General features: G+C 45.8%; 1 protein-coding gene across 1 annotated transcript; it reads right to left on the reverse strand.

Annotated features, from left to right (window-relative positions):
• Positions 1-11,276: 11,276 nt before the first annotated feature.
• Positions 11,277-34,270, reverse strand: BTBD2 (BTB domain containing 2). The gene is made up of 9 exons (XM_086411531.1): positions 33,868-34,270; positions 20,410-20,529; positions 17,166-17,322; positions 16,091-16,196; positions 15,809-16,006; positions 13,137-13,329; positions 12,922-13,009; positions 12,534-12,680; positions 11,277-12,265 (listed from the first exon to the last, which is right to left on the reverse strand). Exons 1-9 carry the CDS (start codon positions 34,248-34,250, stop codon positions 12,104-12,106), a joined length of 1,554 nt encoding a protein of 517 aa, XP_086267657.1. The 5' UTR covers positions 34,251-34,270; the 3' UTR covers positions 11,277-12,103.
• Positions 34,271-72,089: the final 37,819 nt, after the last annotated feature.

Consider the following 72,089-nt stretch of genomic DNA (forward strand, 5'->3'; position numbering starts at 1 on the left):
ATCAGAAATTCAAACGTGAAGGACAGACACAAAAACCGGACCCAGAACCAGCCAATCAGATTTGGGAAGCAAAGGTAAAAATAAGTGAAATTTTCATTTAGAAACAGAGAGTAAACTGTTAAGGTGCATGAGGCTCCAAGGAAGATCAGAGAAAAGGCTTGGGGAGAAGAAGAAGGGCGTGAAGAGAACGCTGGCAGTGAGCAGCCAGAGAACTGCCTGCCAGTGCAGGGGACTCGGGTTCCATCCCTGCTCCAGGAAGATCCCACATGCCCTGAAGCAACTAAGCCTGTGTGCTGCAAACTAAGCACACTTGCTGAGCCTGTGCTTTAGAGCCCAGGAGCCGCAACTGCTGAAGCCTATGTGCCCTAGAGCTCACGCTCTGCAACAAGAGAAGCCACTGCAATGCAAAGCACCCACGCACTGCAGCTATAGAAAGCCCTCGCAAGGCAATGAAGACCCAGGACAGCTGAAAATAAAAATGAATTATTAAAAAAAAAAAACTGCTGCTGAAGGGAACTTTTCCACGTAGAGCCTGGAGTCTCCACCGTGAGTTAGAGGACAGTCACCCACAAGACATGTCCTCACAAGACAGCTGGGTTTTAAAGGTGACGACTAGTCATGCCTGAGGGCGAAGTGGTAGCATCGTACTCCCAGGCCGGAAGATCTGGCATTGCAGCCTTTTTGGAAGCTGGTGAAACAACCCTGAGCCGAGGCTTCCACGTGTGTCCTAGGCGTCTCTTCAGCCCTGAGGCCTCAAGGTCAGCTCTGCCTGACCGGGCATGGGGGAGTGGGGTGATGGAGGCCATCTCTGTGTCATGGGGAAGTGGAAATGGTGCTGTCAGGAGGGCAGGCAGAGGAGGCCAGCCCAGCCCTGTGGTGATGGAGCCCTAGAGGCGTTGGTTCACAGGGCAGTTTTTGTTATAAACAGGGAACAAGTGCAGAACAGAAGACCACCTGTATGCTGTTGGCCCATTCCCACTTAGACCTGCTTTGTGCTGTTTACCATTTATTGTACTTCTGACATTATATAAGCCCATGATTCCCCTGTAGTCATATTTGCTTTATATGGTCAAGTCTTTCAGTCACATTTTTAAAAGAGTGTTGTGTGTTTACCCACATGGTCAGGCTTCCTGCAGATCTACCAGAGGTTCTCTCTGAGTTCCTGAAGAGCTTCCTATAAAATGCCCATGGTGTGAGTTCATTGGCAGCAAATTCTCCCACCTTTTGGTGGCCTGAAAATACCTTTATTTCACCTGCATCAGCAGGAGGTATTTTTGCTGGGAATGGAACTTTGGTTCGGCAGGTGGCTTGGGTGTGACTTTGTTGGCCTCAGCGTTTTGAAGATGCTGCTCCATCGTTCCCAGTGAGAGTTGAATGGGCACTGTCTCCTTCAAAGGAATGTGTCCTTTCTTGTCCTGTGTGCGTTTTATCTTAGTTTTAAATTTATTTGATTCAGATGTGAGGTTTGTTGTTTTATTAAAGAATAGTTGATTTAGTGTTAGTTTCAGATGTACCAGCAAAGTGATTCAATTATATGTGTGTATGTGTGTGTGTATATATATAAACATAAGTATTCTTTTTCAGATTCTTTTCCATTATAGTTTATTACAAGATACTGAATATAGTTGCCTGTGTTATACTGTAGGTCCTTGTTATCTGTTTCATATATCCCACTGTGTATCTGTTAATACTAAATTCCTAACTTATTTCTTCATCAGTCTCCATCCCCTTTGATGAACATAGTTTGTTTTCTTTGAGTCTATTTCTGTTTTGTAAATAAGTTCATCAGTGTCATATTTTAGATGCCACATATATGTGGCATCTTATGGTATTTGTCTTTCTCTGACTTATTTTGATTATTATGATAATCTCTAGGTCTACCCATATTGCTGCAAATGGCATTATTTCATTCCTTTTTATGGCTGAATAGTATTCCACTGTATGTATGTACCATATCTTTATTTTTATGGCATCTTTTTTTTTTTAAACACCAAAAACTTTTTTGTATTCGGGTATAGCCAGTTGTACCACATCTTATTTATCCGTTGCTCTCTCAGTGGGTATTTAGGTTGCTTCCATGGCTTGGCTATTATATAGTGCTGCTATGATCACTGGGGTACATGTATCGTTTCAAATTGGAGTTTTGTCTGGAGGTACGCCCAGCAGTGGAATTGCTGGATCTAATGGCAGCTCTTCTTTAGTTTTTTTTTCATTAATTATGTATTGGGCTGTGCATGCTTCCTCTAGTTGTGGGAGTGGGAGCTGCTCTCTGGTTGTGGTGCGGTGGCTTCTCTGGTTGTGGAGCATGGGCTCTAGAGCTTGAACTCGGTACTTGTGGTGCTTAGGCTTAGCTGCCCCTTGGCATGTGGGATCCTCCCAGACCAGGGATCGAACCAGTGTTCCCTGCACTGGTGTGTAGATTCCCAACCACTAGACAGCCAGGGAAGTTCTTTTTTTAAGGAACTTCCATACTGCTCTCCACAGTGGCTGCACCAATGTGCATTCCCAGAAACAGTGCAGGAGGGTTCCCAGATCCTTTTCATCATTTGTTATTTGTAGACATTTTCATGATAGTTATTCTGACTAGTATGAGATGGTACCTCATTGTAGTTTTGATTTGTGTTTCTCTAGAGATCAAATTGCCAACATCTGCTGGATCATCGGAAAAGCAAGAGAGTTCCAGAAAAATATCTATTCTGCTTTATTGACTATGCCAAAGCCTTTGACTGTGTGGATCACAATAAACTGGAAAATTCTGAAAGAGATGGGAATACCAGACCACCTGACCTGCCTCTTGAGAAACCTGTATGCAGGTCAGGAAGCAACAGTTAGAACTGGACATGGAACAACAGACTGGTTCCAGATAGGAAAAGGAGTCCGTCAAGGTGGTATATTGTCACCCTGCTTATTTAACTTATATGCAGAGTACATCATGAGAAACACTGGGCTGGAGGAAGCACAAGCTGGAATCAAGATTGCTGGGAGAAATATCACTAACCTCAGATAATGCAGATGACACCACCCTTATGCAGAAAGTGAAGAGGAACTAAAAAGCCTCTTGATGAAAGTAAAAGAGGAGTGAAAAAGTTGGCTTAAAGCTCAACATTCAGAAAACGAAGATCATGGCATCTGGTCCCATCACTTCATGGGAAATAGATGGGGAAACAGTGGAAACAGTGTCAGACTTTATTTTTGGGGGCTCCAAAATCACTGCAGATGGTGATTGCAGCCATGAAATTAAAAGATGCTTACTCCTTGGAAGAAAAGTTATGACCAACCTAGATAGCATATTCAAAAGCAGAGACATTACTTTGCCAACAAAGGTCCAGACGTCTAGTCAAGGCTATGGTTTTTCCAGTAGTCACATATGGATGTGAGTTGGACTGTGAAGAAAGCTGAGCACTGAAGAATTGATGCTTTTGAACTGTGGTGTTGGAGAAGACTCTTGAGAGTCCCTTGGACTGCAAGGAGATCCAACCAGTCCTTCTAAAGGAGATCAGTACTGGGTGTTCTTTGGAAGGAATGATGCTAAAGCTGAAACTCCAGTACTTTGACCACCTGATGCGAAGAGTTGACTCATTGGAAAAGACCTTGATGCTGGGAGGGATTGGGGGCAGGAGGAGAAGGGGACAACAGAGGATGAGATGGCTGGATGGTATCACCAACTCAATGGATGTGAGTCTGAGTGAACTCCGGGAGTTGCTGACGGACAGGGAGGCCTGGCATGCTGCAATTCATGGAGTCACAAAGAGTTGGACACGACTGAGCGACTGAACTGAACTGAATACTTAGGAATGTTGAGCATCTTTTCATGTGCTTGTTGGCCATCTGTATGTTGTCTTTGGAGAAATGTCGTAGGTCTTTTTTTCCTGCCCATTTTTTGATTGGTTTGTGTGTTTTTTATTGATCTGTATGACAAGTTTTCTACTTATCCTTCTGACCATTTGGTGAGCTTCTTAGATCTGTGGGTTGATATTTTTCATCAGTTTGGGGAAATTTCTTATGATTATTTCTCCAGATATTTGTTTTGCTCATGTTTTCTATTTCCCCCCCCCAGGAATCCAGTTGCCTGTATGTAGGACTTCCATGTGATCCTACAGGTCTCTCGCACTCCGCCTGTTTCCCCTGATTTTTCCCTCTGGGCTTCCATTTGGGTAATTTCGACCTGTCTTCAAAGACATCCATCCCCCTTCTGTTGTGTCTGCCTGTAAGCTGCCCACATTCTCTAAATCTTGCTTAAGTATTTTCTAGTCCCAGAACTTCCTTTTCTTTCTTTGTAAAGTTTCCATTTCTCTGTTGAAATCCTCCATCTTTTCAACCTCCTGCCGTTTTCCTCTATATTCTTTAACAGATTCATTACAGAAATTTTTAAAATCCCTGACAACTGACTTCAACATCTGAGTCGCCTGTAGGTCTGCTCCTACCAGCTGTTGTTCCTTCTTCATTTCAGATAACATTTTCCTCCTTCATTGTATCAAAATTTTTACCACATCCCAAGCACTGTACGAGGATGATCTGCCAGATAGATCTGCACCAGAGAGCAGTGGGGGGTGGGGCCCTTACAGGAGCTGAGCTGGCTGACTGGCTGCACTTCCCCAAGTTAGCTTCCTTTCTAGTCCAGGTGTCCTGACGTTCACTGTCTTGACCTGCGACTCCTGCGTGATAGCAGAAAAAGAACATTTTTTTCACTCTGCCTCTTCACCCCCACGCACTCCCCACCCAGCGCAAGGCAAGGTCCCATAGGAGACAACCTGGGCAGTGCTTCTAGCCCCTCCAGGGTCCGGGCTGTCCTGCCAGCCCATACGGCCCCAGCAGTGCCCAGTTCCTCCGAGGCTGCTGGGGGTCACTCACCTGGAAGGGGCTCTTTCCTCACTGGAATCTAGTTCTTCTCGATTTCTTAGCATCCATGTTTCATCAATATATTTTAAATTATATATAATTATTATAATGTAGGGTATACAATGCGATGATCTAATATACAGATGCATACAGTCAAGGTAATTACCACATCCATCACCTCACATGGTTACTTTTTTGTGTGTGTGATGAGAGATCTACTTTCTGGGCCAGTTTCAAGTGTAAAATACAGTATCATCAACGGTGGTCATCATGCTGTAGTTGAGATCCCTGAACTTACTCATTTTATGACTGAAAGTTTGTGTCCTTTGACCAGCATCTCCCTTTTCCATAGCCCCAGCCCTTGGCAATCAGTTTTACACTCTGCCTCTGTGAAAGTTAAAGAGGAATGAAAAAGAGGAATGTTGGCTTAAAGCTCAACATTCAGAAAACGAAGATCATGGCATCTGGTCCCATCACTTCATGGCAAATAGATGGGGAAACAGTGGCTGACTTTATTTTTCTGGGCTCCAAAATCACTGCAGATGGTGACTGCAGTCATGAACTTAAAAGATGCTTACTCCTTGAAAGGAAAGTTATGACCAACCTAGATAGCATATTCAAAAGCAGAGACATTACTTTGCCAACAAAGGTCCGTCTAGTCAAGGCTATGGTTTTTCCAGTGGTCATGTATGGATGTGAGAGATGGACTGTGAAGAAGGCTGAGCGCCGAAGAACTGATGCTTTTGAACTGTGGTGTTGGAGAAGACTTTAAGAGTCCCTTGGACTGCAAGGAGATCCAACCAGTCCATCCTAAAGGAGATCAGTCCTGGGTGTTCATTGGAAGGACTGATGCTAAAGCTGAAACTCCAATACTTTGGCCACCTGATGCAAAGAGCTGACTCATTTGAAAAGACCCTGAAAGATTGAGGGCAGGAGGAGAAGGGGACGACAGAGGATGAGATGGCTAGATGGCATCACTGACTCGATGGACGTTGAGTCTGAGTGAACCCCGGGAGTTGGTGATGTACAGGGAGGCCTGGCGTGCTGCGGTTCATGGAGTCGCAGAGTTGGACACGACTGAGCAACTGAACTGAACTCTGTGATTTCACCTTTAATATGTCCCACACATAAGCAAGATCAGACGGTAGTTAATCTTTCTGTGTCTTCACTCAATGTCATCCAAGTTCATCCAAGTTGTTGCAGATTGCAAGACTTCCTTCTTTTTAAGGCTGAATAATGTGTATGTGTGTATTTCTGCTGTATGCAAATTAGGAATGATTTCTAACTAAATAATGTGATTATAATGTATCTGCAACATATATATCATATTTTCTTTGTTTCTGAGGTTGTTTCCATGTCTTGGCTGTTGTAAACAGTGCTGCAGTGAACATGGGTGCGAGTGTCTCTTTAATACAACTGATTTTATTTCCTTTGGATAAATACCCAGAATTGGGATTGCTGGTTGGTGTTGTTTAGTCACTTAAGTTGTGTCCAACTCTTTGCAACCCCATGGACTGCAGCACACCAGGCTCCCCTATCCTTCACTATCTCCCAGAGTTTGTTCAAATTCATGTCCGTTGAGTTGGTGATGCCATCCAACCATCTCATCCTCTGTCACCCCCTTCTCCTCTTGCCTTCAGTCTTCCCCAGCATCAGGGTCTTTTCCAATGAGTCAGCTCTTCGCATCAGGTGGCCAGAGTATGTAATTCTGTTTCAAATTTTTTGAGGAACCTCTATGCTGTTTTCCACTGTGGCTGTACATATATATGATTCCTGTAGTGAGTCTGTTCTTTTTCTAGTTTTTTTATAACCAGCTAAAGCTGTGGTCTGCCACATCAGTCTATATCCTGTCCAGAAATTGAACCCCTTCTACTATCTACTGAATGTCTGTAGGATCTGTCATGGTGGCCCTTTCTCACTTTTGATATTAGTCATGTGTTATCTGTCTTTAAAAACAAATGAACAACAACAAAAAATGAACAAAAAGAAACATTTTGCTGTGTTTTTGTCAAAGAGCCATCTGACGGTTTGTATTTCATTCATTTTCTGCTTCATTTTCAGCCTCATTATTTTGTTATTTCTCCTGTTTTGAGTGGAACTTGCTGTTAACTCTCTAGTGTCTTAAGATGAAAGCTTAGACCGTGGATTTTAAACTTTTATTATTGGGAGGTCCCAGTTGGTTCAGTGGTCAGGACTCAGCACTCTCACTATCAGGGCCTGGTTTCCGTCCCTGGTTAGGGAACTGAGATGTTACAAGTAACACAGTGCAACCAAACAACAATAATAAAAATAAACCTTCTTTTCCAGTCTATGCATAAAGTATAAACGTCCCTCTCAATTCTGCTTCAGTGGGATCATCAAATTGTGGTATGTTATAATCACAGTATCATTCAGTTCAAAATAGCTCCTTATTTCCATATAGTTTCTGTTTCAGCCTATGTTTATGTCAAGGAGTTGGTTAACAAACATCTGGGGATTTCTTGTTTTTATCCTGTGATTGATTCCAGTGTGATTCCACTTTAGCCAGAGACCATGCTTTGCAGGAGATAAATTATTCTTGAAGTACAGTTGACTTACAGTTTTGTATTAGTTTCAGATGTACAGCAAAGTGATTCAGTTACATTTATGTTCTTTTTCAGATTATTCTATTATAGATTACAGATACTAGATAGTTTCCTGTGCTTTAAGTAGGTAATCCCATACTCCCAATTTATCCCTACCCCTCATCCTTACCCTTGGTAACTGTAAGTTTGTTCTCTACATCTGTGAGTCTGTTTCTGTTTTGTAAATATGTTCATTTGTATTATTTTTTAGATTTCACATATAAGTGAAATGATGTTTGTCTTTCTTTCTTACTTCACTTAGTATGATAATCTCTAGGTCCATCCTTGTTGCTGCAAATGACATTATTTCATTCTTTTTATGGCTGAGTGATATTCCATTGCATACATGTACCACATTTTCTTTAACCACTCACCTGTTGATGGACATTTAGGTTGCTTCCACATCTTGGCTATTGTGAATAGTGCTGCTATGAACATAGGGGTGCATGGTTTTATCTGGATAGATGACCAGGGGTGGGATTGTCTATTTTTAGTTTTCTGAAGACTCTCCATATTGTTCTCCATAGTGGCTGCAACAGTTTACATTCCCACCAACAGTGTAGGAGGGTTCCCTTCTCTCCACCCCCTCTCCAGCATTTATTGTTTGTAGACTTTTTGATGATGGCCATTCTGATCAGAGACGTGATACCTCATAGTTTTGATCTTCATTTGCCTAGTATTAATAACTAGTGATGTTGAGCATCTTTTCATGTGCCTTTTGCCATATGTATCTCTTCTTTGGAGAAATGTCTATTTAAATCTTCTGCCCATTTTTTGATTGGGCCCTTTTTTTCTTTTATACTGAGTTGTATGAGCTGTTTGCATATTTTGGAAATTAATCCCTTATATGTCACTTGTTTGCAAATGTTTTCTCTCAATCCATAGGCTAGACAGCCTATTCATTTTGTTCAAGGTTTCTTTTGCTGTACTAAAGCTTTTAACCTGGAGAATGAAATGGCAACCCACTCCAGCATTCTTGCCTGGAGAATTCCATGGATAGAAGAGCCTGGTGGGCTATAGACTTCAGTTCAGTCGCTCAAGTCGTGTCTGACTCTTTGCGACTCAATGGACTGCAGCATTCCAGGTCTCCCTGTCCATCACCAACTCCTGGAGTTTACTCAAACTCATGCCCATTGAGTCTGTGATGCCCTCCAACCATCTCATCCTCTGTAAGCCCCTTCTCCTCCTGCCTTCAATCTTTCCCAGCATCAGGGTCTTTTCAAATGAGTCAGTACTTTGCATCAGGTGGCCAAAGTATTGGAGTTTCAGCTTTAGCATCAGTCCTTCCAATGAATATTCAGGACTGATCTCCTTTAGGATGGACTGGTTGGATCTCCTTGCAGTCCAAGGGACTCTCAAGAGTCTTCTCCAACACCACAGTTCAAAAGCATCAATTCTTTGGCGCTCAGCTTTCTTTATAGTCCAACTCTCACATCCATACGTGACTACTGGAAAAACCACAGCCTTGACTAGACAGACTATGGGGTCACAAAGAGGTGGACATGACAGAGTGACTTTCTTAACCTTTTAAGTTTAGTTTCCATCTGTTTATTTTTACTTTTGTTTCCATTACTCTAAGAGGGGGAGCCAAAAGAGCTATTGGTGCAATTTATGTCAGTGTTATGCCTATGTTTTCCTCTAGGGATTTTATACTATCCAGTCTTACATTTAGGTCTTTAATCCATTTTGAGTTTATTTTATATATGATGTTAGAGAAAGTTCTAATTTCATTCTTTTAAATTTAGCTGTCAGGTCTTAGCATCACTAGTGGAGACTGTCTTTTCTCCATTGTATATCCTTGCCTCACATACATACATACATACATACATACATATATATATATATACATATACATATATATATATATATATATATATATATATATGTATATATGCTTCCATGCTAAGTTGCTTCAGTCACATCTGATTCTTTGCAACCCTATGGACTGTAACCCACCAGGCTCCTCTGTCCATGGGATTCTCCAGGCAGGAATAGTAGAGTGAGTTGCCATGCCTTCCTCCAGTGGATCTTCCTGACCTGGGGACTGAACCCGTGTCTCTTTAAGTCTCTTGCATTGGCAGGCAGGTTCTTTACCACTAGAGCCACCTGGGGAGCATATTTTATTTTTCAGTCTCACTGCATGGCATCCAGGGTCTTAGTTCCCCAACCAGGGATTGAATCCATACCCTCTGCAGTGGAATTGTAGAGTCTTAACCACTGGACTGCCAAGGAAGTCCATTTGCCTCATAGATTCATTGACAGTAAGTGCATGGGTCTCTCTGGTCTTTCTAGCCTGTTCTGTTGCTCCATGTCTTTTTGTTAGTGCTACACTGTTTTGATGACTGTATTCTGTAGTAGTGTGTGAAGTTATGAGTGTGTTCTGATTTCTACTGTTCTTTTTTCTCAAGATTGTTTTGGCTATTCAGGATTGTGTTTCCATATGAATTTTAAAATTTTTTCTTCTGGTTCTATGAAAAATGCAATTGGTTATTTGGAAGAGATTGCACTGAATCTGTAGGTTGCCTTGGGTAGTACGGACATTTTAACTATTGATTTTTCCAGTGCAAGAACATGCTATGTTTTTGCATGTTTCTGTGTTCATTTTCTTTCATCAGGCTCTCATTGTTTTTGGCCTACAGGTCTTTGCTTCCTTAGGTAGGTTTATTCCTAGGTATTTTGTCTTTGGTGCAGTGGTAAATGGGATTGTTTCCTTAATTTCTGATATTTCATTGTTAGAGAAAAGCAACAGCTTTCTGTAAATTAATTTTGTATCCTGCAACTTTACCAAATTCATTGATGAGCTTTAGTAGTTTTCTGGTAATGTATGTATAGCGTCATGTTATCTGCAAATAGTGACAGTTTTACTTCATCTTTTCCAACATGAATCCCTTTCATTTCTTCTTCTCTGATTGCTCTGGCTAGGACTTCCAAAACCTTCTTGGATAAGAGTGGGCAAGAGTGGGAATCCTTGTCTTGTTCCTGATCTTAGAGGAAATGCTCTCAGCTTCTCACCAGAGTACGGTGTAAGCTCTGGACTTGTTATATATGGCCTTTATCATGTCGAGGAACGCTGATAACTCCAGCTTCTGAAGTACATGTAGATCTGTTCTGTTTTGTCTCTCGCTTCATATCTGTGCACTGCTGTAGGGAGCTTGCACTGCGGTCCTCCTCCAGAGTGCAGGCCACATGTTCCATTGGCAGGAGACAGTCACAGCAGCTCACTGTGACCCTGAATAGCCACACGCCTTGGGAGTGGGGCACAGCCATCTTGGGACCCCTTCTAATGAGCCCACCGGCTTGTTGCCCAGCCTTTACTCTTGGCATGCCCACAACCTGTGGGTGCCCAGGCTGACACCATTTGTCCTTCTGTCCTGAACTGTAGTGGCCCCAGGACAGGCTGCTCTGGGGGCTACAGTGGGAGGCCTGGTCCCCTGCCCCATGGACCCCTCACTTGGGGTCTGCCTACAGTGTGGCAGGTCTCAGGAAGTGACGAGGAGCCCAAGGGCTGGAGCTCAGGGGCTCAGAGTCTCTGCAGCCAGCCTGGTCCTGGGTCCGGTTCATCCCTAAGAGTCCTCACTGGACAGGAGGGGCCAGGATGGGTTGTGGAAGCAGGAGGACACCCCCCTGGGCAGAGCCAGCACGGCCACTCTGGGTTGCATCCCTGCCAACAAGATTCCTGGTTCAGGGGGTGGGGGTGGGGGGGCTCCTGACACTCTTGGCTGCTCCAGAAGGAGCCCAGGGCAAGCCCCCATGTGATCTGGATGCGCTGAAGGTGAGAAGTCTGGCTCCACTGCCAGGACCCCATCACACTGGAAGCAGCACATGTCTCAGGGATTATACGTTTCTTTCCTTTATTTAAAAAAAAAAAACAAAAACATTTGGGGTGTGGTGTGCAGACACACCTTCCATGGCTTAGGGGAGGACACAGGCTCCAGATGGAAGCATGGGGGTGGGGTAGGGGCTGCACCCTCCAGCACCTTGGGCAGAGTACTTGCTGGGGGCTGGGAGTGGGGCTACAGGTTGGGCAGGCGGGCCAGTGGGGACGTGGCCACCATGGCTGGCCCGCAACATGGCCCCTCCCAGGCAGACCCGGTCTGCCACCCGCGTCCACAGCTGCAGGGGCGGGGAGGGGCGTCCAGGGAGGCTGGACACAGATGGTCCTTTACTGGGCCCAGGGGCAGGGCCTGGGCCTGGCAGGAAGCCGGCCTGCAGGACCTTGGGAGGGCTTGAGCCCTCATTCTCGGGCAGGTTGGGGGGCCTGAGCCTCCCCAGTGAACAGAGCAGAGGCACACAAGCCCCCCATGCCAGCTACGGCCCCGCACGTGCTCTCCTACCAGAGAAACAGGAATTCAGGATGCATTGCCATGTGCAGCTGAAACAAACAGGAGGCAACACCCTACACCAACCCTGAGTGGGGCTGCAGGGGTGGTGGGCGGGCGGACCCTCTGCTCAGGGCGGGGTTAGGCTGACCCTGCCCCCCAAGTCCTGAGGGGGATTGTCTCTGCCGCCCTGCCCACCCCTCCATCACCTTGGAATAGGCAGCCAGCTCACCGCACGCAGAGAGGAGCCCTCCTGGCCCTGTGGGGGGCAGCAGCGTGGGCGGCAGGCACAGCAGTGGGGCCAGGCGGCCTGCCTGGGCTGGGGGGCACCGGGCCAGTGGCCTAGGTGTAGAAGATGACTTCTGGAATCTGGCCGTCCTCCACCGATGTGCCATTGTTGTTCCCGGCCGCATAGCAGAAGGTGAAGCAGGTCTTGGCCCCCGTCGTGGGCGACTCGTGGGTCACCTTGCGCAGGCCCTTGGTGCCATAGTGGGAGTCTGGGCCCTGTGGGGAGGACCCAGCAGGTCCGCAAGGATGTGCTGCATAAGAACACAGCTCAGGGCCCACCCAGTGTGCGCAGCAGGCCTCCAAAGGAGGACACAAGGTTGTGCCCTCCCAGCCTCACATCCTTAGAGGTGGGCAGTAAACTGGGAGGCGAGGTCCTGGGTGGGGCTCAGAGACCCTGAGTCTGGGCTGGGGGTCAGGTTCAGGGTTGGGGTCCTGGGGTAGGTTTCTGGGGTCAGGGGCCTGGGTGGGGTGGGGTCAGGCACACCTTGAGCGTGGCACAGGCCGTGTAGTTGACGTTGGGCAGCACCTCCACCGGCTCCTTGAACATGACTCTGAAGGTGCTGGCAGAGCCGTCACAGCTGAAGCCCGTGTCGTTCTGGCCCAGAACCGTGTTACTGTCCGTGTGGATGATCTAAGGGCCAGAGCCGGGCACAGCTCACCCCGGTGCCCCCAACCCGGTGCCCACCCACAGGACCCCACGGAGCCTGGATGTGAGGACTAAGCTAACCTGAAAGGAGGAGGCCAATGGTGGGGGTAGAGAGGCATGGTCCTGGGTCCCCCCTTGACTAGCGGAAGAGGGGTGGGATGTGAAGAAGGGGCGAGAAGAGGAAGGGGTGATCTGGAGGGACAGGGCCCAGAGGTAGGGGCAGGACCTGGATGTTCACTTGGTAATCTGTGGGCCCATGGATAGAGCCGTAGAGCCCGAAGCCGACCACAAAGATGCGTTTGTTGACCGAGAACCTGAGGGCATCGGAGGAAGGAGATGCTGAGTGACCTCCACCAACCAGGCCCTGCCCCTCCCCATGGGGAGGCCCCAACTAGGCCCCGCCCCACAACTTGCCCTGCCCATGAGACTTGCCCCGCCCACCTGATGCGGTCGCTCGTGCCGCTGTAGCCCCAGCGGCTCTCCACCTGCTGGAAGCGGTTGATGCTGCATTCCTTCCCGCGGAGGCAGCAGCGTGGCCGATCAATGAAGTCCACACGTGGCTTGGGATTGACGGTGAAGTGCAGGAAGAGGCTGACCACCTCACGGTCCACCAGGATCCCCGACTGCGCGGGCCCTGTGGGCACAGGAGGGAGTTGGGAAGGATGGGGCAAACCGTGAGCGCACAAAGACACCAGAAGGCAAGACATAAGACCCAGCCTCTTTTCTCTGCAAACCGTCATGGGTCCAGGCAGCCCCTGGGCGGGGGGGCGGGGGGGGAGTGTTAGTGAGGGGGAAATGGCCCTTCCAAGAGCGTTTGGGGAGCGGTCCCAGGTTGACATGGGGCCAATGCTCCAATGTGCTAGCTAACTGGGCAAAACCCCTTTCAGCTACTCGGGTCTCCTGACCCCCTCGGGGACTACCTAGGGGAACACCATGGGTCCACAGAGCTCATGCCCCTGCCTGTCTACCCCAGGCACCTACAGATGCGGGGGTGCTGGCCCCAAGTCAGGCCTGGAGCTGGGGAAGACTCTGGAGGTGGGAGCCTAGATGCAGCAACCCAAGAACTCAGAGGAGCTTCTGGTGGGGAAGACCAGTGTGCTGGGGTCTCCTGGGCCACAGGGCGGGAGGATTACACCCGCCCTGCCCACCACCTGTGGCAGGACAAGGTGCCTGCAACAGGCCTAGATGGCACTGCCCTCCTTTACAGGAATCGCTCATTCACCAGCTTTGAGCTCGTTTCTGGGGCAGGTCAGCCATGGCCTGGCTCACAGACCCGGTAGCCCCATGTACGCATATTGCAGCAACAGGGGAGAGATGTCTGTGGAGCACATAAGATACAAAACTGAACACAGACAGGAACCGCTCTTTAAATCTCCACACAGAAAACAGAAAGCAAACCACCTGTGACCTCAGTCCTGACGCACACAGCCAGGGTAGTCTTTGGGGGACATTTTCCCAACCTTCTCTCTACTTTCCTACATTTTCAAGGGGAATAGAAGAGGCAGGAAAATTCTCCAAAACACAATTGAGTGACAAACAGCCAAAGCCCCAGAGGTCCCGCCCATAGCAGAAGGACAAGGCCCAGGTCTGGCACACACCCCAAGAGCTTGCATGTGGGGGGCGGGTGCTCCAGCCTGGGGACCCTCATGGGAGGAGGGGCGAGGGGGCCAAGAAAGGCTGGAGGGTGGTACTTCCAGGAGACCTGAGACCCTGGGGGGCTTTGGAAACCAGGTGGGCTGAGGGACCAGGAGGAGAGCTATTTCAGGGTGACAAGCAGGGCTGGAGAAAGAGGAATCCTGCAAGGCTCACACAGGCATCTTAGGTTGGGACAGCTCAACACTATAGCTGAGGGCTCTCACCTGGAGGTCCCAGCTCCCCAGGGAACACTGGGCAATGTTTGTGATATCCGTGATCATCAAGATAAGGGTGGGACTTCCCTAGCAGCCCAGTGGTTAAGAACCCGCCGTGCAATGCAGGGGACTCTGGTTGAATCCCTGGTTGGGGAACTAAGTTCCCACATGCCACAGGGCAACCAAGCCTCAGTGCCACAACCAGAAAACCTATGTCCTGCAACTACTGAAGCCTGCACCCTAGAGCCTGTGCACCACAACCAGAGTCCATGCACCGAAATGCAAGATCCTGCGTCCCACAACTAAGACACAACGCGGCCAAATAATTAAAATCTTAAAGAAGACAAGCGGGGCTCTTGGCATGGAGGGAGTGGGGCTAGGGAGGCTGCTCCACACCCCACAGCACCCAGGACGGCCCCGTCACTGTGGTGCTGCCAGGGTCTGGTATGAGGAAGTGCTAAGTATTTGATGGATAAGTGAGCCCCAGAGTACCGGAGACGGCCTCTGAGGCTGTACCCAAGTTCTGCTGTGCCACCAGTGACTGCCAGATAAAACAGGTCACCTGGTCAAGTCAGATTCTGATCATAGAGAGCTGACCCATAGAAGAAGTGCCTCCCCGCCACTGCATGGCAGACACACTGGAAAATGATCTGTTTGCTGTCGCTGTTCAATCTGGAGACCCTGAACCAGAGCGGGAATAGGAGCAGCATGACCTGGGAGAGACAGGACGTGGTGCACCTGCTGTGGGCTAGAGCTCCACCCAGAACCTCCCAGGCCAGTGTGGCTCCAGGACCAAGGTTGGCATCAGCCACGAAAATGACCCAAAGGGGAGGCCCAGCCTCCCTGGGGGAGGGTGCCAAGTTGGCATCTACTGCCACACGGCCCAAAGGATTGGAGGGTCCCCATGGGGCAGGAGGTAGGGCCAGGGCCAACCCTGCCTAGGCCTGAGTCCCAACCTGAGCCCTGCAGCATGGCTCCAGACACCTCTCAGCCCTTCATAGGCTCATGGAAGACCCGGACGCCACAGCCCATTCCCCGGACATGAGCCCCTGTTGGGGATCTGCAACACTCAAGACACACGTGTGTGGACACTTGAGATGTGGGGACTCAGGATGGTTGGCCTCTGGAGGTCATTCCAACATCAGGGTCTCAAGCCCAGTCCTGTTCTCACACGGACACGGCTGGCGCCTGACCCACTGTGGCCAGGCTGAGGGTCACATGACTCACACTCGGGATCACACTCCTTGTCAGTGCCCCTGTTACCTGCAGCGAACTCCTCAATGGTCATCAGTGGGAAGCGGATGAGGGCCAGCGCCTTGCCCAGAACCTTCCGTTTGTTCTCGGGTGTCACCTGCAGCTGCTGCCGCTGACATTCAGCCTCGGACCAACGGACAACGGCTGTGAACAGGCGCACCTCTCGGATGCCCAGCGTGTCCCGCTCCAGCACCGCCACCAGTGTGTCTGCAGGGAGGGGCTGTCAGCGGGTGCGGCCCCACCTCGGGGATGAGGTCTGATGGCCCCTGGGCGGCGACCAGTGTGCCTCACCTAGGTCGATGTCCGTGAAGCCCTCAGCTGTGATGGCGTCAGCCGTGTTCTTGTCAATGTTCTCCAGACATAGGCTGGCAAGCTGTGGTTCATCAAAAAGTCTTGCCTGGAGAGTGGGAGGGCAGTAAGAGAAGAGCCATGTCAACACCCAGCCACATGAACCCTGGCTCCACACTGGGCATGGATTTCAAGTCCTGGGAGCCGAGCAGCAGCCCAGAGATTATCATCTTCCAGGGTCCCAGACTCACAGTAACCACTGTCTGGGGATGGGGGCGGGGGAAGGGCAGGCTTGCACCTCAAAAGTCAGGATACTGAGAGGTTCAGGCTGGAGGTGGGCCCAGTCCTCCCCAGGTCAGGCAGGAGCCTTGGGGAGAGGGCAGAGAAGGACCCACAGGACACTGCAGAGATGTGCCCCTAATATGAGAACTCATGCACAGGGTGGGGCCCAGGGATGCCCGGGAAGCTGTGGGGCAGCCCAAACCCACACCCCTATGCACTGTGCTCTGCCTGGGGCTGGGCTAGGAGGCCAGGACGCCCCACGTGGCTGCAGCTCTCAGGAAATGGTTGGGAACAGTCCCCATATGACAGCCCAGGCTCTAGCACTCGAGAGCAACTCAGCAGATGCGCCGGGGCCCAGACACCACGGCAGCGAGGGGTCATAGAGCCACAACTACACTTGGGTGCTGCCCTATCCCAGCCGGCCTCTCAGTGGTCCAGCCCCGTCACAGTCAGTGGGACCAGACAGCCTCAGACGTGCCCCTCTAACTTAGTAACGGAATACCTTTCTCCCCACACCTGAGCCCTGCACAAGGGCACCAAAACGTCCACAGGAGCGCAAGAGTAACCAGGGAAACTCACCCGCAGGGTGCAGGGTACAGTGAGGGAGGAACTTACCCTTCCACAAGATTTAGCAGACACCTAAAAGTCAAATGCACCAACCCGACCTCTCCTGCCCCAGCGGCGGCATCCTCACCCACCTATATCGCTGTCCAGACTCCGCACCTATGCCCCAGCAGGTCCCACGCCTTCCCCTCCCCCACATCCTTGCCCTGCCCCCTGCATCCCAGCCTTGCACCTGCGTCAGCAGCATGAACGCGTTGTCAGCCCGCAGGTTCTTTTTCAGGAACTCCACACAGTGGGCCTCAAGAGCAGGCACCGCGTACTTCTTGGCAGTATACAGCGTGGTCATGACCGTCTCAGGCCCGATCTGAACTTCATCTGAGTAGAGAAACCTAGGGGCAGAGGCGGGTGTGAGGACAGCCTCCCTGCCCTCACCCTCCAGACCGGCCCAAGGAGCCATCCAAACCAGCACCAGTTGCCCTCTGACCTGTGGACTTGACCCCTCAAAAAAGTTACCAGGAAAAAGGAGCGGAGCTAAACTACCCACATGATACCCACGGAACGTATCTACACAGCAGGCAGCCTCTAACTCCTCTGTGGGCAGCATGGGATTTGCCCTGGGGCCATAACCCTCTGAACAACCCTCTGGCCCAGCCACAGCCAGCTCAAGCTCAACCACTGATGGGACCAGAAGTGCCAGCTGGAATTGCAGATATGGTGGCCGAGGTGACCACCTGTCCTCAGGCCAACTCTTTGTGTGGGTCAGAAGTGGGGTCGATTACAAAACCACAGGGAGAGAGTTGAGAAAGCAGCCCTTGGCCCGTCTGGTGGAAGCACCTCAGGGCGGCCCTGGGCATGCAGGAGAAATGATGTGTGTTCACAGCAGCACAATGCACAGGAAACCACCTGAGTGTCATCCACAGGCACAGAGCGGGAGTACAAGGGAGCAAGGGTGGAAGCCCAACCCACTGGAACAGCCCAAAGAGCAAGTTCCTGGAAGGTGCCCCCTCTCCTGGCACTCAGCACCCCCAGAACGCACTGGAAGCCTACACAGAAGCAGCAGGGATCTGGCGGGGTCAGGGACAGAATGGCCATCAATGTCAGCAGTGCTGAGGGGGACCTTGGAACAGACCAGGACATGTGGGAGCAGATGGGTGAGCCCCTCACATACAACGGAGGTAGTGTCCACCCTCTCAGGGGAACAGCCGTGGTCATCAAAACCCAGGGACAGAAAGAGAAACAGCAAACATATACAGAGAAAGACAGACACAGAGATGGAGACGAGACAGAACAGCCTTTCACCCCATGTCTCACCAAGCTTAGACTAAAGGGAGGGTTTGGCCAACTGCAATCTATCACTTTTTTTTGTCTTTTTAAAAAATAGACATTCTAATTTTTAAAAATTATGGTAATATATACATAAAATTTACCATTTTGACCATCAGTAGCATTAGTTACATTCGTTTCATTGTGCATTCATTCCCACTATCCATCTCCAGAACTTTCTCAGCTTCCCAAACTGGAATTCTGTCCCCACGAAACACTGACTCCCCACCCCTCCGCCAGCTCCTGGCCCCACCATCCACTTTCTGTCTCTGCATCTGACTCCTCTAGGACCTCCTGTTAGTGGAATCAGACGGTACCTGTCCTTTTGCATCTGGCTTATTTCATCATGTCCTCAAGGTCCATCTATGTTGGAGCAAGTGTCAGAATCCTTTTGAAGGCCAAGTAATACTCCAGCATGTGGATGGATCACACCTTCTTCATCCCTCATCTGTTCATGACAGCTGGGGTGTTTCCACCTTCTGGCTGTTGTGAATCATGCTGCTGTGAACGTGGGTGTGCAAATCTCTCTTCAAGCCCCTGCATCCCCTTCTTTTGGATCTGTACCCAGAGTAGGATTGCCTGAGCATATGGTGACTCTATGTTTAGATTGTGAGGATCTTCCGACTGTTTCCACAGTGGCTGCCCCATTTCACATTCCCCCAGAAGTGCATCATGGCCCCCATTTCTCCATGTCCTCGAGACAACTTGTTTGTTTAATATTGATCATAGCCATCCTGGTGGGTGTGAAGTGACAGCTCACTGTAATTTTACCACCTGGTTTGTAAATAAGTTTTTCTTGGCACTCAGCCCTGCCTACAGTTTACAGATTCTTCCAGGCCGCTTCTGCAGGATCAGCAGGCAGCAGTGGAAGCAGCACCCCCTGCCCTCTCTCGCAGGCAGCCTGTGGACCCTGGTCTGAAAAGCTGCCTAGAGACAGAAGTGAGATTACTCCACCAAGTGTTGTTTGTGGTCAGCCTGCAGAATTCAGCGTGGTTAGATGGAGCTAACAGGAACTGGTTTACATCCGAGGGTAACTGTGGATACCAGAGGGGAGAAGATGACACGGTTGGGGCAGGCGGCTGGGAGCGCACAACACAGATGGGACTGGATATGAATGGGACCGGCCAGGCAAGGCCTTGTCCATGGTGCTCAGAGCGGGGCAGGTCCACTCCATTTTCTTCCACTTTTTCTTTTCTCTTTCTCTCCCTCCCTCTCTCTTTGTGTGAATCAATGCCATTTTTATAATCAGAAGGGAAAAGAACTTCCCTGGCCAGCCAGAGGTTAGGATTCTGCATTTCTACTGCTGAGGGCCCAGGTTTGATCCCTGGTCAGGGAACTCCTAAGGTCCCCCATGTCCTGAGGCCAACAACAAAAAAGGCAAAAAAGGAAACTCCACATTTAAAAAGCTGTTTGACCATGTAGGATAGCCTTCAGGCTACACGTGTGGTCCACAGAGCTCGCCGGCCTCCACGGGGGTGCTGCCTCCACGGGGGTGCTGCCTCCTTGGCTTCCTGCAGTCTGTGTGTAGCACCTCTACCCCAAATCACTAGATTTGTTTTAAAGTCCTTGAGAAAAAAAATTGAAACTCGGAAAGAAAAAATACATGTTGAATTAAAAATCCTTACGTTAGGCTATTTCTTTAAAAACTCTTTGAGTACAAGGAATGAAAACTGGGAGATTCACCAACACGCGGGTGAACCTGAAACCACGATGCTCAGTGAGAGAAGCGGACACAGGACACGCAGGGTGTGAGTCCACTGGTGGGAAACGTCCAGAACAGGCCGATCCACAGACACAGAGGGTGGGTTCCTGGTTGTCAGGGGCTGGGGAGGGTGCGGTTCTGGGGATGGACTGTTCTGGAATTAAGAGGTGGCGGCTGCGTGCTCTGTGGAAAAACTAAATGCCACTAATAGTACACTGTACACTTTCAAGGGTGAGTTGAACAGTATGTGAAATATATTTTGAGACAAAAAATGCAAAATATGAAAATGGTGGGGGATGTCCAGAGTCCACCCCTCACTGAGAAGTTGAGTTCTAGAAATCTCAAGGGAGTCGCTTCTGGGACTCTGGAGGCAATGTCCCCAGGGCTCTATTAATTAACCATCAGGTATGTCTGTCCTACCCCCGGGTGGGAAGGACCTGGAAGGTCTTACTTGAGTAGTGCCAGGAAGGCAGCCGGCTCCACATCGGGCAGCTCGATCTCGGTGGACGTGGTGGCCATTCCCCCGTTGAACATGGCATCGAAGACAGCGCTGCCCACAGCCAGCACGAACCTAGGGAGTCAGAGAAGACCTGGTTACCCTCTGTGAGACCCACCAGTCTCCAAGTGCCCAAGCCTGGGGTCTCTTGAGGCCCTGGGATGTGGATGGCGAGCATCCCTGCAGTAGTAACACCCTGCCCAGAGCATCCTGCCCTAGATGCTTCTGGAAGGCAGGCCCTGAGGACTGAGAAGTTAGCTCCTGTGGATCAACAGTGAGAGGGCACAGATGCAAAACCATCTCCCTGGGGCTGCATGGACGACAGCTTTCTGCCAGTTCCACACGCCACAGGCAGCTCAGGCACTCCCCAACTCGTTCACTCCCTCCATCATTCATTCACTCACTCATCGTTCATTCACTCACTCGTTCACTCACTGATTCATTCAACCACTTGCTCCCTCATTCTCTCAACCACGTCACTCCCTCATTCTCTCACTCATTCATTTATTCACTTGTTCAACCATTGCTCAACCACTCTTTCACTCCCTCACTCATTTATTCACTCACTCACTCCACTGCTCTACACACATCCCCCAGGGTCAGGCTGCCAGGGAAGGCCTGGAGAGAACATTAGGACCGTGCTGAGTCTGTGGGGAAGGGTGTCGAGGCCAAGGGAGCGTTAGGATGTGAGTGGCCTCGGGGGCCTCAGGGTTCCACCAGTTGTGTACTCACGGTCCCCAGGCCTGCCCCATGACAGCCTTCCCCAAAGAGGACAGCCCCCTGCAAAGCCCTATTCTCTGGATTGCAAGCCACCATGCCTGCATCACACCTGCTCCCTGGGTCCTACTGTGACCCATGCAGGGCTCCGAGCACCCACCCCCTTGCAAAATCTCTGGATTCAGCAGTGACAGCCCACTCCCCGGCTTCTCTCTGCCCAGTGACGCTCCCCACAGCGCCCAGAAAACCCCACCCAGGCATCCCTCACTCCCTGAAAGAAGCCCGTCCACCCCTGCTCCTACCCACTCCTCCATCGTGGATGTGTGCTCCCAGCTCTGCCAGGCACTGGTCTGGCCCCCAGTCCTGCCCAGGGCTTAACAGCACTCCAAAGGCCAGGACAGAGATGGGAGCCAGGTGAGAAGCTAAATGCAGTGGATGAAAGGAGTGTCCCCAAAGTCACATCCCCCTGGAATGTCAGGATGGGACCTCGTCTGGAAACAGGGTCTTTGTGGATGTTACTTGCTAAGCCCAGGCTACCCTCATCCAGGCTGGGCCCTGACGCAATGGCTTATAATAAGACACCAAGGAGAGGCCACATGATGAGGGAGGCAGAGACTGAAGAGCCAAGGATGCCTGGGACCCCAGAAGCTGGAGGAGCCTCTGGAGGGAGCACAGCCCTGCCATACCCCATAGTAGACTTCTGGGTTCCAAGAGAGGATAACTGATGTGGTTTGCCCCACCATCTGGCCACCCCAGGATGCCCATGCCCTGTTCAGCTGCCAGCCCTGTTGTGTCCTTGGAGCCCCACTCATTCATCATGGCATCTGGGTCCTCAGCCCCACACACAATCCATATATGCAATGCTTTCCTGTTCCTCCTTTCTCCTAGATACAACAGAGCATCTTGATCTCCTATGGGGAAAACCATCCCTGACGATTCACTGGCAGGACATAAGAGGCAGACCAGCCGGGCCTGGTGTGTCTGTGCAGGGCCCAGGATGGTGGGGTATACATGTCCTCAGTGTTCCCGGTGGACAAAGTGACAAACTTCAGGCCTGGAAGAGCAACTGGGTCCAGGGGAGTCTGATCATCTCCACCTGCAGCCCTGCCCACCAGGCCCCTCACTGGCCTCCTGCCAGGAGTCTCCTATCCCCACCTCTCCGTCCATCCTCAAAACCATGATGATGAATATGGCAAATCAAAACCACTATGAGTGGACTTCCCTGGCAGTCCAGTGGTTAAGGATCCACCCACCAATGCAGGGGACGCAGGTTTGATTCATCCCACATGGAGAAGCTCTAAACAGTAACAAAAACAAGGCTAGGAGCTGACTGTGGCTCAGATCCTGAACTCCTTATTGGAAGATTCAGACTTAAATTGAAGAAAGTAGGGAAAACCATAGACCATTCAGGTATAACCTAAATCAAATCCCTTACGATTATACAGTGGAAGTGACAAATAGATTCAAGGGATTAGATCTGATAGAGTGTCTAAAGAACTATGGATGGAGGTTCATGACATTGTACAGGAGGTGGTGATCAAAACCATCCCCAAGAAGAAGAAATGCAAAAAGGCAAAATGGTTACCTGAGGAGGCCTTACAAATAGCTGAGAAAAGAAGAGAAGTAAAAGACAAAAGAGAAAAGGAAAGATATATCCATCCAAATGCAGAGTTCCAAAGAATAGCAAGGAGGTAAGGAAGCCTTCCTCAGTGATCAATGCAAAGAAATAGAGGAAAACAACAGAATGGGGAAGACCAGAGATCTCCTCAAGAAAATTAGAGATACCAAGGGAACATTTCATGCAAAGACGGGCACAAAAAAGGACAGAAACAGTATGGACCTAACAGAAGCAGAAGATATTAAGAAGAGGTGGCAAGAATACACAGAAGAACTATACAAAAAAGATCTTAATGATCCAGATAACCACGATGTGTGATCACTCACCTAGAGCCAGACATCCTGGAGTATGAAGTCAAGTGGGCCTTAGGAAGCATCACTACGAACAAAGCTAGTGGAGGTGATAGAATTCCAGCTGAGCTATTTCAAATCCTAAAAGATGATGCTGTGAAAGTGCTGCACTCAATAGGCCAGCAACTTTGGAAACCTCAGCAGTGGCCACAGGACTCCCAAAGAAAGGCAATGCCAAAGAGTGTTTACCACACAATTGCACTCATCTCACACGCTAGTAAAGTAATGCTCAAAATTCTCCAAGCGAGGCTTCAACACTATGTGAGCCAAGAACTTCCAGACGTTGAAGCTGGATTTAGAAAAGGCAGAGGAACCAGGAATCAAATTGCCAACATCCTTTGGATCATAGAAAAAGCAAGAGAATTACAGAAAAACATCTGCTTCATTGACTACACTAAAGCCTTTGACTGTGTGGATCACAACAAACTGTGGAAAATTCTTAAAGAGATGGGAATAGCAACCACCATACCTGCCTCCTGAGAAATTTGTATGCAGGCCAAGAAGCAACACTTCAAACCGGACATGGAACAACAGACTGGTTCCAAATTGAAAGGAGTATGTCAAGGTTGTATATTGTCACCTTGCTTATTTAACTTATATGCAGAGTACATCATGTGAAATGCCACGCTAGACGAAGCACAGGCTGGAATCAAGATTGCCAGAAGAAATAGCAATAACCTCAGATATGCAGATGACACCACCCTTATGGCAGAAAGTGAAGAGAAACTAAAAAGAGCCTCTTGATGAAGGTGAAAGAACACAGTGAAAAAGCTGGCTTTAAAACTCAACAGTCAAAAAACAAAGATCATGGCATCTAGTCCCATCACTTTATGGCAAATAGAGGGGGAAACAATAGAAGAGTGACATGTTTTATTTTGAGGGGCTCCAAAATCACTGCAGATGCCGCTGACTGCAGCCATGAAATTAAAAGATGCTTGTTCCTTGTAAGAAAACCTATGACAAACCTAGATAGCATATTGAAAAGCAGAGACATTAGTTTGCCGACAAAAGCCCATCTAGTCAAAACTATGGTTTTTTCCAGCAGTCATGTATGGATGTGAGAGTTACACCATTAAGAAAGCTTAGTGCTTAGGAATTGATGCTTCTGAACTGTGGTAGTGGAGAAGACTCTTGAGAGTCCCTTGGACAACAAGGAGATCAAACCAGTCAATCCTAAAGGAAATCAGTCCTGAATATTCATTGGAAGGACTGATGCTGAAGCTGAAGCTCCAATACTTTGGCCACCTGATTCGAAGAAAGGACTCATCTGAAAAGATCCTGATGCTGGGAAAGGTTGAAGGCAGGAGAAGGGATGAGATGGTTGGATGGCATCAGTGACTCGACAGACCTGAGTTTGAGCAAGCTCCGGGAGTTGGTGATGGTCAGGGAAGCCTGGTGTGTACAGTTCATGGGGTGGCAAAGAGTCGGACCCGACTGAGCAGCTGAACTGAACTGAACGCCCCAGGCAACTAAGCCCACGTGCCACAACTAGTGAGCCCATGCACCATAACTAGAATTCCATGCGACACAAGCAAAGATCCCACATGAGGCAATGAAGATCCTGAGTGCTGCAACTAAGATACGATGCAGCCAAATAAATTAAAAAAAAAAACAAAAAAAAAACCACCATGAGCCACTCCAGTATTCTTGCCTGGAAAATTCCATGGACAGAGGAGCCTGGTGCATTACAGTCCAGAGTCGCAAAGAGTTGGACACAACTGAGCACGCACGCACGCACTTACAGTGATAAGAGTCAAAAGCCTCTGCAAGATAAAAATTAATGAGAAAGTATGATGGAAATGCAGTATCAAAGCAAAAGCATCAGTTACAAAAAAACCCACCATGAGACATGACCTTACCCCTTGGACCACCAGCTAGAATAAAAAACCTAGACAATGACGAGAACTGCTGAGGATGTGGAGAAATCAGAGTCCTCAAGCAGGGTGACAGGGGCGGGGGTCATGAGGTGTGTAGCTGTGGTAGACAGGCCAGTGGTTCACCAGGGGGCGAAACATGAAGTTCCTGTCGACCCGGCAGTGCCACTCCCAGGGTATGTGCCTGAGAGAAGTGAACGCACACATCCACACAAAACCTGTGCATGAGTATTCAGCATGTCATGATCCACAGACTCCTGAAGATGGAAGCGACCCAGTGTCCATCAAGAGATGACAGACGAGCAGTGAGCACGTCATCCATACAAAGTGGTCTGTCCATACAAGGGGTGTTAGTTACCTTAAGAAGGAGATTTGGACTCATGTTACAACACGAACAGACGTTGAGAACATGATGCTCAGTGAGAGAAGCCAGACACAGAAGAACACAGAGTTTGGTTCAACTCACAGGTCCCTAAAGGAGTCAGATCCACAAGAGACAGGGAGAAGATGGTGGGGCCAGGAGCTGGGGAAGGCGATGGGGAGTCAGTGTTCCATGGGGACAGAGTTTTGGTGGGATGGTTGCAAACAACATGAATATGCTTAGTGCCACCAAGCTGTGCACTTAAAAATGGTTAAAAGGGTGAATTTTATGGTATGTGTATTTTACAACTTAAAAATTAAAAAGAAAGAAAGAATGACACACTACCCTGAAGGGACAGGGAAGAAAGACCAGCTATGCAGCTTTGGGAAACAGGTTAAAGGCCAAAAGAACTGCATACAAATACTGTGCTTTATGCAGAAAAAGTATTTTTCACAGGATAGGAAAAGCAGCTCTGAAACTACACATGTTGTGCCACTAAGCAGACATGTGCAAAATGAAAGCCAGGTTCTGAGAACTGGAGAAGAGAGTTACAGGTGAGGGGAAGGGAGGCTGGGATGAACTCTCCAAGGCTGAGCCAGAGTCAGAGGGACTCAAGTTGATCTCCTGGCTTTTAGGTGGGTGAATGGATGGATGGATGGACAGACTAGATGGACAGATGGAGACAGAGACACAGAAATAGAGGTTGTGTGTTGGTATATTTCCTCGCTCTATCTGCTAAGAAGGTCTCTTAACAACAATACCCCAGCAGCAGTGAGCACACCCAGCACCTGTATCTTGGTTTCTAAATACCATTTTCCACTAAACGGAGAAATGGTTGATTCCTGGGCTGAGGGAGGGGAAGGATGAGATGAGCTTGGTATCCTGTGGGGCCAAAAAGTAAAGACATTCTCCCGACATGACACACCAATGTTAAAAGGAATTGAGCTAACTGTAAGGACTTCCAGTGGCCAAATCTGGGACAGTAACGCTCATACCAGACAATGACCCAAAAGATAAACAACTGTGAGTCCATGAAGAAATAAATATATAATGGAGGAGGTATGTGAGCAAGGGGGAAGGGACAGTTTTTCCTTTCAGAATCCCAGTTAACAAATGGAGAAGGAGTTATGGAAATAGGAAATCACCATATGGCAGATGCCAGAGTAAACAACTCTTTCCAGCTAGAACCACCATCCACATATACTCCAACAGTGGGCAAAGGAGGAGGGGAAAGGGGATGTCTACACAGAGCACCCCTCAGGAGGGAAGGGTGATGACGAGGGGATGGCAGGGACATCCCAGTGGAGAAACCTGCCCTGCGGCCAAGGCTCACGTCACCAGAGATGGGACAGATGGATAGCACAGGCTCCGAAGTTTTACATTAAACACACGAAGGGGGTGAAAGGAGAAAGATGAGGGAAGACATACCCTGCAGACAGAAAGCACCAGTGAGCTGGAGTGGTTGCCCTGATAGCAGACAAGACAGATGTGAAGACAGGGAATGTTACTGGAAAATGGACATTTCCTACGAACAGAGGGTCAGTACACAGGAATAGGTAACAGCGCAAACAAACACACAACTGAGTCCCAAACCACACAAAGAGAAACTAAGCATAAAGAGGCGGAAGAGACAATCCAACAGTTTCCACCGGAGGTTTCAACACCTCACTCTTCACAACTGACAAACAGCCAGACTGAACAACGCCACCAACATACCTTTACGAAACCCTCAGCCCAGGGGTTTCCCCAGTGGTCCAGGGGTTAAGAATCCACCTTCCAGTGTAGGGAACTCAGTTTGGATCCCTGGTCAGGGAACTAGGATCCCACAGGCCATGGGGAAACTGAGCCCCCATGTTACAACTACAGAGCTTGCACGCCACAACTAGAGATTCCGCATGCTGCAAACAAGACCTGACACAGCCAAATAAATTTCTTTTGGGGATTTCTTAAACTCCCCAAACAAAACCCTCAGCCCAGTGATGGCAGAAGGCACGCTCTAGGAATATTCTCTAGGACAGACCAGGTACAAGGTCAAACAAATATACTTACAGGCACTGAAAGAAGTCAAAGCTTATTCTCCAAACAGAGGAATTAAATTATACACCAATAACAGAAAGACCTCTGAGAAATTCCCAAACATTTGGAAATGAAACAACACTTCTAAGTAACCCATGGGTCAGGGAAGAAACACAAGGGGAATGAGAAAAGATCTTGACCAGAACAAAAATGCACAGGGCACATCAGACTATGAGGAATGCAGCTAAAACACTGCTTGGGGTAAACATTATGTATCCATTAAATAAAGATCTAAAATCAGCAACCTAAGCTTCTGGGAATTAACTGGCAATCCAGTGGTTAGGACTTGGCACTTTCACTGCCGGGGTCCAGGTTCTATCCCTGGTCAGGGAATGAAGATCTCACAAGACACACACAGAGTGATCAACAGTTTATAAAAAATAAAATCAGCAAGGCAATCTTCCATCCCAGGAATCTAGAAAAGAGCAAATCAAGCCCAAAGAACAAAGAAGACAGTAAAGTGGGAGCAGGAATTAATGAAACTGGGAATGGGAAAATAGAGATAAATCAATGAAACCAAAAGGTCATTCTTTGAGGGGAAAAAAAAATTTAAACCACTGCTAGAACTTTAGCTAGACTGATCAAGCAAAAAGACACAAGTTACCAAAATCAGAAATGAAAACGGAATATCACTAAGACCAACGGTAAAAGAACTTTGAAACAACTTTACGTCAACAAAGACAACTTAGAGGAAATGGATAACTTCCTGTAAAGACAAACTGCCAACACTCACTGAAGACAGAGAAATCTAAACAAATAAATAACAAGTGAATTAGTCACTAAAAATCTTCTGGGACTTCCTTGGTAGTACAGCGGATAAGAATCTGCCTGTCAGTGCAGGGGACATGGGTTCAATCTCTGATGTAGAAAGATTCCACATGCCGTGGGGCAACTAAAGACCATGCACTGCAACTACTGAGCCCACGTGCCTAGAGCCTGTGCTCTGCAATGAGAAGCCACTGTAGCGAGAGGCCCACACACCGCAATGAAGAACAGCCCCTGCTCACCACAACTGGAGAAAGCCCTCATGCAGCAACGAAGACCCAGCACAACCAATTAAAACACACTATCTTTCCACAGGGAATTCCCGGTGGTCCAGCGGTTAAGACTCTGAGCTTCCACTGTAGGGGACACAGGTTCGATCACTGGCTAGGGAACTAAGATCCCACAAGCTCCACAGTGCAGCAAAAAAAGAAAAAGAAAAAATCTCCCCACAAGGAAAAGCCCATTCCCAGAAGAAATTAACACCAACCCTCTGCATATTCTTCTAGAAAGCAGAGGAGGAGGGAACATTTTCCAATTCACCTATGAGGCCAAAGACATTACTGAGTCCTTGGGCATCATGGCGGGTGGGGAATGGGGAAGCCACTTTGGAAACCAGTTTGGCGGTTTCTTAAAATGTCACATGTAAGTGTTACTTTGCGGTTCCAACATTTGACCCTTAGGTATTTACCCAAGAGAAAAGGAACAGTAGTACTTCCATATGCAGATTTCTGCACAAATGTTGAATGTTCATAGCAGTATTATTCCTTATAATGAAAAGCTAGAAGCTAGAAATGACCTCTTTAACCTGTATGCCTGTATAACCCATATGACTGGTGAATGGACAAAGTGTGGTCCATCCATGCAATGGGATTCAGCAGTAAGATGAATTACTTTGGCAATAAAAAGAAATGAGCTGTCCATTCAAGGATGTGGATAGATCTCACAAATAAGACACTGAATGAAAGAAGCCAGATCAAAACCTACACATTCTGTCATTTTAATTATATGCGATTTCTACAAATGGCAAAACTAGAGCCTGTGTTCCACAACGGGAGAAGCCACTGCAATGAGAAGCCCGCACACGGCAACTAGAGCGTAGCCCCCGCCCGCTGCAACTAGAGAAAAGCCCACACAGCAACAAAGACTCAGGGCAGCCAAGAATAAATAGATTAAAAAAAAAAAAAAAGATTCAGTTTGGGAATTCCCTGGCAGGCCAGTGGTTAGGACTCTATGCTTTCACTGCTGAGGTCGAAGGTTCAATCACTGGTCAGGGAACTAAGATGCTTCGAGCCATGTGGTGTAGCTGAGAAAACAAAAGATTTGGTTCCTCAGTTGTGAGGGCCACATTTCAAGTGCTCAGTAGCCATGTGTGACTAGAGGCTAGGACTGGAGAGGACAGATCTAGAACATTCCCATTGTCACAGAAAAGTCTACTGGACAGCACTGGACCATGGAATCAATGGAACAGCTATTAACACCAAAGAGGATTCAGAAAGAAATCATTCCAGTGGATAAAAATAAATGTGCAAGGCCCCACAGCTTCCCAGCAAGAACCAGCTAGGAAATATGTAACGGAGAAATTACTCACAACAGAAAAAACAACAACAACAACAACAAAAACAACACCTAGCAATAAATGTTTACGAGCTATGTGCTGCTTAGTTGCTTCAGTCGTGTCCCGACTCTGTGCGACCCCATAGACAGCAGCCCACCAGACTCCCCCGTCCCTGGGATTCTCCAGGCAAGAACACTGGAGTGGGTTGCCATTTCCTTCTCCAATGCATGAAAGTGAAAAGTGAAAGTGAAGTCGCTCAGTCGTGTCCGACTCTTAGCAACCCCGTGGACTGCAGCCTTCCAGGCTCCTTCGTCCATGGATTTTCCAGGCTAGAGTACTGGAGTGGAGTGCCATAGCTCTTGCACACAAGAGCTATGTGAAGAAACTATAAAACTGGGCATTCCCTGGTGGTCCAGTAGTTAGGACTCCATACTCTCACTGTTGAGGGGGCCTGGGTTCAATCCCCAGAGAGGAAACTAAATCCCAAAATCCGGCAGTGTGGCCAAAAAAAAAAAACCCAAAACATAAAACTACAAAACTTCCCTACGGAAACACAAAAGTACCATACATAAATGGAGAGACAACATGTGCCCATACTTTGTATTCTGAACTGTCAGCTCTCCCAACCTGGTATCTTTGCTAAGATAAACCCCTCCAGTTATTTCTTTAGCATTTGACAAACTGATTCTAAAGATTATAGGGAACCACTGAGCCAGGGACTGGTCAAATACAGCTCTTGGACCCAATCCAGCCCACCAGTTGTTTTTGTAAATAAAGTTTTATTGGCACACAGCCATGCACATTCATTTCTGTCTTTGCTGTGTTCATACTGCTACAGCAGAATTAAGCAGTTGGGACACAGACCATGTGGCCTACTGAGACTACCTATTGTCTGGCTCTTTACAAAAATTTGCTGGTACTGTGCTAGAAGGTAAATTCCAGGGAAAGAGATGTCTTTTGTTAGCACCGTTTCAGAGACTGCTGATTGAGCAAGGGATGGACAGGAGGAAGGGATGGACAGATGGGTAACTGATCCTGAAACAGCTAAATGTGTGAGACGAGCTGAAAAAGTCTTCACAAAAAGTCTTGAGCAAAACTGGGAAGAACAGCCACAGCAGTTGTCAAAATCCACCATAAAGCCACAGTCACTAAAAAACGTGCTATTTAGCTAAGCACACACAGAGATTGCTGTACTTTGGGGACATCTCTGCGCTGCTAAGTCTCCAGTGATATGTGAATAAAGGTATTTTAGATATTAACGTGGGGCAATCAAATTGTACAGTGCTACCCTGAAGATGCTCAGTGCTTCCTCAGAGGGAGCCCTGTGAGTATAGACATTGGACTGATGCATTTCCTAAGCACCCAGTGTGCCAGGCATTTTCCTGGGCTTGGCAGGAGGGAGAGCAGCAAGACACTGCTCACAGCAAGCCAAGGACAGCCATCACAGAGAAAGTTAGAAGGAAAAAGAGCGATGAAAAAGTACTACAGTGGAGAGGGGATGGGGGTGGGCGGCAGACTCTGAACGAGGCCTGAGCTTGCCCTGGCCAGAGCTGGCCCCTCTGCCATTACATATGCCAGGCCCTCCTGCGCCCCATGTACCAGGTCGCCCTTCACCCAGAGTCCACGCCATTCTGAGCCCCAGCCCAAAATCACCACAAGCCTGGATCCTGGGAAATGGTGGCTGCAGGCCCCACAGCCTTTCTGGAAGTTAGCACGAGCCCTGCCCTCAGTCTGCTTTGTGAAGTAAGCTCAGGTCCGGTTCAGCAGTCACCAGCTCTGCACTAACACCCTTCCCACCCCAGGCACTGTTTCTGGATCCCACGTGGCATTTACTTGTGTCCTCGGGCTCCTCCCAGGACCGTCCTGAGGCACGCCCCACTGGGTTTATCTGGTTATTTTCTCTGGGTGGACTGGTTCCTGGGACTTCTCTAACAAATTACTGCAAATTGGGTGATGAGAGAATCTCATGTTCTGGAGGCTGCAGGTGCAAGATCAGGGCCGTGCTCCCTGCAAGGTTCTGCCCTTCTCAGCTTCTGGGGGCCCCGGGCAGACTGTGGCTTGTGGCCACGTCCCTCCAGTCTCTGTCTGGTCCCTCTTCTCCACGTCTCTCACATGGACACTTAACACTTGGATTTAGTGCCGTTCAGATTATACAGGATGATCTCTTCTTGAAACTCTTAATCACATCTGCAAAGACCCTTTTCCCAATAAGGTCCTGTTCATGGGTTCTGGGCCTTGGGACTTGGACACAACTTGGGGGCCACCATCAACCCACGACACTGGGACTCAGGGCTGGAGGTGGAGCACACCAGGGGGAGGACTCTTTCCTGCTGGGGGTGTTGACACCCCCAGGACCATCAATTTAGCCACATGGTTAAGGGGGCATCTGCTGGGTTTCCCCAAGGTGGGGTTTCAATCTGCTCCTTACAAGCCAGTCCCTTAATGCAGCCCATCCGGGAGGGAGGCGGGGGTGAGGTCAGCCTGGAGCTGGGCACAGGCTGTGAGGAATTCTCCCTACTCCTGTCTGTGCTCCAGCAGCAATGCTCCAGTGTTTCCTGGAGCACCGGGTTACATCCCCACCAGCCTGTGAGGCCAGCCTGTGTGGAGGATGAGCCCGGGCACTGTGATAGGACCTGGTTAGTCCCAGGGTTGGTTGGTCACAGGGTCCACCCTCCCAGTGGCCCCAGGAAGGAAGTGTCTAATGGTTGGTCCCAGGTCATAGGGGTGGAGGGAAACTGAGGCCCAGGAGAGCCCAGGGTCACTTATGCACCTGTTCGCGGTAGGTAACATTTCACAATGCACATGAAATAACAACCCAAAGGCTGAAAAGAAAAGGAACTAGAACCTTCCATCAAGAGGATCCACAGAGCAGGAATATGAAACAAGAAAGGCATGACGGAGGCTGGGGGCTCCTGGGTCACAAGGCAACCAGCTCCCTACGGGGAGCTCGCAGGGGAGGGGAGAGGGTTAGGGCAGGGACAAGCCCCAGGAGGTCTTGGGGACCCCCTCACCGGCCTGGAAGCTCCCTCGGGCAGGAATCTAGTCCCAGTTGCACATAAATAACCAAGAAAGGGCTAGAGAGAAGAATCTCAAAAACACAGGCCAAGTAAAAGCCAGACATCTGAATGGTGAAGACAACCCTCACAGCGGGCTGGGGACTCTCCAGGCAGAGTTGCAAGAACCCCCAGCCCCCTTCCCCAACAGAACCCTTCCAGCATCCCCCAGCAAGCAGTGGGCAGGGTGGTCTCTGATACAGCCCCGCCCCACCTAGGAATCTGGAGGCTGCACCCCTGAGCCTGGAGGCTGCACCCCTGAGCCTGGCAGAGGTGTGGGCCTGCACCAAGGAAAACCCCATTCAAGAGGAGACCTGGGATGTACGGTGTCAGGGAACGGGGGTTATGAGGGTCTGGGGTTCACGAGGTGGGAGTCTAGCGGGGCTCTGGGGGATCCCAGCCCCAGAAGGAGGGGGCACTCAGGGGAGGAGATCACTGGGGCCCGTGAGGCCCCAGTGGAGGAGGGGAAGGAGATGGAAGAGGCGGAAGGAGATGGGGTCTCTGGCGGTCCTACGGCTGGCCAGGCTGGGGTCTGCAGGGCCTGGAAAGCCTGGCAGGGGTTGAAGGGTCACAGAGATGCAGCAAGTGAAAGAGGTCTGCGGACCTGGGAGATTTCGGGCATGAGTGCAGGGTCAGGGATCATAGAGCCAGGAGACTCCAATGAGGGTGGAGGGGCAGGGGTCGCAGGAGCGGACCATGGCTAGTATCTGGAAGTCCGGGCTGGACGGAGGCCTGGCAGGGTCACAGGGCCTTAAGGGTGCTGGGGCCCGGGGGCGGTGGGGAAGGGCAGGTCCCCAGGACAGCAGGGGATCCAGGAATGGCGGGTGCTGGGTCCCCGGGGCTGGCGGTTTTCCTGAGGGGAGGCGGGGAGCGGGATCCCAGGAATGACTGAATCCTGGGGAGGGGGTGGGGGTAGGGGTCCAGTCCTGGGGATGACCGGGTCCCGGGAAGCGGCGGCGTCTTGGGGGATGACGGAGTCCCGGGGGGCGGGCCTCGGTGCTAACCCGGTCCCGGGTCGGGCGGCGGTCCCGGACGGCGGCCCACCTGTGCGCCGGGATGCGCTGCGCGCCGAGCCCCTTGCCCACCAGGAAGTGCACGTCGCAGAGCACCTCGTTGTTGAAGAGGAAGGCGAAGCGCTCCTTCACCGTGGGCTTGGTGGCCTGCCAGTTGTAGACGGGCTCGCGGAGCAGCGCCGCCGCCCCCGGCTCCTCGGCCGCCCGCTCCCCGCCCGCCGCGGCCTGCGCGCCCGGCCCCGACACCGACACCGGCGGGGGCGGCCCGGGGACAGCGGGGGCCGGGGCGGCGGCGGCGGCGGCCGCGTTGCCGGGGGCCGGGGCGGTGTTGGCGCTGGGCCCGGGGCCGCCCCCCGCGCCCGGGCCGACCCCCGGCGGGCACGACGCGCGCCCGCCGCTCCCACCCGCCGCCATCTTGTCGGTGCGGCGCCCGGCGGGGCGGGCCTGGCGGGGGAGGGGCGGGAGGAGAGGGGAGGAGCGAGGAGATGGGGGACGGAGGGGAGAGGAGGGGAGCCGGAGAGGGAGATGGAGAGGGAGAGGGAGAGGGAGAGGGAGGGGCGGGGCGGGGCGGGGCGGGGCGGGGGCGAGCAGAGGCCCATGGAGACTTCGTACCTCAGACCCTGGGCCTAGACCCCAGAGCCCCGACCTCAGACGTGGGACCCCCCCACGTGCTAGATCTCGTACTTCAGTCCTGGGACCCCGACCCCAGACTCTAAATCTTGTACCTCAGACCCCCAACCCCAGGTTCTAAATCTGTTACCTCAGACGCTGGACCTCGGGTTCTAGATCTGTTACCTCAGATCCCCAACCCCGGGTTCTAGATCCTGTACTTCAGACCCCTAACTCCGGGTTATAGATCTGTTACCTCAGACACTGGACCCCAGGTTCTAGATCCTGTACCTCAGACCGCAGATCCCAGATCCTGGACCTCAGAACCCGGGTACTAAACCCAGACCCCTTACTTCAGACTCTATGTCCCAGATCCAGAAATTGTGACCCCAGACCTCAAACCTCAAAACCCTGACCTCAGATTTGGAGTCACTAGCCCAGATCCTAGATCCTCAACCTCAGGGGCCTCAGACCTCAGACCCCAGTCCTCGTAATTCCACTCCTACATCCTGGGCCTCAGAACCCAGGCTCTGGATTCCAACTCCAGACCTCAGATTCCAGACCCGGGACGCCAGAACTCAGACCCCAACTCCAGTCCCTAAACCCCAGATCCCAGTCTCTGACCCATGACCCCCCAAACACAAATGCAGACCCGACTCCAGAGTCCAAACCCCATAGCTGGGACCCTGGACCTTAGCCCCAACCCCAGGTGGTCAGCTGAAGGGACCCCACAGTGGGGGGAGTACTGAATGCAGGGGAGGGCTGTGCATCCCAGAATCAACAGAGATACAGGTCCCTCCTCTGAGCCAGGTCTCAGTTGCCCGGTGTCCACAGAGCTGCAGCCCACAAACAGCTAACTGCACCCACAATGTCAGAGTGCCCTAATGCCTTGAAGAAGAGACACAGGCAGCTAGACCATAAAACAGGGTGTCTTGAGCAACCTGGGGGTCACAACCTGGAGATGCAGCCTGAAGAATGTATCAGAAGATATGACTTCAGGGGTGCAGGGGGAGCCTGGAGGCCTTCCTAAAGGAAGGGAGGCTGACCAGTGACTCAGGAGTCAGGAAGATGAATGGGGAGTCGGGGGTGGGTACTCTGTTTAATATCCCAGAAGGCAGGGGCTGGGTAGAGAGGGAGGCATAAGGGTGTTTTTGCCAGACCCTAGCTGAATACAAGACCTCAGTAACACCTGTGGCAATTTAGCATCTAAAAAGTGACTGGGAGACCCCCCAGGGGTCTAGAGCCTGGTCTCCCCCATGGAGAAAGGACTTCTGCCTGTGGATCATGGACCTTGGACACCCAGGAGAGCCATAGGCAAGAAATTCCACCTCAGCGTCCAGTCTCTGCCAGAATCCTGGCCAGTTCTTACATCCAAAGTAGACTTTGAACCCTGAGTCTCCACAGGGGCCGGCTTCATGGGCAGCCCCTGCACTTGCTGTCACCATCTTGAAATTCATAATAATTTTTTAACAAGGGGCCCCAAGTTTGCACTGTAGTCCAGTCCCTCCTCCTCCTCCTCCAAGGCTACCTAAAACTGCCCAGCCCCCTCCAAGACAACCCGTACCCTCAGCCCAAACCACCTAACCTTCCTTACTCTTTTTAGAATATAGACTCCTCCCAACTTAAGCCAGGTGTCTGGTAGGCAATGATTAAAGCCCTCCATATCTTTCCCACAATTGAAAGTCAGTCCCCCTTACCTGAGGACAACCTCTACCCTTGGGGGCTGAGGACCCAGCACTACAGATTTTACCAGTGGCTTTTCAGAGGATGTACTCCCAGCATTGGGCTCTAGGTTTTTATAAAATCCCACTTTACCATCCTCTGCTCCTTGGGGTGAGAAATTTCCTGAAGGTCAAGCAAACCATGTTATAACCATAGACAAAGGCATCTTGAACCTGTAGATAAAATTTTTGCAAAGATTTATTTTTTCATTCTAAACATAATATATAAATAAAGGAGAGAACTTGGAATTGCCAGAAAATTTCAAGAAAAGAACGTGTGCTTCATCCATTATATTAAATCCCAAACTAACCAATATTAATACTGTATCTACTATCTGTTCTATTGTTTGTTTTTTACAAAGAGTAGAATCTTTTTATGGGCTTCCCAGGTGGCTCAGTGGTAAGGAATCCAGCTACTAATGCAGGAGACCCAGAAGACATGGGTTCGATTCCTGGTTCAACAAGATCCCCAGGAGTAGGAAATGGCAACCAACTCCAGTATTCTTGCCTGGAAAATTCCATGGACAGAGGAGGCTGGTGGGCTACAGTCCATGCAGTCAAACATAACTGAGAGTTAGACATAACTGAGTGACTGAGCACACACATAGAGAAAATCTTTAGATACAGCTGGATCATGAATACAGATCATGTGGTACAGGGATGTCAGTCTTTTTATGTAGGGATGCTAAAAATGGTTCATCAGAATAAAATCAGGCTGTGAATACTGAACTAGCAGCTTCATAAAGAACAAAAATCCTAATAAAATAAATCTCTTTTTTTCAAAAAGAACAAAAATCTTGATTCTTGTCTTTGAGGATAATTATGAATTCATGGCATTCAGATTTGAGTAGCTGAATTGGTCATTAACTCATCAGTATTGATGAGAGATACCATTAAGTGGGCTCCTGTGTGCCTTCAGCACCCCAGAACTTGGAGAAGCACCCCTTCTTTCTGGCAGTGAAATACCCCAGGCCCACAATGTACCTGGCCTGCCCTGAAACATAAAACCAGCTAGTCTCCAAAGAGCCCTTATTCCTCTGGGTGGGGAAAATCCTGAAGGCTGCATTGGGATATTAAGCTGTTGTTATTTAATTGCTCAGTCATGTCTGACTCTTCTGCGATCCCGTGGACTGTAGCCCATCAGCCTCTTTTGTCCGTGGAATTCTCTAGGCAAGAATACTGGAGTGGGTTACCGTGCCCTCCTCCAGGGGATCTTCCCAACCCAGGGATCCAACCCGCATCTCCTGCTTGGCAGTCAGTTTCTTTACCACTGAGCCAATATTGGGACTCTTCTCTATTTGCACATAAATCTGTGGTGGAAAACATTAAAGGCTACTTCAGTTGTCAGGTGGAAATAATAAATTTCAAAGATTGGGAGTTTGTGTTGTTATTTCTAATTTAGTTCTAACACAACTGCATAATGGCTGTCCTCGACAACTTCAACCTCCCTGAGGACCAGAACCTGCTCACCACCCCTGGTTGTAAATAAAGCTTTATTGGTACACAGCTACACACACTCATTTACAGGGTAATACGGCTGCTACCCAGCTTCCAGGGCAGATTTGAGTAGTTGCTACAGTGATGTTATGCTTAGCAAAGTCAAAAAATATTTACTCTTTGGCCCTTTACAGAAAAAATTTGCAGAATCCTGCTTTGTAAATGCCCTACCTAAAGTATAATTTTACTCTTATCATTTGATGAACTGTAAGTCTCTGAAGATCCTATTATAACTTATGTAATTTCTGCCTTGTTTTATCTGTCAACATAAAATATAAATCCAGGGAATGAAAGTAAGATCAACAGTTTATAAAATAACTGCTAATTGGAAATTAAGACCTAAGATCACAGAAGCTATCTGCATGAGTGTGAGTGACTCGCCCACTGATTGGTTCAGGGACCAGGCACATACATGACCAGTTCTGGCCAAGGAGAAGAGAGGAAAAGCCTGCTGGGTGAGCCTGGAGACTGTCCTAGCTTGCGGCTATTTGTTCTGTAAACTAATAAACGTGTTTGTGGAATTAAGCAAGCAGAGTCATCTTCTCTGTTACCCATGGCTGCTGCTGCTGCTAAGTCACTTCAATTGTGTCAGACTCTGTGCAACCCCATAGACGGCAGCCCACCAGACTCCCCCGTCCCTGGGATTCTCCAGGCAAGAACACTGGAGTGGGTTCCCATTTCCTTCTCCAATGCATGAAAGTGAAAAGTGAAAGTGAAGTCGCTCAGTTGTGTCTGACTCCCAGCGACCCCATGGACTGCAGCCTACCAGGCTCCTCCGTCCATGGGATTTTCCAGGCAAGAGTACTGGAGTGGGTACCCATGGCTACAGGTGGGTAATTGGTGCAATTGGCCCTGGTGGCCACCTCTTAGTAATGAGGGACATGGATGTGACTTTGTTCTTCCACCTATTTTAATAATCCCTGACACTCTGGTTTTTCATGGTCATCCTATAATGCAGGGGACTGGTTCAAGGACCCCTGCACACACTAAAATCCAAATATGCTCAAGTCCCTTATATAAAATGGCATAGTATTATAAGTTGTAGTATGGCCTATAACTTATACACAAATGATACATATATTATTTCTAGATTAGTCATAATACCTGATACAATATTTTGTTTTGTTTTGTTTTGCTTCTTGGCTGCCCAGAGGCTTGAGGGATCCCAATTCCCCAACCAGGGACTGAACCAGGGCCATGGCAAGCAGGTTCTAGATCTCTTTTACAGATGTGTGCATCTGTCAAAACTCAGCAAACATGAGGTATTCCCTGGTGGTCCAGTGGCTAAGACCCTGTGCTCCCAGTGCAGGGCACCAGGGTTTGATCCTTGGCCACGGAACTAGATTCTGCATACCACAATGAGAAGACTGAAGAGCCCTAGTGTTTCGACTAAGACATGGTGCAGCTAAATAAATAAATATTCTGAAAGAGAGAGAAAGAAACCAGACAGAAAGTTCACAATAAAAAGGTATTCACAAATGATGCTTCAAAAGATATCACTGTTAGATCATAACAAATTTTTGTATAAAGCCATGCTGCTGCTGCATCGCTTCAGTCATGTCCGACTCTGTGTGACCCCATAGACGGCAGCCCACCAGGCTCCCCAGTCCCTGGGATTCTCCAGGCAGGAACACTGGAGTGTGTTGCCATTTCCTTCTCCAATGCATGAGTGTGAAAAGTGAAAGTGAGGTTGCTCAGTCGTGTCCGACATAGTCACATTTTATTTTACGTTTTTTAGAATAGTAGTTTACCTACTGGTAGGGTTTTTATTAAAGGAAATGTAGAGAATTCAGAAAACTTTAGCCATTTCAACATGGATGCAAAAACACAAGTATTTGTAGGAAGTGAAATAGGTGATTGCTTGTCCCCAAGGTTGCATCTAGTAATTAATACTCTGTTGCTAAAAGGATGACTCAAAACCTGAAATCCTGAGACATTTCTTTTAGCAACACATAAGAAAATATTCTGAAATGTGAGAAATAAGTATCAGTTTTAATATATCTTATTCATTTTATTTTAAGCTGAAATCCTTTTATAAAAGCCTCTAGATGTGACCAGGTGGAGCCAATGGTAAGAGACGGACCTGCCAATGCAGGAGACATAAGAGACGTGGGTTCAATCCCTGGGTCGGGAAGATTCCCTGGAGGAGGAAATGGCAACACACTTCAGTATTCTTGCTTGGAGAATCCCATGGACAGAGGAGCCTGGCGGGCTACAGTCCATGGGGTCACAAAGAGTTGGACATGACTGAGTGACTAACATTTTCATGCAGCCTGTGGCATCTTAGTTCCCCAAACGGAACCCATACTCCCTGCAGTGGAAGCACAAGCCTTAACCTCTGGACCACCAGGTAAGTCCCAATGATGCTGTTTCAAATCACCATTTTTAGGACCCATAGGTGGTCAAGGTGGTTAAATTACTTTTGAGAAATAAAGTACAAGATCTTTAGTTTTTAAACATCTCACCCTTCCATGTCTGCCAAGGAAGATACCAATACATCTATCCATAAAGGTGTTTATGTTTCAAGTAAAAAACAAAAAAAGTTTTAAATTTCACTGAACACAAACTTTCTTACCTCACACTGTACATCTGTAAAGTCACAGCTCTTTAGCCAGACCCTGAAGACACCTCATGTACGACCAACTCAATGAAGTTTCAGAAAAGGCGTGATTTCTAGAGTGCTAGAAATCAGGAAAACAGTTGTCTGGGGTGTGGAGGGAACTATTTAGGATGCTGGAATGTTCTAGGTCTTTTAAAAATATATATATTTATTTATTTGGCTGTGCCAGGTCTTAGTTGTGGCACGCAGGAGCTTCCATCTTTGTTGCAAAACATGAACTCTTATTTGCAGCACGTGGTGTCTAGTTCCCTGACCAGGGATTGAACCCAGATCCCTTGTGTTGGGAGTGTGGAGTCTTAGCCCTTAGAACACCAGCTAAGTCCCTGAAATATTCCAGGTCTTGATGGGGTGTAGGTGACATGGGTTCTCACATTTGCCTAAACGCCTCAAATCATACTTAGGATCTGTGCAGGTAACTGTAAGTAAACTATACCTTGGTTAAGTTCCCTGTGCCCCAAGTTCCTGGGCTGAAACATGGAAAAGTTCATATTTCAGGCCAGAAACTCTGTGGCTGAAAGATGGGAAAAGTCCATTTGACATTATACTATTCCTGAAAATTATACTCCTTTCATGAGAATTTATTTACATACTCTCATCTAAGGCAAGGTTGTCAGAAACATAGAGAAAACGGCCATAGGAAATCACATTGAATTTCCAACTCAAATAAGACACAAATGGACTTATCTGTGAAACAGAAAGAGGCTCACAAATCCAGAAACTAATACCTGGATACCTGTGGGGATTTGGTTGTGGGTGTCGCCAGATTGAAGAAGAAATTAAGAAATAAAAATCACTATGTATAATGTAATAAAAATAATAGGATATATTATGCAGCAGAGAGAAATAGAGCCGTGATTTTGAAATATCTTTAAATGGTATATATTCCATGAGCTCAGCTGGTAAAGAATCCACCCGCAATGAGGGAGACCTGGGTTCGATCCCTGGGTTGGGAAGATCCCCTGGAGAAGGGAAAGGCTACTCACTCCAATATTCTGGCCTGGAGAATTCCATGGACTGTATAGTCCATGGGGTCACAAAGAGTCGGACACGACTGAGCAACTGTCACTTCACTTCACTTCACTTCACTCCATGTGAATACTGAATCACTCTGTTGTATCCCAAAGCAAATAGAGTAATGTGAATCAACTGTACCTCAGCTGAAAAAGAAGGAATGGATAGATGGCTACAAACACAAGAAATAATAATCAAGAATAAAGGTTAGCAAAATAAAAATGGGAAAAGTTGAGGAATAGAAATTCCCATCAAGAAATTAATTTGAAAAAAAAAAAAGAAAGAAATTAATTTGGATGGATTACTAAAAATCTCCATTGGTTCATCCACTAGAAAGAACAATATGGAGGATCTTTAGAAAACAAACCATGGAGGTGCCTGAGGAAACAGCAGTCACGTGCCTGGGCACACAGTCTGGGAAAAGAAACATTATAGAAGACAGGGTACCCATGCCATCCCCGCTGGACCGATTTCCAAAGGAAAGACACCGCTGCAATCTAAGTGTACAAGGACACAGAAATGAATAAATAAAATGGGTTCTATATATACAATGGTACATGAATCAACCATAAGGAAGACTGAAACAATGCCACGTTCAGGCACAGGCAAGAAGGTAGAGATGATCATAGCAAGTGAAGTAAGAGAGACAAGGAGTGAGAAACAGAGTGTGATGTCACTTCTATGTGGAATCTAAAAATGGATACACAGGAGCTTTTTGAGTCAAGATAAAAAGTTCAAAGAATTAGAAAAAACTCATCTCACTTACTGTTAGCAGAGAAGAAGGGTGTTGGGCACATAGAAATAAGCTACTTGGCTAATATGTGCACATTACTATTCAGAACATAAGCCACAAGGACCTACTGGGTAACACTAGGAATGACACTCCATTTTTGGTCATAATGTGTATAGGAACAGTCCCTGAAATATAGCATATACACATCAATGTGTGAGTGAATCAAGTGACTATGAATTTAAAAAAAAACAACCACCCACTGCCTTGTAATTCACCTATATATGCAGGTTCAAATAACTGGATAAACACAATAAATGTAGAAACATATGCTGACTCTATTTCCCTCATCCCATGGTCACTTTGGCTGGTATCATATCTCTAGAGACCAGGCAGGCTTGGGTCCCAAGGCTGGATTTTTTTGGGGCTCAGGGTCCTGGGAGGATGCAGCAGGCAGTGTGACCCCACGACGTTCCTGGAGTGCCTCTTGCCCTCAGCAGGAGCCCTCAATCTCTAGGTACAGGCGGAGTAAATTAAGAGATTTAAATTAACATAGACACTCATATATATATCCAGTAGATGATCAAAAACAACCTACTGAATAGCAGGTGGAAGTTTATTGAACACACTGTAATCACCTAGTTGGGAACAAGAACTTGAAAGAGAATAGATAAATGTTCATCCATGAATCTATCAAGTTCCTGTACCCCTGAAACACACATAAAATCAGAAATCACTTCTATTCCAATATAAAACCACACAGAAATGACGGATGTGGGAAATGCATGGGGCTGAGTAATGCTGCTGACTTGCGGCCATTTTCTGTAACAACAGCTTGAACAGCTGTGCTGATGGGCATTGAGTATTCTCAGGGTCAAAGGGTCTGTAAGGCAAAAACAGCTGATCTCAACAATAGGCCTGGGGTGGTCATCAGAAAAGAATTTAAAACAGGGCCGAGTTACAGGAAGCTGCATCTAGACGTAACATGAACTCACCCTTGAAAAGAAATCACATGAAAAGAGGTCAATTTCGCTAAATATGATAAATACAAATCAAAACCACAGGAAGGAATCCCCTCACAGGACTCAGATCGGCCATAGTCAAAAACTTGACAAACACTAACTGATGGAGAAGGCGTGGAGAGAAGGGAATATTCCTCCCCTGATGCTGGCAATATATGTCGATAACAGACACTATGAAGGATTGTGCGAGGCTTATTAAAAGAAAGAAAACAAGAATGAGGTTAGAACATTCTCTAACATCATACACAAAATGAACTCCAAATCATAAATATCTAAAGGTCAGCAGGGATTCTATGAAAATCTTAAGGAAAACATAGGCAGGACACATGAGGATATAAACTACAAGGTCTTTTTGGGTTCGGATGACGTCTTTTGGAATCCATCCCCTAGAGCAATGAAACCAAAACCAGGAAAATGCGACATACTTCAATTTCAGGTCTCCAAAAAAGAAAACCTTCAGGAATGAAGAAGTCAACTCAGAATGCACAGAAATATTTGCAAACCAAGATACCCACAAGCAATTTATCTCCAAAACCAACAAAAAACTCACAATTTGGTAATATTCCAATAAAGTGGATTACATAAAAATATAGTATCCCTATGCTGTATCACAACACAAAAATACTTATGTTAATCAACTGTACTTCTTACAAAAAATATGGATGTATAGCTATAAATACAAATGAAAACAAGAAAATAGGAACAAAATGAAAATGGGAAATATTATACAACAGAAAAAACAATTGAGAAATTACTTTGGATGAGATTATTAAAAATCATACAAACTAGAAGGACCATTTCAATCTTTGCTTCAAAAAGAACTAACTAGTCAAAGAGGCCAATGAATCTATCAGTAAGATAAATAAGAACAAGAAAGCCATGGGTAAGTCATATTTTACCAAGCCCACACTCTGATAATGAATACCATCATAAGATACATAAAAATTTTGATGATGTTTTCAAAAACAATTCAGTTCAGTTCAGTCGCTCAGTCGTGTCCAACTCCTTGCAACCGCATGAATCGCAGCACGTCAGGCCTCCCTGTCCATCACCAACTCCCGGAGTTCACTCAGACTCACGTCCATCGAGTCGGTGATGCCATCCAGCCATCTCATCCTCTGTCGTCCCCTTCTCCTCCTGCCCCCAATCCCTCCCAGCATCAGAGTCTTTTCCAATGAGTCAACTCTTTGCATGAGGTGACCAAAGTATTGGAGTTTCAACTTTAGCATCATTCCTTCCAAAGAAATCCCAGGGCTGATCTCCTTCAGAATGGACTGGTTGGATCTCCTTGAAGTCCAAGGGACTCTCAAGAGTCTTCTCCAACACCACAGTTCAAAAGCATCAATTCTTCAGTGCTCAGCTTTCTTCACAGTCCAACTGTCACATCCATACATGACCACAGGAAAAACCACAGCCTTGACTAGATGGACCTTTGTTGGCAAAGTAATGTCTCTGCTTTTGAATATACTATCAAGGTTGGTCATAACTTTCCTTCCAAGGAGTGTCTTTTAATTTCATGGCTGCAGTCACCATCTGTAGTGATTTTGGAGCCCCAAAAAATAAAGTCTGACACTGTTTCCACTGTTTCCCCATCTATTTCCCATGAAGTGATGGGACCAGATGCCATGATCTTCGTTTTCTGAATGTTGAGCTTTAAGCCAAGTTTTTCACTCTCCACTTTCACTTTCAAGAGGCTTTTTAGTTCCTCTTCACTTTCTGCCATAAGGGTGGTGTCATCTGCATATCTGAGGTTATTGATATTTCTTCTGGCAATCTTGATTCCAGCTTATAATTCTTCCAGCCCAGCGTTTCTCATGATGTACTCTGCATATAAGTTAAATAAGCAGGGTGACAATATACAGCCTTGATGTACTCCTTTCCCAATTTGGAACCAGTCTGTTGTTCCATGTCCAGTTCTAACTGTTGCTTCCTGACCTGCATACAGGTTTCTCAAGAGGCAGGTCAGGTGGTCTGGTATTCCCGTCTCTGTCAGAATTTTCCACAGTTTATTGTGATCCACACAATCAAAGGCTTTGGCATAGTCAATGAAGCAGAAGTAGATGTTTTTCTGGAACTCTTGCTTTTTCCATGATCCAGCGGATGTTGGCAATTTGATCTCTGGTTCCTCTGCCTTTTCTAAAACCAGCTTGAACATCTGGAAGTTCACGGTTCACATACTGCTGAAGTCTGGCTTGGAGAATTTTGAGCATTACTTTACTAGCATGTGAGATGAGTGCAACTGTGTGGTAGTTTGAGCATTCTTTGGCATTGCCTTTCTTTGGGATTGGAATGAAAACTGACCTTTTCCAGTCCTGTGGCCACTGCTGAGTTTTCCAAATTTGCTGGCATATTGAGTGCAGCACTTTCACAGCATCATCTTTCAGGACTTGAAATAGCTAAACTGGAATTAACTTCACATTCCAGGATGTCTGGGTCTATGTGAGTGATCACACCATCATGATTATCTTGGTCATGAAGATCTTTTTTGTACAGTTCTTCTGTGTATTCCTGCCACCTCTTCTTAATATCTTCGGCTTCTGTTAGGTCCATACCATTTCTGTCCTTCATCGAGCCCATCTTTGCATGAAATGTTCCCTTGGTATCTCTAATTTTCTTGAAGAGATTTCTACTCTTTCCTATTCTGTTCTTTTCCTCTATGTCTTTGCATTGGTCGCTGAGGAAGGCTTTCTTATCTCTTCTTGCTATTCTTTGGAACTCTGCATTCAGATGTTTATATCTTTCCTTTTCTCCTTTGCTTTTTGCTTCTCTTCTTTTCACAGCTATTTGTAAGGTCTCCCCAGACAGCCATTTTGCTTTTTTGCATTTCTTTTCCATGGGGATGGTCTTGATCCCTGTCTCCTGTACAACATCATGAACCTCATTCCATAGTTCATCAGGCACTCGTCTATCAGATCTAGTCCCTTAAATCTATTTCTCACTTCCATTGTATAATCATAAGGGATTTGATTTAGGTCATACCTGAATGGTCTAGTGGTTTTCCCTACTTTCTTCAATTTCAGTCTGAATTTGGCAATAAGGAGTTCATGATTTGAGCCACAGTCGACTCCTGGTCTTGTTTTTGCTGACTGTATAGAGCTTCTCCATCTTTGGCTGCAAAGAATATAATCCATCTGATTTCGGTGTTGACCATCTGGTGATGTCCATGTGTAGAGTCTTCTCTTGTGTTGTTGGAAGAGGGTGTTTGCTATGACCAGTGCATTTTCTTGGGAAAACTCTATTATCCTTTGCCCTGCTTCATTCCATATTCCAAGGCCAAATTTGCCTGTTACCCCAGGTGTTTCTTGACTTCCTACTTTTGCATTCCAGTCCCCTATAATGAAAAGGACATCTTTTTTGGGTGTTAGTTCTAAAAGGTCTTGTAGGTCTTCATAGAACCGTTCAACTTCAGCTTCTTCAGCTTACTGGTTGGGGCATAGACTTGGATTACTGTGATATTGACTAGTTTGCCTTGGAAACAAACAGAGATCATTCTGTCGTTTTTGAGATTGCATCCAAGTACTGCATTTTGGACTCTTTTGTTGATCATGATGGCTATTCCATTTCTTCTAAGGGATTCCTGTCCACAGTAGTAGATATAATGGTCATCTGAGTTAAATTCACCCATTCCAGTCCATTTTAGTTCGCTGATTCCTAGAATGTCAACGTTCACTCTTGCCATCTCCTGTTTGACCACTTCCAATTTGCCTTGATTCATGGACCTGACATTCCAGGTTCCTATGCAATATTGCTCTTTACAGCATCGGATCTTGCTTCTTTCACCAGTCACATCCACAACTGGGTATTGTTTTTGCTTTGGCTCCATCCCTTCATTCTTTCTGGAGTTATTTCTCCACTTGAAACAATTCAAAAGGTGTTAATTCTGAAGATGTGTTTCCCATATTTTTATCCACACCCCAAGATTCCGGACAGAACTCTGGAAACCCTGGGCCCCAAATTCCCTGGCTGAAATAGGGAAAAGATCCTATTTCAGACCAGAAACTCTGCATCCCAAGTTCCTGGGCCAAAATAGGGAGAAGTTCCCATTTCAGGCCAGAAACTCTGTGCACTAAGCTCCTGGGCTGAAATATGGAACAGTTCCCATTTCTGGCCGGAAACTCTGTGCCCCGAGTTCACGAGGGGTGACTTGGGTTCAATCACTGATCAGAGAACTAAAATCCCATATACCAAGGGGCAACTGACCTTCCACGCTACAACTACTGAGCTGCAGAGCCACTAGAGTTTGCACAGCGACTCAAAAGATCCCGCATAACACAGCAAAGATCCCATGTGCCCCAACTAAGATCTGATGTGGCCAAATGAACACATAATAAATAAATAAATAATTTTAAAAGGTGAAAGTTTTCAGCTGTTTGGAAGAATAATACATTTGAAATCTGTATGAGTTAATACATTTCTGAAAGAGTCAATTTCCTTGTACCACATGAGGGGGCTTTTAAAAGTTCCGAGAGAGTGGGAGTTTCGGTAAACACATGGGGTAAAGAGAAGGCCACTGTGGCCGGAGACACAGGGGTGGAGGTGGCCGGACCAGACTACAGAGACGAGTGGCTGAGGATAGAAGCTCAGTTGTGAGGATGCTACCATCATCACCGTCTGCTTCCTGACAGAATTTATAAGCTTAGGAAAGAGTTTTCTCACTCCTTCTCTTAATGGGGCAGGTTATCTGGGAGCTCGGTGTCTGGAGGAGGTAGGCAGAATGTCATGTGCGCTGCTGGCATCGGAAGGCTTGGCCGGACGGAGCTGAGGCATCCACCTCTGTGTGGTCCACACAGGTGAGGGCAGGAGGGAGGCCCCAGTTCTGGGTCACCTGTGCCTTTCCAGAGCTGCTGTGTCTCTGCTCATGTGGCAGCCACTTCCCCCCAGCCAACAAGGGCCCCTGGGGGAAGCAACCGGATCCATATCAGGAAAAGAGTACGTCAAGGCTGTATATTGTTACCCTGCTTATTTAACTTATATGCAGAGTACATCAGCGAAATGCTGGGCTGGAGGAAGTACAAGCTGGAATCAAGATTGCCGGGAGAAATATCACTAACCTCAGATATGCAGATGACACCACCCTAATGGCAGAAAGTGAAGAGGAACTAAAAAGCCTCTTGATAAGGGTGAAACAGAGGAGTGAAAAAGCTGGATTAAAACTCAGCATTCAAAAAATAAAGATTATGACATTCAGTGCCATCACTTCATGGCAAATAGATGGGGAAATAATGGAAACAGTGACAGACTTTATTTTTTTGGACTCCAAAATCACTGCAGATGGTGACTGTAGCCATGAAATTAAAAGATGCTTGCTCCTTGGAAGAAAAGCTATGACCAAACTAGATAGCATATTAAAAAGCAGAGATACTACTTTGCTGACACAGGTCTGTTAGTCAAAGCTATGGTTTTTCCAGTAGTCATATATGGATGTGAGAGTGGGACCATAAAGAGAGCTGGGTGCCGAAGAATGGATGCTTTTGAACTGTGGTGTTGGAGAAGACTTTTGAGAGTTCCTTGGACTGCAAGTAGATCCAACCAGTTCATCCTAAAGGAAATCAGTCCTGAATATTCATTGGAAGGACTGATGCTAAAGCTGAAGCTCCAATACTTTGGCCACCTGATGTGAAGAGCCAACTCATTGGAAAAGACCCTGATGCTGGGAAAGATTGAAGGCAGGAGGTGAAGGGGGTGACAGAAGATGAGATGGTTGAATTGCATCACCAACTCAATGGACATGAACTTCAGCAAACTCCTGGAGATGATGAAGGACAGGGAAGCGTGATGTGCTGCAGTCCATGCGGTCGCAAACAGACACAACCAAGCGACTGAACAACAACAAACCTATGGAAAACTGTACGAGTCCATATTCATTATGAACCGCTCTTATGTCTAAATTAAAATGTTTCTACTGGGATAACAATGCATTTTTACTTGTTCTTTTTTGGATGAAGAATAATGCCTGTCCACCACCTCCCAATGATAATGGCAAAGGTGAGCAACGAGCAGAGAAAAGAGAAAGAGGTGAAAAGGCAGGACTGGAAAGGGAAGAGAAGAGCCCATCGTCAGTTATTGGACCAGACTTTCTGCTCTGTGGGCTATTGTCACCATCAGTCAACAGGAAGGAAGGGCAAGGGGACAGAATTCACTAAAGTAAGGAGCTCAGAATCTGCCTGCAAATGCAGGAGACCCCAGTTTGATTCCTGGGTCAGGAAGATCCTCTGGAGAAGGGAACAGCTACCCACTTCAGTATTCTGCCCTGGAGAATTCCATGGACTGTATAGTCCACGAGGTCGAAAAGAGTCGGACGCAACTGAGAGATTTTCACTTTCAAGGAGTTCAGGAAGTCACAGAGATTTCAGAGTCAACGGGAAGTGAGAGCTTCCTGTCACAGCTCCTGAAACCCTTGGTCTCTGGTTGATAGAAGATTATGCTCGATGACCTGTATGTACATCAGTGACCCTTCCATGCTTATGAGGTGTATTATGCATCAGCTGCAGTGAACTCAAGCCTTGAATTTTCTTGTGAGACAAATTACTTACCAGACTGTCTTAGGACATCTGAGGTGCCTTGTTTTTTCATTCTTTTTTATCAAACTGCCTGAGCCTAATGGGCAAAAGCACTGCGTGGGTTTAGTTTCTCAGAGAAGAGTTCAAAGTAAATAGAAAGAATGTTTCACATACCTCTGCTATTTTAACACAGAAATGCAAGATGGACCAAAGTTTGGGTTATTTCAAAACCATTCCTTTCAAAAAGAAAGACCTAACTACTTCCAAATAATCTATTTCATAATCAGATTTCTAACATTGGTGGTATTATTTTTGTTCTGTTAATGCAGATGAGGGTCTTCCCCAGTGGCTTAGATGGTAAATTAAAAAGAAACATAAGTTATGTCTCTAGAATTTAATCAGGGTACAATGGTGAGAAGGCAGAAATAACAGGACAGCAAAATAGAAAATAAATTCAGTTCACCTGCCACCATTGACAACATGTTGTGTATCAATGTTACTATAATATGGAAAAAAGGTTAATCTAAAAAATAATACTCAGGAAAAATGCAAAAGCTTTTGGGTGTTCATTCAGGTACATTCCACGTTAATTTACAGCCGTGAATTCAATCAGTTCAGTTCAGTCGCTCAGTGGTGCCCAGCTCTTTGAGACCCCATGGACTGCAGCACGCCAGGCCTCCCTGTCCATCACCAACTCCCGGAGTTTACTCAAACTCATGTCCACTGAGTCGGTGATGCCATCCAACCAGCTCATCCTCTGTCCTCCCCTTCTCCTCCTGCCTTCAATCTTTTCCAGCATCAGGGTCTTTTCAAATGAGTCAAAACTCTCAAAAGCTTTCATTTCCCAGGTAATCACAATTGGGCTTGAGAAAAGCCTGCCACCTTGTGGCATTCCCTGCAATAGCAACCGTAAAAGTTTTGCTTCTGAGTCCTTGTTCATTCGCTCAGTGGTGTCCGACGTTTGTTAGGATGCAAATTATTCATGGCACGTACAGCTCACTGTGGGGCTTCAGCGTAGCAGGTCGCCAGGCTGGGCCAGGCTCCGGAGCAGGGAAAGCAGGTCCAGGATCCAGAAGTAAGCCTTTCAGGGGAGGTGCCCAAGTGCACTCCCTGAATAGGATTCAATTTAGAGAAGTTAAGCCTCAGGTTACCTCTTACTGGATACTGGAAGTTTTCCAGGCAAGTCAGGAAAGAACAACGTGTGCAGAGGCGATGAACAGAAGTAATCACAAATGACTCTGCATACCTAAGACGTAGAAGTCTTTGGGTATAAGAGAAGGTGATTTACAAGGTTCAGGTTAGGAGCACTTCTGTATATGATTTCAGAGGCTTTGAACTTTGCACATAGGAACTGAGGAAACATGGAAATTTCGGATCTTGGTGTTTGAAGGAAGGCCCCCTGAAGACAGAAGTCTTCTCATGGGGCTGATCTAAATGGCCTCAATAAGACCTAAATTTTTGTTTTTTAATTTTAAAATGGATTTTTATGACTTTTCCATCTTTATTGAGAAATAATTGATATACATCACTGTATAAGTTTAAGGCATACAGCATGACAGTTTCGATTGATATGTATTGAGAAATGATTACTACTGTAGGCTCAGCTAACGTCCGTCTTCTCATTCATCATTTTCTTATCTTATGAATTATGCTTTGAGTACTTCATAAGGCTTTAGAAGATTCAGGTATCTCTAGCTGAGCTGTGTTCATTCTAATGCCTTTAAACAGAATTGTAACAGTCTTATTATTTTTCTTAACTTTTATTTTGTTGGCGTATATAGTTAGCTACTTTACATGGTTGTGTTAATTTCTGCTGTACAACAAAATGAATCAGCCATATGTATACACACATCCCCTCTTTTTTGGATTTCCTTCCCATTTAAGTCACCACAGAGCGCTGAATAGAGTTTCCTGTGCTATATAGTAGGTTCTCATCAGTTATCTATTTTATACATCACAGCCTTGTCCTGGTGAAGGGGCTTGCATAACTCAATGAAGCTATGAGCCATGCCGTGCAGGGCCACCCAAGACAGACAGGTCATAGTGAAGAGTTCTGACAAAATGTGGTCCACTGGAGAAGGAAATGGCAACCCATTTCAATATTCTTGCCTGGAAGACGCCATGAACAGTGTGAAAAGGCAGCAGTCCATGGGATTGCAAAGAGCTGGACACAACTTAGCAACCGAACAACAACAAAGTGAGTGTAAGACCCAATTAAAAAAATATTTCATATCACTTTAATAGAAGTACAATGGAAATATCTAGATTACTGGTAGTTATTGTTTCTTAAACTGTTTCATTGACGTACTGAAGTGTAATTGTCATATGCTTGGGTTCATGCTTTAGTCATGTCTACTCTTTGTGATCCCATGGACTGTACCCTGCCAGGCTCCTCTGTCCATGGAATTCTCCGGGTGAGAATACTGGAGTGGGTTGCCATTTTCTCCTCCAGGGGATCTGCCCAATGCAGGATCAAGCCTGCATCTCCTGTGGCTCCAGCATTGCAGGCGGATTTTTTACCCACTAAGCCTGTAATGGGCATATAAACAATAGTGCACCATGCTGTGCTTAGGTGCTCAGTCATGTCTGACTCTTTGCGACCCCATGGACTGTAGTCCTCCAGGCTCCTCTGTCCATGAGGATTCTCCAGGCAAGAATACCGGAGTGGGTTACCATGCCCTCCTCTAGGGGATCTTCCCAACTCAGGCATCAAACTCAGGTCTCCCTCATTGCAGGTGGATTCTTTACCATCCAAGCCACCAAAGAAGCCCATAAACAATGATAGATTGAAGGAAAACAGTAAAGGTCCATTTGATCAGCTGTGCTTGGTGTGTCCCACAGAATAGAGTGACTCAGAGACAGAGGAGTGAAGGATATTTCTAAATTCATGTTTAGGAAAACTGTGACTGATGGTACTATTAGCTCCACAGACACTTCATCACTCACTCTCATCTCCATGACCTAAAGCAGATGGAATCTAAGATACCATGTTGCAGTAGAGAAAAGTATATAAAAAATGGAACCATAGTGAATTTATTTCAAATAGTAAATGCTCAAGCACAAGACCAAATGTACCATAAAAGGAAGCACAGTGGCAATTAGATGAATCAAAAATACTGAGTCCAGGGACTTCTCTGGTGGTCCAGTGGCTAAGACTTCATGCTCCCAGTGCAGGGGGTATGGATTCCATCCCTGGTCAGGGAACTAGATCTCACATGCCACGACTAAAGAGTTCACATGCTGAAATGAAGATGAAACATTCCACATGCTGCAACTAAGACCTAGGGCTGTTGCTGCTGCTGCTAAGTCGCTTCAGTGTCCGACTCTGTGTGACCTTATAGACAGCAGCCCACCAGGCTCCCCCATCCCTAGGATTCTCCAGGCCAGAACACTGGAGTAGGTTGCCATTTCCTTCTCCAAGACCTAGGGCAGCCAGACTGAAATAAGTTTTAAGAAAAACAACAAAAAAAATTGAGTCCACTTTTACTAAATAAGAATATTGAGTAATGTTATATGATTGCAAAGAAATATTACAAGAAAGTGAAATGTGCTGAAGGAAAATATTATTGTAACACAGCGTTTAAACACTTCAGATAAACAAGGAATATAGCCATCATTTTATTGCAAGAAAACTATGCATGCTATGGCTGGTACAGGTGGCTCTTATCTTTCGCATGTAATTGACTCTCTTTTTGTCATGTTATTCTGCCAACTACAGAAGCCCACTGAGATGCTTCGTGAAGGTGTGCAGCGAGCTGAGTCTGCACTCCCAGAGCCCTGTTACTTTTCCAAGTGGAAACAACTCACTTGACTTATAAAAATTTGTTACAACACATTCCTAAAGTGTAGAGTAGGGAACTGTGACAATTTCCACAATTATAATACAATGTAATGGGATCTAAAATGGAAAGTTTTGGTTCATGTTAAATGGCAAGAGAATAGTAGAGGCTCAGCTCTGTACTTACTATTATAAGTTCATCAGCAGCAGAAATAATGGCGGTATTTCATTATTATCATTTTTAGTCTCACTGTTAGTGATCTTAAGCACAAAGTCAGTTGAGCACATATTAGACAATTTATAAATTCTTATGACTTATAAGAAAGGGTTACATTTGAATTATTTACCCAGGTGTGTCAAGAAAAAAAAAAGATTACACTTGTTTACTCATGACTACTAATCTAACACAAAACAAAGGAAAACTTGTTCTCATCAAGGACGACAGAAACATTCCAGCGCTTACTGTGGTTCACTGTGAAAAACAGTGTTTACATCAATAAAAATTAGACTACTGTTTCTGATGACTGTTTCTCAGGAGTAAGTAGACTGATAGTCATCACAGCTTTATTTTCAGTGAGACACACTTGGAGGAGATGAACCCAGGGTGCCTTCTCTGATGAAGGAGGAGGTGCACTGTTTGCTTAGATGGGGCCGATTTCCACTCCCTGGCTTTGCTCTCACCTAAGGAGAAACACTGGGCTGGAAGAAGCACAAGCTGGAATCAAGATTGCTGGGAGAAATATCAATAACCTCAGATACGCAGATGACACCACCCTTATGGCAGAAAGTGAAGAGGAACTAAAAAGCCTCTTGATGAAAGTGAAAGAGGAGAGTGAAAAGTTGGCTTAAAGCTCAACGTTCAGAAAACGGAGATCATGGCATCTGGTCCCATCACTTCATTGAAAATAGATGGGGAAACAGTGGAAACAGTGTCAGACTTTATTTTTTGGGGCTCCAAAATCACTACAGATGGTGACTGCAGCCATGAAATTAAGACGCTTGCTCCTTGGGAGGAAAGTTATGACCAACCTAGACAGCATATTAAAAAGCAGAGACATTACTTTGCCAACAAAGGTCTGTCTAGTCAAGGCTATGGTTTTTCCAGTGGTCATGTATGGATGTGAGAGTTGGACTGTGAAGAAAGCTGAGCACTGAAGAATTGATGCTTTTGAACTGTGGTGTTGGAGAAGACTCTTGAGAGTCCCTTGGACTGCAAGGAGATCCAACCAGTCCATTTTGAAGGAGATCAGTCCTGGGTGTTCTTTAGAAGGTCTGATGCTAACGCTGAAACTCCAGTACTTTGGCCACCTGATGCGAAGAGTTGACTCATTGGAAAAGACTCTGATGCTGGGAGGGATTGGGGGCAGGAGGAGAAGGGGATGACAGAGGATGATATGGCTGGATGACATCACCAGCTCGATGGACATGAGTCTGAGTAAACTCCGGGAGTTGGTGATGGACAGGGAGGCCTGGCGTGCTGCGATTCATGGGGTTGCAAAGAGTCAGACACGACTGAGTGACTGAACTGAAGGAACAGTTCAGACTTCCCAGGGGGCTCAGTGGTAAAGGATCTGCCTGTCAAGCAGGAGACATGTGTCTGAGCCCTGCATCAGGAAAATCCCCTGGAGAAAGGAATGGCAATCCACTCCAGTATTCTTGCCTGGGAATTGCCCATGGACAGAGGAGCCTGATGGGTTACAGTCCATGCGGCCCCAGAGTCGGACACAACTGAGCGACTAACACTTTCACTTTGAATGAGCAACCACAAGGCAAAGGGAGGCACTGAATCACCTCCACCCGACCACCAGTGTTTACAGCCTCAGCGAGACCTGGGCTGTGAGGTCACCTAACCCTGAGACCAAAGACATGAGATGAAGAGGAGCAACGAGTGCCTTGTGTCCTGCGTCGTATGCCCTCAGGTAAGTACGTCTGTCTCCTTTTTACAAAACGACATTCGACATTCGGAGTTTCTGCTGCCTTCGGGTTCCCAGCGTCCAGTCCCTGGATTAGCCTGCCCCGCCCCCAGCTCCCGCTCCCGCACAGATGCGCGCGCTCTCTCTCATTCAGGGACCAAGTGGAACATCAGAATTCTCCACGCATCGCGGGCATCTCCACCTCCCTAGGGGAAGGGGCTGCCCGAGTGCAGACCGCCCCTCTGCGACGACGAGCCCTCCATCACACCTGTGTGGAGTCAGGGGTGTGAAGCGTTTGTGAGCCTAAAACCAACACGCCAAGATCCAGGGGCACAGTGTCAAGTATCAAGACTAACAAGTGGGACTTCTCAGGTGGTCCACTCGGTAAGCATTCACCTGTCAGTGCATCCTTGGTCTGGGAAGACCCCACATGCTGCGGGGCAACTAAGCTTGAGTGCTACAACTATTGAACCCCCTGCATCAACAGCCCCTTACATGTTCCACAAAGAAGCCACGGCAATGAGAAGCCCTGGCACTCACAGGAACTCAAGAGTAGCTCCCTGTCGCAGCAACTAGACAAAGCCTGAGTGCAGCAACAAAGACCCAGCACAGCCAAAAATAAAATCAAAATCAAAACCAAAAAAATAATAATAAATAAGACTAACAAGTGGTCCAGCTGTAAGTCTTAAATAGCAAAACTATAACCATGCTGAAAAGTATGAATAACACATTTATTGACTACAGTGACATACTCTAAGAAAGGAGTTAAAAAACAAATCATTTTAATGATCTCTGCTGAGTGTCTATCTGCTTTTTATTTTTTTATTTTTTACATTTTGCATTAATTTTTATTGTTTAGGGGAATCCAGTGGATTCACAGTGTCTTTTAAAACCCCTGATTCAGTTATGAAGTGAAGTGAAGTGAACTCGCTCAGTTGTGTCCAACTCTTTGCAACCCCATGGACTGTAGCCTACCAGGCTCCTCTGTCCATGGGATTTTCCAGGCAGTAGTCCTGGAGTGGGTTGCCATTTCCTTCTCCAGGTATCTGCTTTTTAAAAACAACTTCTGTTAAACAAATTTTTCTAATGGTCAATAAAGCGTGCTAGTATTAACTTACATTCTTTACAACAGAAAGAATATATACACATGAAATATTTGAAAGTGGGAAAGTGTCTTTTTTAGTGTACTATGGTTATACAAGGATTTGTATACTAGAGAAAGTGTGTGTCATCTCCTAAGATGGTTTCACATTCATGAGACAGTCAATATTGCATTCTCCAGCTGCCACTGGATCCCGGGGCATTTCTAATGCTTTTCTTCATTTGACAATATGCTCAGTAGCTCAGTTGTGTCCAACTCTTTGAAACCCCATGGACTGTAGTCCTCCTCTGTCCATGAGATTCTCCAGGCAAGAATACTGTAGTGGATTGCCATGCCCTTCTCCAGGGGATCTTCCCGACTCAGGAATCAAACCTGTGTCTCTTGCATCTCTTGCTCTGCAAGTGGATTCTTTACCATTGCGCCACCTAAGAAGCCTTAATATCATACTGGAAACTTAAAAACAAATCCCTGGTGTGATAGAATTGGAGGCTAAATGTAAATCTAATGGCTGTTCACACTAAGTCGACAAATCCTCTCTTTACCACCCCCTGCAAAGATGTTCTGTCATTTGGAGCAGAAGCCATAGTCATCATAATAAATAACCTGCAAGCCCTGCGTCTCCTTGGTCCTGCTCTCTCTCACTGGCCCCAGACAGACAGGCTTCCTTGCTGTGCCCCTGCCGTGGGGTCTTTGCAGGTTCTGTTCCCTCTCTTGAGAACACGCCTCCACAAGTGTCCACTCGTCTCTGGCACACACAGAGCTCCTGCACTGTCAGGCTGTGGTTCAAATATTACCTTCTTAGAGAGATATCCTTAGCCATCTTTACAAACACTGTACCATCACCAGAAATTCCCTAAATCGCTTCCCTGCTTGTTTTGTTTACAGCACTTAATGACCTATATCTCTTCAGTTTCCTTTGTTTTGGATGCATTAATCCCTTTCTTCTCTTTCTCCCTACTAGACCTTGATCTCCATGAGCTTTTGATTGCTTATCCAATGCAACCCTAGAGCCTACACAAGTGCCTTGAAGGCAATCAGATATTTTTTTTAAATGAGGTATAGATGCTTTACAATGTTGTGTTCATTTCTACCACCCAGCAAAGTGAATCAGCTATATGTATACATAAATCCTCTCATTTCTGGATGCCCTTTCCATTCAAATTACCACAGAGCACTGAGTAGAGTTCCCTGTGCCATACAGGAGGTTCTCATTACTTGTCTATTTTATACATAGTAATGAGGGCTGAGGGTTAATTTCATATCAAGGCTAAATATCCTTTTTTTCCCCTTGTTGAATTATTGAATTGTTACCATTCAATAATACCTGTTTCTGAAGTCGCATCTTAGAATGTGAGTTATCACCAGCACATCAACTTAGGGCAACCATGCACATCCGAACCCTATTCTGCCTGAGGCCCTGCAAAGTCTCCCACATTCTCCTGTGGTCCTCACTGAAATGGGGCAGCACAAAGCCTTACTAGTAAAATTCCACCATCCGATTCTGGTGACTCACCCCTGATATTACCTTGAAAGTCAGCATCAGTGCTGTGGCTGGAATTGTTTCAAAGGCTGAATGCAATAATCAGAGCCAATATTCAATCAATACACTATTTAAACAAAAAGTGAGTACTCTGATCTCCTCAGAAATATGTTTTTATTGATTCTTCTCTTTTTAAAATCTTTGTCCTTTTTATTTCAGTACTATAACATGGACATTAAGCCATTTATTTGGAAGGCTGTTTTGTTTTTCATGTTGTTTTTAAATTGTTGTATGAAACAATATCATGCTTATTCATGCAAACCAAATGCCATAGTCAAAACAGTTTAAAGTGGTGTTTATTTTAAAATAGTTTCTGCTCTGTTCTCCAGCTGATTACACCTGACTTTGCTTCTTATCTATCAACACCGTTGACCTTTTGGACAAATTTAGTTGTGGCTCTGGATTTCCAGTAAAACTTTTTAGTGTAAATATACAAACTCAGAATTATTCAAACTATGGAGATGATATCATCATCGTGCACACATAATGTACTTTTAGCTATCTTCCACTTGGTTACAGCATCAAGATGTCTGTCTAGATAAAAAGAAGGATCTGTAAACAAAGCAATCTGCATTTCACCTTGAAAGTTCAGTGACTAATTTGTTTGAGCACAGACTTTGGATTATCCAGGACTTATGTTTGCTTTCCTGAGATAAAAAGTGTCTTCTAACCTTATTGCTTGATTCTTCTGTGACTCCCAATCTTATTTTTGTTATATTACCATTTTCTTGTTCTAAAACACTTGTTTATTTCTTTGTGGAGAACAGTGTTCAGATATTACAGTTTCAGATTTGTTTTAGCTGGTTTCTGTTCCTTTGTTCACACAAGGCCAAATATTTCTGAGAGTTTTCAAAGAGATTGGATTTCATTGGAAAGCAGCATTTTCTGTGATAAAACTCAGCACATATTAAAGGTGTGAAGAAAAAGTCACTAAGGGAAAACTAAACTCAGGTCATGGGAAAAAATGAGAAATTGTTGCCAATTCACCACTACACACAGAGAAAACAACATAATTACTTATTTGTTGCACTTTCTTCTTCCTTAGGCTTTTATGGTATCAAAAAATATCAGAAATGTATGTGAATCCAAAGGTAGACAACAAAGAGGTGAAAGGTTGATGTCTGGATGTACGAAAGTCAAGGATGATGTTAGTGCTTAAGATGAGTGTGTCTAACTAGAGGATTTATTCCTCACGATTCCCTACTAATTAATGATTGAAACTGTGCACACTTGAAAATCGATTCTGGGACAGGGGTAAAGACATACATTTCTAAAAGGCACTGCAACTTCAGGAAGGGAAGCTATCTACCTAGATGCAGTTACAACTTTTCTCTCTTGTGAAACACTTTGTGCAAACACATTGTAGTTTTTCTTTTTTTTCACTTTGTAGTTTTAGTACAACTTTAATCACTCTCAGATCACAACTGCAGGGACTTCTTGTGTTAAAAGTTAATTTAATTAGATATTTCTTCTCTGATACAGTTTCAAAGGTGACTTTACCCTTAGTTCATCACATTAACTTATTGTTTCATTAATAGAAAAATATCAAAATTTGATTCTGTGTTACCTTGTTCAGCTCAAAAATGCACAATAATTGTAATTTATTATTGAAAATGTATTTCCCTGGTGGCTCATTGTTAAAAAGCTGCCTGCCAATGCAGGAGATGCAGGTTCAATCCCTGCCTTTTCTACCACATTTCTTGTTTTTGAACTTGCACTTGTCTCACATTTAAAGCAAAGTGTTACTTGCCCTTTCCCCTGTTTTACTTTATTTACCACAACAAAACTCCTCTTGAAGTCTTCTATTCTAATTCTTCATCATAAGCCGACCTAGTCTTCCTATATAGAGCCTTAGCTGCCGTATTTAGAGCTAACAACTAAATAAAAATTAGGGAAAAAAAATATTTTTTCTCCCAGTGCAAGGGACCAGGGTTCAATCCCTGGTCAGGGAACTAGATCCTGCTCGTCACAAACAAGACCAGGTGCAGAACAATAAATAAATATTAAAAAATAAAAAAGTTTCTATTTCTTATGAGATTGTCTCAGAAACATTTCAGACCCATGATACTGAATTTTCATTTGTATGTAAAGTGGGTTTTACAATAATTGATGCTATAGCTTCATTGAGCATGACGTTGAGAATAATCCTCACCAAAGGCCAGATAGCTCTTAAGTGACATGACAGTGCTGAATTTACCAGTCCAATACTGGTCTTCTATTTTGTCTGTATTACAGTAGTAAAATGTACAAATAAAAGATACCACAGTAAAAATAAAATAAATAAGTACTGCGGTCAAGAAACCGTGGTCAAAGTCCCTCCACAGTTTCTCTGGGCCTAGAGCTCCTCCAGGCTCCGCCTATGCCGCATCCCCTCTCCAGCTCCTGGGGACACCTGTGCTTCCTCACACCCCGCCCCTCCCCACCCCTCGCCAGCTTTTCAGACGGGCTCAGGGAGCCTCCTGCAGCCCCTCCGAACAGTCGTGAGCAACAGTGCGAGTGAGGTGAGTGTGCGATGTGTTTACATTTTTAAACATAAAATTACAAATGCCAATAAACGATCAAATAATATGTGAATCTTCAAAACAAGACTTTAAAATGTGTGAAATTATGAGTGCTGTGTGACTGAAATCTGACAAAATATCCAAGAGCGCTGACTGTCACTGCACAACTTTCATGTTCTGTTGAGGGGAAGGGATATTTATATAAATAATTGAAAACAGTGATTTTGCTAAGATGAAGGTAATAAAAGTTTACAAGATATGACTCAACTTTTTTCTATCTAAACATTACCTTCCCTTCAACAGATCACCTTGATTTGTTCAATGAAAATTATATTACTTCAACATTATCTTTAAAAGTAAAAAATAAATTAGAATGAAAAATATAAAGAAATCAGAATGACTTAAATTAAGCTGAATGTAAATGCTTTTAAAGATGTAATTAAGTCTTATTTATTTTTTATAAAGATAAGACTAATGCTTATCTAGTTTAGTATTGTTTACCTGCCAAAATAAATTACGGATGTTAACACTCCACTCATATTTCATCTAGAGCTACCAATTTGAGAATGGTGCTAATTGTTTAACATGGTAAAATGTTTGTAAAGTATTGTGGTCCTTTAAGATTGTATGAATTCTATGATAATTTGGGAGAAATTGATACTTTTATTATTCTCACACTTTTCCGTTTTGTGGGCATTTTCCATTACTTTCTTCAGAATGACTCGACTGCCTGGTTTATACAGATCATGTGCCTTTCTTGTGGATATTGTTTCTAGGCATTTTATTATTGCTGTATGTATCGTGGAAAGATGTTTCCCAATTCTATTTTTAGGCATGCATGCCTAAATAAACTATTGATTTTTGTGTTTATAGCTTTTGCCAACTTTGCTGCTGCTACTGCTAAGTCGATTCAGTCGTGTCTGACTCTGTGCAACCCCATAGACAGCAGCCCACCAGGCTCCCCTGTCCCTGGGATTCTCCAGGCAAGAACACTGGAGTGGTTGCCATTTCCTTCTCCAATGCATGAAAGTGAAAAGTGAAAGTGAAGCCGCTCAGTCGTGTCTGACTCCTAGCGACCCCATGGACTGCAGCCTTCCAGGCTCCTCCGTCCATGGGATTTTCCAGGCAAGAGTACTGGAGTGGGGTGCCATTGCCTTCTCCTGGGGTGCCATTAGGCTTTAGCAAAAAACCCACTGAGCAGACAAGGCTTACTTTGCTGGATTTGCTGAAATAAGAAACGAAAACACCCTGGCAGAATCTTAACAGCCCAGACGGGAAGAGTGGAGTGATGGGTTTGTAGGGTCTGGCTGGGTGACAGATTGTGAGACGAGTCTTGTGAGGTCAGAAACTCCGTGGGACCCAGAAGTGTGTGATACACAATAGCTTTATACTCATGTGCATATGAGACCCAGTTCTGAGCCAAGTTTGCTCAACAGTATTGATAATGCAAAGATGGGCTTGATAAAGGACAGAAATGGTATGGACCTAACAGAAGCAGAAGATATTAAGAAGAGGTGGCAAGAATACACAGAAGAACTGTACAAAAAAGATCTTCACGACCCAGATAATCACGATGGTGTGATCACCCACCTAGAGCCAGACATCCTGGAATGTGAAGTCAAGTGGGCCTTAGAAAGCATCACTACGAACAAAGCTAGTGGAGGTGATGGAATTCCAGTTGAGCTCTTTCAAATCCTGAAAGATGATGCTGTGAAAGTGCTGCACTCAATATGCCAGCAAATTTGGAAAACTCAGCAGTGGCCACAGGACTGGAAAAGGTCAGTTTTCATTCCAATCCCAAAGAAAGGCAATGCCAAAGAATGCTCAAACTACCGCACAATTGCACTCATCTCACATGCTAGTAAAGTAATGCTCAAAATTCTCCAAGCCAGGCTTCAGCAATACATGAACCGTGAACTTCCTGATCAAGCTGGTTTTAGAAAAGGCAGAGGAACCAGAGATCAAATTGCCAACATCTGCTGGACCATCGAAAAACCAAGAGAGTTCTAGGAAAACATCTACTTCTGCTTTATTGACTATGCCAAAGCCTTTGACTGTGTGGATCACAATAAACTGTGGAAAATTCTGAAAGAGATGGGAATACCAGACCACCTGACCTGCCTCTTGAGAAACTATATACAGGTCAGGAAGCAACAGTTAGAACTGGACGTGGAACAACAGACTGGTTCCAAATAGGAAAAGGAGTACATCAAGGCTGTATATTGTTACCCTGCTTATTTAACTTATATTCAGAGTACATCATGAGAAATGCTGGGCTGGGGGAAGCACAAGCTGGAATCAAGATTGCTGAGAGAAATATCAATAACCTCAGATATGCAGATGACACCACCCTTATGGCAGAAAGTGAAGAGGAACTAGAAAGCCTCTTGATGAAAGTGAAAGTGGAGAGTGAAAAACTTGGCTTAAAGCTCAACATTCAGAAAACGAAGATCATGGCATCCGATCCCATCACTTCATGGGAAATAGATGGGGAAACAGTGGAAACAGTGTCAGACTTTATTTTTTGGGGCTCCAAAATCACTGCAGATGGTGATTGCAGCCATGAAATTAAAAGACACTCCTTGGAAGAAAAGTTATGACCAACCTACACAGCATATTAAAAAGCAGAGACATTACTTTGCCAACAAAGGTCCATCTAGTCAAGGCTATGGTTTTTCCAGTGGTCATGTATGGATGTGAGAGTTGGACTGTGAAGAAAGCTGAGCGCTGAAGAATTGATGCTTTTGAACTGTGGTGTTGGAGAAGACTCTTGAGAGTCCCTTGGACTTCAAGGAGATCCAACCAGTCCATTCTAAAGGAGATCAGTCCTGGGTGTTCATTGGAAGGTCTGATGCTAAAGCTGAAACTCCAATACTCTGGCCACCTCATGCGAAGAGTTGACTCATTGGAAAAGACTCATGCTGGGAGGGATTGGGGGCAGGAGGAGAAGGGGATGACAGAGGATGAGATGGCTAGATAGCATCACCGACTCGATGGACATGAGTTTGGGTGAACTCCGGGAGTTGGTGATGGACAGGGAGGTCTGGCGTGCTGTGATTCATGGGGTTGCAAAGACTCGGACATGACTGAGTGACTGAACTGAACTGAACTTGATAATTCAGGTGTTTTTGCTGATTTACAGTTGATATTCTGGGCTGAGTGTTTCCCAGAGCCAGATTTACCCTGTCTTTTAATTTTCGCAGCCTTCACGGAGTAACAGGAATGTATCTTGGGGATATATAGTTTTTAATCACAGGGAAAACCAAAGCCACATGGGTTTAAGCTCTCAGCCCCTCCCCCTTGACATCCATGTCAGCTCAGGATGTATATTACAACACCATTGTCTGCAAACAGAAGCGATTTCCATCTTCACTGCTTTTTGGTGAGCTGTGGATATATGGTAAGGCTCTGGTGGCGGTTGTTCAGAATTATCACTGTCAGATTTTCTATTTCTTTTTGCTCAAAGATCACTTGTTGGACCACTTGAAGGGACAAGGTCTCTTTCTCAGTATTTCAGATTTTGGTGATGACACATTTGAGCAAAGCAACATGGAATAATACTAAGAAAGACACGTCTCAGGCTTTGTAGTCCTGTATTCAGCAAGAGCTAAGGGTGTCCAAGCTCTATTTCTGTGAAACATGGGCTACAAAGTTGCCAAGTGTTGTTATTGTTCAGGCAGACATCTTCATGTCTAGGTTTGATGGGAGTTTTATTTTTCTGGCCACTTGACCCATTGCTTTGTCATTTACAAAGCACTTATTGTTTGATTCCAATTACACAGAAAAGAACCTTTCTTATTGCAATGAACTAGCATCAGAGGAAGCTGGTTGTCATTCAAAGGAACACAAGTAAAAAACAATAATTATACTAAACATGCATCTTAATCAAAAGACACGCAAGCAGTGACTCAAAGCATGAAAAGAAAAATTAAAGATGGGAAACATATACACATTGTAGATAAGAGGTTTGAGTATCTGTTAATAATCTAGATTCTTAAGTAAGTGAAAAAGAAAGCGAGGATGCAAGGAGAGAACACAGGAGAGCAGACTGAAAGAGGACAACCAGCCTCTGACACTGGGAGCTCGCACCCCGGGTCTTCTGGAGAAGCTGTCTCCTGGATGAGTTGTCATCTTGGTCTGTATTCTGGGATTAGGTTTACAGCCCCTGAAAAACTGTCTATAAACTTCTTGAGGGGCCTGGCTTGAGATCTCTGGACCCTTGAGCTTAAAGACGTATACTCACTCCTGCTAAAAGTTGCGGGGGGGGGGCAAGTTTTGAGTAGAGAACAGGAGTAGCTCTGGTGACAACTGAAGGCATTTTGAGAAGAAGCCGCGGAAATTCAGACCATGATGACCAAGGTACAGTCCCAATAGATCTTAACAAGACAGTCTTAATTTATGAGAGTACGAACAAAAGATACCTAGATTTTTTTTGCTTGAGAAAAGTTGAAAGTGAAAGTGTTAGTCGCTCAGTCATGTTTGACTCCTTGCAACCCCATGGACTGTAGCCTGCCAGGCTCATCTGTCCATGGGATTCTCCAGGCAAGAATACTGGTGTGAGTTGCCATTTGTAAAAATTTAATGAGCTGTAATTAATAATTTATGCACATTTCCACAATGTAAACATGTTATGATTAAAGATGAATTTGTGCGATTGACCCTTATGGTTATATTGGAAGTCCCGCCTACCTCCTGGGATACACAAATGTGAAATTTAAAACCTAATTTCAGAAAATATTTGAAGCAGTATTAACTTCCCCTACTCAAAGAAAAAGAAACTTAAAATTATTTAAAAAGTGTATCAATCTGATTGCCGAGAGAAGAGTATTCTAAAAAAGATTCTGGGGTCTTCTCTGGTGGCTCGGTGGTAAGAATCCAGCTGCCAATGCAGGAGACATGAGTTCGATCCCTGGTCTGGGAAGATACCACATACTGCAGAGCAACTAAGCCTGTGCCACAACTATCGAGCCTGTGTTCTAGAGTCCAGGAGCTGCAAGAGAAGCCACCACACACCACAACTAGAAAAAACCCACACAGCAATGAAGACCCAGCAAAACCATAAACAAATAAATAAAATTTCTTAAAAAAGATTCTGTGCTGTACAGTAGGTTCTCATTAATTATCTATTTTATTCATAGTGTCAATAGTATATATATGTCAATCCTAATCTCCCAAATCATCCAACCTCTCTGTCCCCCTTGGTGACCTAAATTAGGAGGAAATCGAAAAGAAGAAGGGATATAGTTATACATACAGCTGATTCACTTTGCTGTACAGTAGAAACGAACAGAATGCTGTAAGGCAGTTATACTCCAATAATTTTTTTTTTTTTAAAGGGAAAAAGAGATTCTGGTCTCACGTACCATTTGAACCCTACCTTAAAAACAGATCTCTCTCTCTCTCTAAAAAGAATGAGGCAGGTGCAAGGAGAAGTGGCCTTGAATCTGTAAAATATTTTGGGTGGATTGTACAGTCACGTAGGACAACACTTGTGAGTTTCTATATTGCACAAAAACAGCGTGTCAAGGATTCAGGGTGGCTCAGTATCTCGGGCAACGATTCGTCATGTAAACAGATATCTGATGAGAGACACTCACGTGGTTCCCAGGAACAGACTTATTCTTCAGAGTCTGTCATTTAGGCGTTACCCTGCTGGGAAGGCCTTGGTCAAGACCATGTCTGAACTGTCTTCCTATGTGGCCCTGAATATCTCATCTCCAAGAAAACCAGTCACTCGCACACACTGGTCTGCCACGGAGTTCATCACGTCCTGCTGACACAGTCACGTTCTCAAACTTCCCTGAATTACTTGCACAGATGTCCTCCCAGCTTGTACTTACCATGTGCGGTTTCTGAGTATAGAGAGGATGAAGTCAAAGTAACAAAACTGCATTCTCAAAGCTTTAAATGTTATCATATAAATGTCATTGAAAACATGTCACTGGTGACACCTTGCTCCATTACACTGGATAAGAAGCAAAAGTGTGTCAGTCGCTTCAGTTGTGTCCGACTCTTTGTGACCTCATGGACTTGCCCCCCAGGCTCCTTTGTCAATGGAATTCTCCAGGCAAGAATACTGGAGTGGGCAGCCATTCCATTGTCCAAGGGATCTTCTCAACTCAAGGATTGATGATCAGTAAGTCAGGTCAAAACCTAATGTGCACTTTTTATTGGCACTAAGGAAGGTTGCTTTTGCTTATAAGGTCCAAGGACTTTTTCATGACACTTTTATGTTTGAGTATCATTTTTTCCCAATGCTCCAGTCCTTTACCAGACCTGTTCTCAAGAGAAACCACTTTTCAGAGGCTAGCCTACTCAGGTTTCCTCACTGCCTAGTTGCCCTGGGGCCAGGAACTACCCACCTCTGTTCTGCTCCTGAATCCCACATGGGAGAACGAGACATCTGGAGTGGAGACACACAAGTGGAAATTACCACAGGAGCCAGTTCAGGGGTAGGAAAGCCTTAACTGTAATTTATGGACTGCCAGAGCCTCAGTGGAGACAACGTGGGTTAAAAACTCCAGAAGGACCTAATGATGGGGGGAACACCCACAAGATTGTGGGGTTTACCCTGAGAAGCTCAACCAGATCCTCACATTAAATATCAGTGAGAAAACCCTTTATGCTCTAACAGAGAGAGAGAGCACTCTGATCTTCTTAATAAGGCTGCACTTGGGGAGACCTAGGAGCGAGAACCTAACCCACCTGGTTAGGATCATTGGAGCCTAACTGAAGGAGCAGAGAGAAAGAAACAAATGAAATCTATGAAAGTTTGTGGTTGCTCAGTCACTAAGTCATGTCAGGCTCTTTGGAACCCCATGGACTACAGCACTCCAGGCTTCCTTGTCTTTCACCATCTCCTGCAGTTTGCTCAAACTCATGTTCACTGAGTCAGTGATGCCATCCAACCATCTCATCCTTTGTCTTCCCCTTCTCCTCCTGCCTTCAATCTTTCCCCGCATCAGGGTCTTTTCTAATGAGCTGGCTCTTTTCATCAGGTGACCAAAGTATTGGAGCTTCAGCATCAGTCCTTCCAATGAATATTCAGGGTTGATTTCCTTTAGGACTGACTGGTTTGATCTGTTTGCTGTCCAAGGGACTCTCAAGAGTCTTCCAATCACCACAGTTCAAAAGTATCAATTCTTTGGCGCTCAGCCTTCTTTATGGTCCAACTCTCACATCCATACATGACTACTGCAAAAACCATAGCTTTGACTAGACACACCCCTGTTGGCAAAATGATGCCTCCACTTTTTAATATACTGTCTAGATTGGTCATAGTTTTTCTTCCAAGGAGCAAGTGTCTTTTAATTTCATGGCTGCAGCCACCATCTGCAGTGATTTTGGAGCCCAAGAAAATAAAGTCTGCCACTGTTTCCATTATTTCTCCATCTATTTGCCATGCAGTGATGGGACCAAATGCCATGATCTTCATTTTTTGAATGTTGAATTTTAAGCCAGCTTTTTCACTCTTCTCTTTCACTCTCATCAAGAGTCCCTGTAGTTTCTCTTTGCTTTCTGCCATTAGAGTGGTATCATCTGGATATCTGAGGTTGTTGATATTTCTCCCAGTAATCTTGATTCCAGCTTGTAACTAATTCAGCCCAGCATTTCACATGATGTTCTCTGCATAGAAGTTAAAGAAGCAAGGTGACAATATACAGTCTTGACGTACTCCTTTCCCAAATTTGGACAGTTCGTTGTTCCATGCCTGGTTCTAACTATTGCTTCTTGACCTGCATACAAGTCTCTCAGAGGCAGGTAAGATGGTCTGGTATTCTTATCTCTTTAAGAATTTTCCAGTTTGTTGTTATCCACACAATCAAAGGCTATAGTGTAGTTAATGAAACAGAAGTAGATGTTTTTCTGGAATTCTCTTGCTTTTTCTATGATCCAATAGATGTTGACAATTTGACCTCTGGTTTTTCTGCCTTTTCTAAATCCAGCTTGTAGGTCTGGAAGTTCTTCGTTCATATACTGCTGAAGCCCAGCTTGAAGGAGTTTGAGGATTACCTTGCTAGCATGTGAAATAAGCACAGTTGTGTGGTGGTTTGAACATTTTTTGGCATTGTCCTTCTTTGGGATTGGAATAAAAACTGACCTTTCCAGTCCTATGGCCACTGCTGAGTTTTCCAAATTTGCTGGCATACTGAATGCAGCACTTGAATGACATTGTTTTTAGGGCTATGAAACAATACTGGCTGGAATTTTATGCTCAATCTACATAAGACCAAAGATAAACAAGAAATCCTGAGAGACATGGGGGTGGGGAGAGGGGACAAAAACAAAGCACTTTGTCTGGTGTTGAAATAACTTTCTAGGTCCAAGATTGAACTGCTCCTGCCTAGAGTGCCATGGCAGCAAATTGAAACTTACATGACTTTTGTGTCTCTAGACATGTTCCTCTTGACCAGAAACACTGCATATCCAGTCAGTCAATCCCCAAAGGCCAAACCAATTCTGGGATCTATACTTATTACCTTGCTCCTTCTCATCCTAGACGAGATTGACTGTTTTGCCCAACCAGTCGGAAATTTTCTATTTGTCTCCATCTTGTTATTCATTCTTTCTTAGAAAAGCTTCTTGCCTTCTCCCTCATTTTGCAGTTTTCCAAATGGAGACTGTTTGCTTCATGAAGGGTTAAAGTTTGTTTGTATTTCCTGAATTTTCTTTAATAATTCTCTAACACCCTAGAGGAACAAAGCTAAGGATTACATATGATTTCTCAGAATCCACGATAGCAAGAAGAGAGTATGGTATTTAGTGTTGAGAAAAAAATAACCAACTTAGAATTTTATATCCTGCAAAATTTCCTATCAAAGATTAAGAAGAAATATAAACTTTCTCAGACACACAAAGACTGAGTGAATTTGTTGCCTTGAAAGAAATGGTACAAATAAGTTGTTTAGAGAAGGAAAATAATAAATTGTTTATACAGAAGGAAAAAATAGTTGTTTAGAGAGAAGGTCAGAAACTCAGGCCTACATAAAGTAAGAAAGAGCATTGAGGAAAGAATAAGTGAAGTCAAAATAAACTTATTTTTCATATTTCTCATGTATCTATTGGATAACATTTAGTTAAATAATACTACCAACAATATATTCAATTATGTAAGCATATATTATATACTTATATATGCTTGTATATGGGCTTCCCAGATGGCTCAGCCGTAAAGAATCCACCTGCCAATGCAGGAGATGCATGTTCCATCCCTGGGCCAGGGAGATCCCCTGGTGAAGGAAATGGCAACCTGCTCCAGTATTCTTGCCTGGGAAATCCCATTGACAGAGGAGCCTGGCAGGCTACAGTCCATGGGGTCACAAATACTCGGATATAACTTAGTACTAAACACAACAACAACGTGCTTATATATAAATTTTTAAAATGACAGCAAAGATTCAAGGGATTGAAAGAAGGGACTAGGATTATTTTGTTATTTTAAGGTATTTATATTACCTTTGAATTATGACATTATTTGAAAGTGGCCTTCGATTAGCTGTAAATGTATGATGCAAACTCTAGGGCAACCACTAAAAAAGGCAAAAAAGAATATTTAAGTGATATGCTAATAAAAGGGAGAAAATGACATCATACAAAATGCTCAGGTAAAATCACAAAAGGCAGAAAAAGTGTCAAAAAATTAGATGGAAAAGGGCAACAAATAAACTACAGTAACAAATATGGTAGATACTAATCCAACTACATCAATAATCACTTTGAAAGTCAGTGCTCTAAATGACCAATAATTGATTGTAAGCTGGATCAAAACAGCAGACTCAGTCATACGTTGTCTATAGGAAACTCACGCTGAGTATAAAAACAAACAGATGAAGGAAAATACACATGTAAACAGTAGTCAAGAGAAAGCAGGAGTAGCCCATTAATTTCACAGCAAAGAAAGATATCACGGATAAAGAGGGCATTAAATAATGATAAAGGGATCAATTACCAGGAAGACGTAACAATCCTTCATGTGAATAAACCTAATAACGGATAAACTGTGTGAAGGAGAAACTAATAGAATTGCAAAAGACATAGGTAAATCCACTATCTGAGCTGGAGATTCAGCACCTGTCTATTAGATCATCAGGTAGAAAATCAGGAAGGACACAGTTAAACTCAACAATAACGTGTAGGAACTTCCCTGGTGGTCCAGTGGTTAAGAATCTGCCTTATAATGCAAAGGCCACAAGTTTAAACCCTGGTTCGGGGTTTGAACCAAATCCTTAGTTCAGGAACTAAGATCCCACATGCCACAGAGCAACCAAGGGTGTGCCACAAGTACTGAAGCCACGTGCTTTAGCGCCCACACCCCCCAACTGCTGAGCCTGCACGTCACAACTAGTCTGTGAGCTGCAGCAACAGATTCCACATGATGCAATGAAGGTCCCGCACGCCAAACTAAGACCCCACACAGCCAAATAAATAAATAGTTGAAAAATAACATTCATCAATGGATACAATTCACATCTGTGAATTACAGCAACAACAGAACACACACTATTCTCATGCTTACATGGAAGATTCACAAAGCTATACCATACCACATTCTGGTTCACACACTTTAATTTAGAACAACAGAAATCATATAATGAACTTCCCTGTTGGAACAGTGGATAAGGACACAGGGCAGGGGACACAGGTTTCATCTCTGCTCCAGGAAGATCCCACCTGCCACAGAGCGACTAAGCCCGTGCACCGCAACCACTGAACCTGTGCTCTAGAGCCCACGCTTCCCAACCAGAGAGGCCACCTCAGTGAGAAGCCCACGCACCACAAATGGAGAGTAACCCCTGTGTGTTGCAACTAGAGAAAAGCCCACACAACAATGAAGGCCAAAAGTATATTCTAAAAAATGAAAGGAAACTACCAACCAATATCTCTCATGAACATAAACGTAAAAATCTACATGAAAATATTAGCAAATAGAACCCAACCATGTATAAAAATAGTTATTCACCACAATCAAGGGTGGTTTATCCCAAGTATGCAAAGTTGGTGCAACATTTCTATTAATTTTAATTTTAAAAAGAATAATCCTGGTTGATCATATCTGGCTTTTAAATTTATCTTGTTAAGTGAAAAGATAGAAAAAGCAATAACTCAAAAGTACAGCCCAGGGATGTTCACTTCAGCTCCTGTTATGTTCGTGTCTCCCCCAGATTCATGCATTAGATCTTGATGCCCATGTGATATTAGGAAGTGGGGTCCAGGGGAGACATTTCATCGTGAGAGTGGAGCCCTGGGAATGGGGTCAGTGCTGTTTCAGGACCACAGACCCCTCCCCCTTTCTCCCTGTGAGGTCCACATGGACCCGACCCTGACTGTGACCCCAGTCACACTTGGTCTTCAGCCTCCAGAATCATCTATTGTTTATAAGCCTCCATGAAAGTGAAAGTGAAGTTGCTCAGTCTTGTCCAACTCTTTGCGACCCCATGGATTGTAGCCAACCAGGCTCCTCCATTCATGGAATTTTCCAGGCAAGAGTACTGGAGTGGGTTGCCATTTCCTTCTCCAGGGGATCTTCCTGACCCATGGATCGAACCTGGGTCTCCCGTATTGCAGGCAGATGCTTTACCTTCTGAGCCACCAGGGATGGCTGTGATCTTTTGTTATAGCAGCCTAAAGGGACCAAGGCCCTCCCCTCACTCTACTCCTATGACAAAGGTTCTGTGTGTGTGTGTTATGTGTGCTGTGTTCTATGCATGT

This window comes from Bos grunniens, chromosome 7 (assembly GCF_055505025.1).
Source record: "Bos grunniens cultivar Pamir isolate PY7600 chromosome 7, Bosgru_T2T1.0, whole genome shotgun sequence".
Lineage (NCBI taxonomy): Eukaryota > Metazoa > Chordata > Mammalia > Artiodactyla > Bovidae > Bos > Bos grunniens.

Excerpts from the sequence above, each read along its gene's own strand:
- BTBD2 (XM_086411531.1), bottom strand. The coding sequence starts at position 34,250 with ATGGCGGCGGGTGGGAGCGGCGGGCGCGCGTCGTGCCCGCCGGGGGTC. Across the intron at positions 13,010-13,136 it reads GGCACGAGCGACCGCATCAG|GTTCTCGGTCAACAAACGCA; the intron begins GTGGGCGGGGCA and ends CGATGCCCTCAG. Across the intron at positions 12,681-12,921 it reads ATTACCAAGTGAACATCCAG|ATCATCCACACGGACAGTAA; the intron begins GTCCTGCCCCTA and ends TCTGGCCCTTAG.